The sequence below is a fragment of the Coenobita brevimanus genome, chromosome 93, assembly GCF_032717465.1.
Source record: "Coenobita brevimanus isolate Jiangsu-jjx chromosome 93, ASM3271746v2, whole genome shotgun sequence".
In the NCBI taxonomy this organism is placed as follows: Eukaryota; Metazoa; Arthropoda; class Malacostraca; order Decapoda; family Coenobitidae; genus Coenobita; species Coenobita brevimanus.
Window position 1 is genome coordinate 58276503 of NC_137046.1, and position 72089 is coordinate 58348591.

Here is a 72089-nt window from a genome sequence, read left to right on the forward strand (position 1 = left end):
ATAATTCTAGGTTTATGTCTAAGAAATTTCGTACTGTAGGCTACTAAAACTGTCTGCCTTTCAGGGTGACTGCACGGGAAATTCATAATCCCTTCCGTCAGTGAAATATGACAGAATAAGACCGTCTGGCGGAAGCTCGAATAAAAAGGCGTCCTGTGATTGAAAGGGTTAATTCACAAAGTCACCAGTCTCCCTTCCCGTCACCCCCAGTTCGCTTTTCCAGTATCCTTCTTCACTTTATCCTTCCATTTCTGCTTCTCAATTTTGTTTCATCGTTCTCATGTTTTCCCCGTGAACTTTATATGTCGATAACACTTTTCGTATATTTCTCGTATCTGAAGCTGTTGTAACTAATGTACACATCCACGCATCTACGCCCTTGCTCATTCAGTCACTAATTTCTACACACAGACAGCCAATATTCCACACACATTTCCCCTCTCCCGCTGCCCGTCCTTATCCCTGTCCTTACACTGTTCACATCTCTGTTCTTGCACTGTTCTCACCTCAGTCCACAAAGCTAATTCATGCAAGTATAACTGTTTCATACTCACACTGCTTCCACTGGAATTCAGCCCCACCTGTTAGGCATGTGTTTTGCTAGACCTGTCATGAGCTTTTTCCAGATTGTTAACTTTAAATTTGGAATCCACTCCCTAAAATGATTTTCTCAAGGTAAAAAATACGAAACAACACTTTCCTCTTAACACAACCTGCTCTCGATTGACGTCCGGAAAATCCCTCATTTAGTTAACGAGATAGGGTGAGCTAACAAATCAGTAACGAATATATATCGAATTGGGAAGACCTTATGCTAATGTTTCGTCTCACTACATCTTCAGGCCATAAACGGAATATACAGAGTAACCACAACGGGGTTTATACAAATTGCTGAGACGCCTGGAGGAGACAGGGTTGGGGGAGTGGAGCAAAGTTAAAGGGAGAAGTCAGGTGCTGTGGAGAGTCAGATGCTGTGGAGAGGTGAGATGATGAGGGCAGAGGCAACATGTAAGCAAATCCAGCCATGTGAACAAATACAAGTTTATATATCAGGTTTGGTGGTGATTTTAGCAGTGTTTATGGAGATTGAAAGTGCTGTAGAAGCAACGGTTAAACAACATCAACATGCATCGCTAAGGGAGAAGTGCAGCGAAACCTCTTATGCCATCTAGAAGGTGGTTCAATATCTTTACGCATAATGAACGGGCCACGTAACCAAAGCAAAATAAATCGCAGGGGAAAACGTGCTACGAAGCCTGCTATTATAATGCCATGTAGAAGAGGGATCCAATATCTTTTCGAACAGTGGAGGGGCCGGGCCAGGTAACCAGTGTAAGCAATATTGGCGGGCATGATGTAAAACTTTGGCGCTTACATGAAACATCAGTGTAGGGCTATTTATTTCACCCTCCTCAGCTGTTGTCACCGCTGCTGGAACGTTTAGAAGTAGACCACCGTCCCCTCACCCGGGCACGTACTTCTTGTGACATGGGGGATTTCGTGGCACCTCTTCCTTTGGGATTTATTTTGTATGGTACCCCTTTACGATCTCTTCTGTGCAATTTTTTTTATTATCGACGTTGTTTGCACCAATAATATGCAAAGGGACACTGAGGCCTCATGTACAGAATAAATCACTAACGAAGAAAGCCGCGTAGAACGATTTAAGGACGAAGATGCTACTGTAAACGTAATTTAAAATGAACAGCGAGACCCGCGATATAATTGCATTTTAAATTTTTGATATCAGAGGTGAGCAAAATCTCAGAAAGGGAAACTTGATTAATGGCAGATCAATGAAGTACAACCGCACACTGAATGACAACGCCAACGCTAGCAAAACACAGCAATCGCGTCTTTGCTGTGATATGGGTGTTGTAAAGGTGTTAAGTTCTTTGGACAGTGAATTATACAAAGGTGGTTGGAAAATAAAATGGATGGGACTGATGACTGGGTGTGACCTAAAGGAGAAGAGGCAGGGTTTGTGAAAGCATTGGACAGGAAAGAGAAAGGTGAATGTGGGATAACAGGACACTGGAATGTAAACGTGGGGGCGGGGGACATAGGAACGTGAGTGTGGGGGAAGAGACCTTGATAACATAGGTGTGAGGGTGAAGAGAATAGGGTCGTGGGTGTGGGAATAAAGGAAATAGGAACTTGATTGTGGAGGAACAGGACATGGGAAAGTAAGTGTGGAAGAAAAGGAAATAGGAAAGTGAGTGTGGGAGTAAAGGAAATAGGGACGTAAATGTAGGGGTAAAGGAAATAGGAACGTGAGAGAGGGAGTAAAGGAAATAGTAACGTAAATGTGGAAGTAAAGGAAATAAGAGCGAGTGGGAGTAAAGGAAATAGGAACGTAAGTGTGGGAGAAAATGAAATAGGAATGTGAGTGTGAGAGTTGAGATGCGTGTTGGAGGACAGAATACTAATTTTCGCCATTTACATACAAGAGTACAATGCAGGCGATGCAAGGGGGGAAGCAAGCCACGACTGAGGGTTCTTGAAGGAAAATCATACTGCCTCTTATCATACGAGGGTCTGTCTTAAGCTGCATATGACCGCCTGTCTGTAAAAAGATTAAAAATACAAACTACAGCTTTAGTGTGACTGAGAAGGAAAGCGTCAAAATGTTGGGGACTTACCACCAAATAAAAGGGAAGATGGCGACGGGGGAAGAATTAGTTGGTGAGGAAGCAATTTCAGTTGAAGAAACAATTGTCGGGGCTTAACCCAATATTCACGAAAAATACTTCGTTGAAAAAAGTGGATTAACGTAAAGCAGCAACACACACTCCCAGAGTATACCCAGCGCGTTTTTTTTTTTTTTTTTTTTTTTTTTTTTTTTTTGACTATCGACCATCGAGGCCCTGGTCATTGGCGCCTGGTCATTAAGGCCAATAGGCAATACCCACGTCTATGATATTAACCTTACTGCGCACCTAAGGAAAAAAGTTAATATTCCTCTCCCCCCCTCTGCGATCACATCAACCCACGAAACTCCTCATTTAATGCAGTGCCTCAGCAACAGCAAGATGGCAGACAGCAACTCTCAGAGAACCCATCCATCCACCCAGGGCAGTAGGTTTCAATAGCAGCAGCATGTTTTCACGCAGAGGCATAACTTTTATATTTAGACTGAAAGCAACATATACAGAGAGAATGAAAGGTCAAGTAGGCAACTGTATGTGTAAAATGAAGAGGAGCAGTGGGAAGGGGAGCCCTAGGACGAGTTGGAGGATTGGTATGATTATTGGTAGGCTACCAGTATCAACTCACACTTCTTTGACTGACCCTGAATAAAATCGTTTAACATCAGCTGAAACAGAACACTAGGGCTGTCCCAAACTTGAGATGGCTGATAAAAAAAAAAAATGGGAAGAAAACATCAAATATAAGAAAATAGAAAGAAAACGAAGAATAAAGCAGAAAAATTTGAAAGAAAGACTAAACCTATCTCCTTCCCTCGCGTTGAACCGAAACAATACCAGGAATCTCTCTCTCTCTCTCTCTCTCTCTCTCTCTCACCACACAAGAACCACAAAACCTCCTCATCGTCACCAGGAGAGCACACAACACCTGGACCCCAAAAAACACCCGGGGGAAAAACAACCAGCACCCCAACAGCACAGGGCGGCCATGATTGGGATTCGAGCACTTTGTTTTGGTCACGTTCCCCGCCATCGCAGCGTCCCCTCCCGTCGCATTATCTCTCGCATTTTGTCCGGACAGCGTTCCTTTTCCCCCAGAATACCCACTGATTGTCTGTATAATTTTGTCGTATTTTCTTAGATAGTCAATATAATGCTTCTTGTTTTTACTTCTTTTACTTCTGTCTCCACATCCAAGCCAGTTGAATTACCAAAGCTGTTTATTCTTTGTTTGCCTTCCTTATATATATATATATATATATATATATATATATATATATATATATATATATATATATATATATATATATATATATATATACATATATATATATACATATATATATATATATATATATATATATATACATATATATATATATATATATATATATATATATATATATACATATATATATATATACATATATATATATATATATATATATATATATATATATATATATATATATATATATATATATATATATATATATATATATTTATATGTAAACATATACATATATTTATATATATACATATACAGATATACATATATATAGATATATACATATATATACATATATATATATATATATATATATATATATATATATATATATATATATATATATATATATATATTCCTTATTTTTGACGATTGTGTTCTAATTCTCATTTGCTAAGTTCTTGAACGTATATTCTCCATCTTATTTATACGCATTCCTCAGGGAAATTTTTCCTTCCTAGCCAAAATAGACATCGTCTAACGATAAACAGAAACATTACCTTTTATTTGAAATATCTGACAAGATAGTAAGACGACTGAGTGAAATTATGAAGTATAGTAAACTTTTATCTTCTAAACTGCAATAACTTTTGCATAAATCAGAGGTGACTAGTATGGTTCTCTGTCGAGAACCAACCAACCAGTGAATGTGTCAACGTAAAATATGCATATGAATAGTACTATCATCATCATCATCATCATCATCATCATCATCATCATCATCATCATTATCACCACCATCATGGTCTGGCCATCCACTGCAGGACAAAGGACCCTCAGTCTTCCTCTGCTCATTCTAGCTGATCGTTAACCTCATCAATCAAGTACAGCCATATCTGAGAATTTCCTCCCTTCACCCCTGGATTACCTGTCTAATACTGTGGTTGTCCATCTGCTACCCCTGCCAAGACAGGTGTTTCTTGCCCGTGTCTATTTCTGCTTTGTTACTGTGATTATATCCTCTGGTTCCGCCTGTTCCCCTAGCCAAAAAGCACTCATTTTATCCATCTATGTGGTGGTCGTTATATCCACTTTCCGATTCTTTTTTTCCCAACAGCTCTACCATCATTAATATTATCATCATTTCGCGCGCGCGCGCGTCTGTGTGTGTGTGTGTGTGTGTGTGTGTGTGTGTGTGTGTGTGTGTGTGTGTGTGTGTGTGTGTGTGTGTGTGTGTGTGCGCGTGCGCGGAGGGGGCTACAGTTCACACACATTCAACAAATATCTTTCCTGAAACAATAGCACCCATTATAAACACACTAAATTTTGCATATATACATCATCAAATAATAATCCCATCTGACTACATTTACTTTACGAGGGCGGGCTGGCTCTGAGTAACACACAATATTGTTCTGTTCCCTGCAGTGGCTGACTTCCGGCTCACCTTCCCCTCGTCCTCTCTCGCTTCCTTCCCCTCGCCCTCCGCCTCCTTCCGCCCACCAGTCCGTCCAGCATCCGCCACCAGACCCTTACATCATTTCAGTCATTTCACATCATTTCAGTCTCTTCACTTCAGTCTCTTCAGTTCGTTTCAGTCTCTTCACTTCAGTGTCTTCAGTTCGTTTCAGTCTCTTCACTTCAGTCCCTTCAGTTCGTTTCAGTCTCTTCACTTCATTCCAGTCTCCATTTCATGGCCCACTTCACTACATTTGTCTCCTCTGTCTAATCGCTGATCTTTTATTAGTCATTTTCTCCAATAATCCTGCTTGAAGATACTCAATAATCCATATATAAACTTACTCTAACATTTATTCCATTACTGACATATATTCTGTCATAATATCTGGGTCAGATGAACGTGTTATGGGCTAAACAGAAATCCAGTATTGTTGTACACTGCGTATAACATTCGTGCTATACAAACTGCACTACCCTGGATGGTCCTAATTAAATATACGCTGTGTAAGTAGATCATCATATTAATTGCCCTAGGAGTGTTCGTGCAGCAATTAGCTAATGACATCCAAATAATTGTGAGCATGGTAGTCGTTTCATATGGTGGTAGTAGCATCCAAATTACGAATTCTGTTTTTTTTTGTTTTTTTAGCTAAAATTTTGGCACAGCGATGATAATGGGATGCTGAAAGATGATTTAATTCAGAACATGAGAGCCACTGTTCATATGGTCGCAGTAGTATTCAAATTACGATTTTATATTTTAGCTAAAATTTCGACACAGGGATTTTAATGGGATGCTGCAAAATAATTTAACAGGAGAGTCACTGAAAAAAAGGTATTGAATATTATCTCTAACTCCAGGTAAAAAAAAAAAAAAAAAAAAAAAAAAGCATCTCCTTAGCTGAATAAAATCGTCTGGATAGTAAGATAAAAACAGATAATACAACTGAATTCAAAGGTTAAGATGGTATGCTAGTGATTTAACAAGAGTGACGGGGTTTTGTTCAGTTTCACAGCACTTTGAAAGAATAATGGAGAAGAGTTTAAAATTTCTAAGCATCTAGAGAGCGAAAGTGTATAAAACAGGCAGTTTTATCTAGCCCCTCCAGTTTGAAAAGTAGCTTCGAAATTAAATGAAATACTCAGACAATAGCAAGATATAAACAACTCACTGGACTCAAGGGGTTTAACAGATGTCGGACGCAAGTGTGAAATACCTAGATTCACAGACACACGTACGATCAATTTCCTGTCGTAACTGTGATTTGCTTTTCCAGGATGAACAAGGAAAGGAGAGTGTAGTCCCCCATGCCTCTTGTTCCTCCTACAAAGTCAAATTCATATTATATGGGGAAAAGTATAGCGAGTGACATGTTTCCTGCAGGTGTAACAAGGAGAGGACTTTAATGTAGCTCCCCCAGGCTTTAATATTTCCTGCAAAAACAAGTGTGAATTCAACAGGGACTTAATCTTAAACATGTTCAAGAATTCCACCGTGTCTGAAATTGGGTAGGGGGATGGTCAGGGCCGCAGACTGAGATGGACTGAGTTTAGTTCAAGAGCAGGACAAGTAAATGTAGTTGAGGCTGAGACACTCGGGGTAGGACACACTACATAAATACTTCCTGAAATACGTCATAATGTCCAAGGAAACTTCTCGTCCTCAAGGTATAGCGACTTCAAGATAATGTGTCTATAGTTTTAAAAGGGGAAGGAGGGTGAATTTTCCGCTACGACGGGTAAATCAACGACACTAACGGGCAAACAGAATATTTGCACAGCACTGCCTTGGTTTATTAACATCCCACGTCTTACCATAGATACCTGTGTAAGCACGAGTATACTGTGAGCCTTGCCCTTCAACTACAGGTTCGGAGGGAAGCGCCTGGAATCTGTTGATCCAGATGCCCGTGGACTGTCTGGCATCTACAGTGGGGTGGTGCTGGGAACCGGCTACTGTCTAGCGGGATGTTAATGAAGTCCGGACTGTGCCTAGAGTTTGGTGAGGGGCCGTGCGGAATCACCAAAAGGCATGCATCCCACAGGCTTATCATCAAAGAGCTGTGTTGTGTTAGGAGGTGGCAGGTGGTGACGATGTAACAGTTCTGAGACGAATAATAATACATACGCTAGATATAACAAGTTATGTAATACGTATATGTAATAAACCTTAAAAACTGCACACATAATGAATTCCCAACCTTATCAAATGAGAAAACTTCTCGACGATTCTGCACAGTCCGACAGAACGATTACTGGTAACATTATCACCATCATCATCATCACCACCACTATCACCACAATATTTATGTTCCTTCCCAGCCAACTAGTCCATAAATCGCACCCATTCAGGCACCATCCGACACCCAAGGAAGGCCATTGTGATTTACGGTTAATTATGAACATACTGCATCGTTATTTTGTCATGAGGAAGAATTTTACCTTTGCCAAGTAGAGGCGACTACAGCTACTTTCAAGCTGGCGCAGAGTATACCACTTCTACTGCTACTACTATCACAACTACCACCACTACTACCACTACTATCACTACCACCACTACCACTACCACTACCACCACCACCACCACTGCCACGCCCCACCCAGCAACACAAACTCAGTCAGGCCCCCGGCACCTCCCTCTCAACTCGTTACTACCCACAGCCTTCACCACTACTATTAAGCACCACCTGCTGTTGAGAATTGCTGCACGCCCCCACTTCGCCTCTCTTACTGCCCTGCCCCTTAAAGTTCAGAAGCAGTTAACAGCTCCACCACTCCCTTTCCTCCCCTCCCACTGGGACGTTTGCATAAAGCATTTTTGTGTACATATGTTTTCTGTAGGAGAGAGGGAGAGAGAGAGAGAGAGAGAGAGAGAGAGAGAGAGAGAGAGAGAGAGAGAGAGAGAGAGTTCTATCCACGTTTGTGTGCAGTACAAAGGAGACTAAAGAGAATGAGAGTCGAGGGTTACTAAAACCCCAGCAAGGGAAATGTGTCTAGATGATGATGATGATAATGCTTTACATCACTCTAAAGGAAATGAAGTTTGTGTGTTTACCTGGACTCCCAAAGAGGAAAGAGTGTTGCCAGAAATCGTGTTTGTGTTGTCGCCCAATACCCCCCCCCCCCAAAAAAAAAAAAAAAAAACGCGAGATATATAGAAAGTGATCCTACCAATAACAATGCCCTTACCGAACATGGAAAGAGTCTCACTCGCGCTTGGATTACAGAATTTTTTTTTGACAATTGATTATCAAGACAGAATCAGATGTTATAATAGAACGTAGACTCCCCTAAATAATTATTTTAAAAAATATGAAGAACCCGTATTCGCTTTTAAATAATCTCTCCTTAAATTGCACATCTTAGAAATAAAATGTAAATCAGATCAGGTCTTGGCGGTACACTTTCCCTTATTTCATTATAAATTCTGACATTAAAAAAAAAAGAGAGAGAGAGAGAGAGAGAGAGAGAGAGAGAGTTTCCTTTCTAAAAACATGCATCGTTGGGCCTTTGGTATGTTGGCTCGTATATTCCATCGTTGGTTTGTTTTCGTCTGACGGAACTAGGTCACTGCCATGATTTGAATATTTTGCTGTGGTTACATGAAATTCAGTGAGACCTAGTTATGAAGTGGAAATGGGTCTCCTTGGTTACTAGTCCTATTAGACCTTCAATCTGGCTACATCTGGCCAGCAACCATTAGTTTTAAATCATTGTTGTGGTTACGTGAAATTCAAATGTGCCTTAGTTATGAAGTGGGCATGAGTCTCCTCGGTTACTAGTCCAGTCAAAGGCTACCTCCTATCTGATTACACGTGGCCATCAACCAAGCTGAATGAGGTAATGTTTCTTTGTCATGTTAGAGTAAACCTGCTATAACGTCAATATCTCTTCGAATCTCAGCGACTGTAAGACAAAACAACTAAAAGATCCTTGTTGTTATAAAATTTTACCTACTTACATTATGACTCTTTCTCAGCTGAATAAAATCACATGGAGGTAACTGGAATAGAATACCATAATTATTTCGACTATGAGAGGGTTAATGATGGTTGTATTAGCACTCAGGCTCCTATGACCCATTCTCTGCTGAATAAAATCGTCTGGAATCAACTGGAACAGAATATTAGAGTTGTCCCGACCGAGAGTGTCAAAGAACATGTACTACTGCGGACAGAGCAAGGTGACCCCAAATGAATGCAACCCATAACACCAGGAAGACTTAGAGGCATCACTCGTGGGAAGCAATGGTTCCAGCAGGATGGGGCCACCCCACACACTTCAAACCAAACGTTGATGTGGCTGCGGCAACGATTCGGGGATCGACTGATCAGTGAGAGGTGTGACCCTGAATGGGCCCCACACTCACCCGACCTGAATCCCCCAGATTTCTATCTGCGGGGTTATCAAAAGGGTCTTGTTTATGAAAACCACCCCCACACAATCAGAGACCTGAAAACAGATATCACGGCCAACATCTGAGCAATCCCAAGAGAGGAGTGTGTCCGCATAATTGACTAAAACGCATTCAGGAGTGCCTGCGACGTCGAGGTGGTCATTTAGAAAACATTTTTGGAAGGTCATAAAGGAGCAGACCATCTGATCTGCAGAACCCAAACTTTCAGGACTGCTACGTTATCAGCTCAGCTTAACATGAATGCAAAAATAAAGCAAATCTCTTATCAGTTGTACAAATGACACACATTTTTATGGGTTGCATTCATTATGGGTCACCCTGTAATACTGATCTACTTCCTAACGAATAATAACGAGACGGTGAGCGATGACTTTCGAAACTCTATTATTACCTTCGAAACCCAATAAATTTGTCAGAATATTGTGTAAGGCTTTCATAATTCGTCGATCAAAAAGTTGAGCAATATTCGTGACACTAACTGTACATATTTATTTCTTTACTGCAGGTTTATTCACCCTGGTTAAAGTGCCGCATTAAAGACAACGCAAGCACTTAAACTCGATCCCCGGCGCTTAAGGACGATTCATAAACTTTCTTAAGCTTGAGCTGCCTATAAGATTCCTTGCACTATACTTCATCTTCACTCAAACAGCCACCAAACACCCCACAAGCAGACTAGAGTGAATAACTGTGAAAAATACGACACAGTGAGATTATTCATGACATTACACAAAGTGGTATGAAGATCTGTTTCACGTAAGAATTGGTTAAGGGTCTTTATAAATACTGGTGCTGGATGGGATGCAACACTGAGCGCGGCCCCAGCCCCGGATCCCGTTCTCATCCTCAGGCGGTGCGGGGCCACATAAAACAGGCATCAACAGCACTCAGGCAGGCTCACCCCCACCACCACCACCGGCCTCACTTAATGGATCAAGGAGGCATCGGGTCGGAAGAAAGGAAGGAGATTCGGAGTGGGAAGTAAAGAAATTAAGATGTTTGCCGTAAAAGAAAGGGGTTGGAAAGCGCTTGAAAGTGTTTCTGAAGAACACCTGGGATTATTCACTGATCTAGAACATGAAGTAAACGAAAATGTGCTGTACATGTACACTTTTATGAACACACACATTGTTCGCAGGAGGATATGATGAGTGTATATGAATACGGATATCCACGTCAGTGGATACAGCCCTTAACTGTTTATTAGTTTTCACAAGGTCCTCTGCACAGTTTTGTTCTGATTTTAGATGAAGGGCGTCAAGATCACATATTTCACCAAAACTTGTCATGCATACTGACTAATAACCTGGTATGCCTCTTCCAGCTCCTTTCCTAAGGAATAACTAATTTCATCTAAACTTTGGTCATACACTAGAATCAGAGAAATTCTGCTTCGAAAAAGCTTATAAATGAAGGTCACAGGCATCGAGATCAGAATTTATCAAATAATCATATATGAAGAGCAAAGCTGTGAAATTGTAATAGTTGAACTCTCAGCTCGTTACTGGTCGGAACCCAGTTAAATTATATTTTCTTTATCCTGTGAATTACTCTGAAATCCCCTGAAACTGAATATGAAACATGCAGAACATATAAAAACACGTTCCGGCCTCACCAAATCCAATTTAAAGTCAGTACGTTAAATGTCCTTGGCTCCTGGCTGGCTGGAGGAAGTGCTGCCTTGACGTGCACTGATTTTCTTATGTTATCATCATTTCCTGTGTTCTACCAACTTCATGTAATAATTATATGAAAGACTGAATGATGCAACCATTACGACACACTGCCATTATAAAATGAAATTGAACTGTAAATGAAATGTGAAAAATAAACAGTTACCTCTACCGTGACTGGGTATGCATGTGAGTACAATGTTCACATGTAATTATAAACCATAAATATTTTTCTTCTACGTGTTTTATGTGTTTAATAGGGGGTTGTTGTGTCAAATTTTGAGTGTTTGGTAAAGGCTTGGAGAGGTACTCCATGTGAAATGAGCATTTTTTTTTTTTTTTTTACGTGTTGGAGAAAGCAGTATTGTTATAGAGATGAATATTAAGTTGGCTGATGTGCTCTGTCTACTTGAGCCACATTGAATGATATTTGTTTTTATAATTAAGAGTACCTGTCATGCAGTAAATGACTCTAGTATGACACTGGAATTCCCGTCATTTTCCCGTGCCATTGTCTACTGATGGAAAGGAAAAAGATCATTCTATTATATGAAACATGCCTCAAAACAAGGATAAAAGTGAAATATAGTATTCCCACCACCACCTCAGTTCTCTGCGAAGATGCAAGCAACAAGGAAGTGTTAATGAAGAAAAACTGGGAACGTGTAGGCTAGGAAATGGATGTATACTAACCAAATGGAAGCAAAACAGAGGTAACTAGAAAGACTGGTTAAAAGATAAGAAAAGAAAAGAGAAGAAAAAAATGGAAATGAGGAGAGCAGAACGGTGGTATGTGTGACTCGGCTGGGTAGTACATAAGGAATGAAATATGACTGGCTGCAAGTTAACAATGCTGTGAAAAGGTTGAAAACAGTAAAGCCTGTAGATGTTGCTGAGGTGATTCAGTATTTGCAAAACTGACTATATTTTCCTTTGCAGATAGTGTGAATAAACTTCTTACAAGAAAAATGCTTGTAGACTTGAGTAAGTAGTGTTGAAAGGATGAAATGTAAATGGCTGTTTGGTGAGTATTGTTGGAGAGGTATTTGGAAAGACATTGATATGCATGGATCTGAAAAAAAAAATGTTAGGTGAGCCAGAAGGATTTTTGAAAGCTGTAATGTGCTTATATATGAGTATATATCTATGGAAAGTCTCAATGGAAACTTGAAAATGGTGTAAAGAGATTTTGTGATGCATGAGTGTTTGAGTGTGTGGTTCAGTATCAGTGTCGGTGTGAGAGAAAGAGTGCGTGGTGTCCCATTGGTTGTTCAGTACATATATATGCATGGAGTTTTGGGAGAGGTCAAAACAAGAATTATGGAAACGGGAGTGCGACTGGTGATGAATGGTGAGTGACGGAATATTTCAACCCCGATGTATTCAGATGAGGCTGTGGGACCTGCTAATAGTGAGTGAGATTCTGTGGAGTGGTTTAGGATTTTGAGAAGGTCTCTTTGTGGCATTGTCGGAAAATTTGGGTAGGTTAAAATGATGGCTGCTGAGAGGAAGGTACTCATGATCATAGTGGTTTACGGGTTGGTTTTGAGTTCCGAGATTGTTTTTGCGGTAGTGGTGTTCGAAAGTGTAAATAAAAATGACGGCTGCGAGAAAAAAGGTTACTCACACGTAATATACTGGTGAATGGGAAGATATGAACTAAAGGATAACTGAAGTAACTTGGGGCAATTACCGGATGAAAAGTATATGTTTAAAGGAAAGGGTAACATAGGGAAGTAACGTAGGGAAGTAAAGTAGATGGTGTTACGCAGGTCTTGAAACAGAGAACTGTAGTAGTACGACTGTTACTGTTCACTTAAACGTGTGGGTGTGAAACTTTGATATGTATTCAAAATGCCAGTTTTGAAAACATTAAATAAATGTGTGTGTGTGTGTGTGTGTGTGTGTGTGTGTGTGTGTGTGTGTGTGTGTGTGTGTGTGTGTGTGTGTGTGTGTGTGTGTGTGTGTGTGTGTGTGTGTGTGTGTGTGTGTGTGTGTGTGTGTGTGCTGAATAAGATATGTAGAGACTTGATGAGAGATGTGGAGTAATGAAACCTTTGATGCAAGGATGACATAGCTTATCCTCCTTAAAAGATCTGGTCATAAGCCTCTACCTTGCTCTACAGGGGGCATGACGACGGAGTAAAATAAATAAATAAATAAATAAATAAAGGCGAAACACACAATAAATAATATAGAGGTGTTATGTGAAGAGAAAATAGCCAAGGATGAAGTGTTACGAAATCCAAAGCCACTTAGAACGCGGCCCTTAGTGAATTCTGGCAGACTGGGTCCGTATAATTAATCTGTGCAGTCCTCAAAGAAATACAGTATACTCAATTGTCGCATCATGAGTGCTAAAAACACACACACAAAAAAAAAAGCACACACACACACACACAAAGTAAAACATTAAAAACTATAAATTCTAAAAAAATGTTGATTGGTTAATTCTATCAAGGGTGGGGGCAGCTGGCGTATTTTATTCGAGCGGACGTCTGATGATTTTATTAAGCTGAGAGTGAGAGTAATAAAAGCCTAGGAGTGTCAATGTTGGTGCCATTAACCGTCTCATGCTCAGGAGTACTCCAGCATTCTATTCCTGTTAACCGCAGACGATTTTATTCAGATGATAGTGAGTCATAGGCGTCCAAGTGTTAATCGGTAATGTGAAACTACGGTATTCATGGCATCATAAAAAAAAGCCATGAATTTTTACAGTATTAGATGAATTTTTAAAATGTCCGGAACGTAGAAAATGAGGTGCACTCTCTCCCCCCTCCGGCAGTAGCTTCTAAAATACGATATTCTGCCAAACTCAATAACAGTTTCATCCCGGGGCTTAATGGCCAAGCGTTATTTTCCGTCAAGTGTGGCCTCACCCCTGCTGGGAAAATCAGTGAGGTACCTCTTATGCCACACGTAGAGGCAGTCGACGGTATAGGTAAAATTACAGAGGTTTACCTGGAACTGTTGCTGTAAATTGAAGGAACGTCTTTTCATTTAGCTTACTGTAAATTGAGGGAACGTTTGTAAATATAAGTGTTGTTTTGAACTGGGGGAAGATTTTTGCATATGACTGTTATTGTAAATTGAGGGAACTTTACACATAACTGTTGCTGTAAACTGAAGGAACGTTTTTCCGTATAACATTTTTTGTAAATTGAGGGAAGTGGCATATCAATTCTAGTTAGGTACGAATATATACCAAGCAAAATTAATGTACTTTACTGAAGATTAGAGAACAGAAATAAAGTAAAATATTAACTGACACTGACTCAGGCAATCCTTTAAATAACGAGGGTACTCTGATTTTTTTTTTTTTTTTTTTTCAATATTTTACCTGGGGCCATACACTGGGAGACCTGTCAAATACTTTACAGGCAATAATCGAACTATGATAGGCTATTTATCTGTGGTAGGAAGTCTTCTAAAATATTACAGCATTTTTTTTTACATACATACAGCTGGTGCCCTACATTGGGAGAGAACTGACAAATCCTCTTTACAGGTAGAAATAGACGGTTACTAGACGGCTAAAATTGGTTGATGCCTCTGAACTACACAAGGTCATGAAGGGAGATAATCACAATGGATTTGGATTTAAGGAAGTGATCCTCTGTGATCCTCACAAGTTTATAGGCAGCACTGGAAGTATCATAGGCATTTTGATGTGAGTTAATGGGGACTTGTCAACAAAAATGAACGTTAAAAAATAAAAAAGGTAACGAGAACGTCCAATGTCAGTCGTTATAAGCAAGAGATATATTTTAGACTATCATTGCAGTTTACTTGCTCGTACAAATCGTGCTGTCAACTGGGGGAACTGGTTAATCGGTTCTATAAATACCAATAGAACAGCAGTCAGCACTTTTTACGTGATTTACTGGTGACGTGTTGGCTATAATGTACGTTAAAAATGCAAGTATGTAAAGAATGCTAGTTAAAAAATCAAAAGTACAGTTGCAAGAGATACGTCACTGAACTAAATGGGATCGTGAGAAAACAGAAGCAGGTAAGACTGGGAATTATGAAAGGCAAGGAGGAGCAGGGAAGGCAAAGTAACACAGCACTACAGGAGCCTGGCCCGGTCCATTAGTGCACCTGAGAGCCACCAGGCATTAACAGTGAAATTGGCAGGTGAAGCCGACCACCTAAATCATATTATGGCAGCTCCTGTGTCCCTGTTATTGCATCATCCGTGTGTGTCTGTTATTGACCGTAGACCCGATGGCAGGGAGTAAATTGCCGTAAGCCGATACGTAAACACAGAATTTGGCCACAGTGAATTTTATATACGCGGAAACATGCTTCAGTGTCCCTGCAATTGTTTCACCTAGTCCATTGTTGGTCTAAGATTGAGTGACAGGGAAAGAATTGTTGTAAACTGATACATAAATACAGTTTTAGGTTAACATGGATTTTCGCTGCATTAGACATTAATTTCAGGTTATTTGAAATAATAGTCTGCTTCATCATAAAAATTCTAACATTTGTATAAGCTTAATATTTGTGTGTAAGTGGGTTTAGGGGTCAGTGTATTAAAGGAAAGTTTTAAGAGAGCTTCACGGTTCCCTTAATGCCAATGCCAAATCGCTCTGGCTACATACTCACTGTACCAGGATGTAAGTGTAAAAATTAACGCAACCCACATACATTCTTCGGCAATTTCATTTCCATTACTCCTATTCTTGACTTAATAAATCATTAAATCGATTGCTTACTTTCGAGAGGTCCATTTTATGAGAGAAACTATTTTATTAACCTTGGAAAAAACTGCTAATGAGTAAATACCGTAAACTGGGGAAACAGAACTTATTTTGGGACATAAGAAACGATGATTTTTCTTACAGTATATTGATTATATGAAGGGAATGGGACTTTTTAGGAGATACATTATTAAAATTGCATGTAGTCGTAAAAACATTATAATTTTCACGCTGAATAATAGACATCTGAGTCCAGTACGTAAGAATAGACTGATAATTTAAGGCATGCAAAGAGGTATTATGTAATCAATGGAATAATTATCAGTATAAGGGACAAGGGCACTAGTAATCAAATCAAGGTGACATTACTTACCTGCCTCTTTTAACACCAATTACCGTAATGCAGCTGCGCCATTTGCAAGCTGTTGGATGTACTCATAAAGCACGAGTTAATCAATGCGTAATTTCTACCTAAATAAACATCTATAGCTATCTATTTGTATCTTTCTATCTACCTGCCTGTCTGCCTATCTGTGTCTATGTATGTAACTTATCTATGTATCACCTTTTCTATCTATCTGTCTATCTGTTGGTCTATTTACCTATCTATCCAACCAACTAACTAGACAGATAGATAGATATAGAATAAATTAATGTGCAAAAAAAAAAAAGATAAATTATATGAGGAGATATTTTAAATTCACGGTATCTTACATCATCAACACTTTATCACACTTCAGCGAACACATTCTTTTTCTCCTGAATTTTTCAGCCTCTGTTTTGATTTTTTTTTTTCTCGCAGATCCTGAATATCTCTGACCTTACCTGAATGAACAAAAATTTACCTGACTGTGACGGGCTTCAGGTATATTATGGGTATCACTTCTTCCATCTTTGAAATTAAGACCTACAGCAAGAATAATTTTGTGCCCCCATTCTCACTATAGTCCGTTCTCTTTAACCTGGCCTAACCCTCTCTCCTTCTTGAATACCGAGCTGAAGTAAGAGATTGGCGCAAAAATATGATGCAAGTCATGAAGAAGTGCTATGTAAAGGATACAGAGCCAAAGTATTGTCGTATTCTGCTCCTGATCTACGCAAAATAATCAGCAAAAGGACGAAAATCTCCACCAAGTTAAAAAGGACGCAAAAGAAGGAATAACGCCAGGACAGACGAATCATAGCCTCCCCTGGCCATGACGTCCCCTTCAGAGCAGTCTTCAGCCCCGTCCTCCTCCTCCCTCGACTTCATATCAGTCTCCACCTCCCGTCCTCCTCCTCCCGCGACCCCAAATCGGTCTCTAGCTCCTTTCCTCCTCCTCCTGCAACCTCATGGTCTCCACCTCCCGTCCTCCTCCTTCCACCAGAGCCCCGTGTGCGCCTCCTTAGTTGTTAAGTTCCGCCTGAGAGCCCACCCTCCGTTAGCGTCACCAGCAGCCGACCCTCCCTCTTACGCCTACAAGGACAGCTTTACCGTAACTAATGAAGAAAATCGCCTCCTGTCTCGGCCGTCTACCTGCTCTGCCCTGCTGTTGTCATCACCTGTGGAGAGAGAGAGAGAGAGAGAGAGAGAGAGAGAGAGAGAGAGAGAGAGAGAGAGAGAGAGAGAGAGAGAGAGAGAGAGAGAGTGAGAGAGAGAGAGAGAGAGAGAGAGAGAGAGAGAGAGAGAATAGAAAAGAAGGACTTAGGTATTCGGCCTGCTCCCTAACACGAAATTACTCTTAACTTTTAACTATACTATGTTCACTTTAAATAGGTGTAACATTGCCCTCCGTCCACCTTAAACGCTGAGCTTTAACAGGAGACTAACGCTAGAATATGGTGCTAGTCACGAAGAAGTGCTGTAGGGGCCGCTGTAACTAGAAACCTCCCCTGGCGTATATGGTAATAACGCCAGGACTGTGAAGCAGAATACCGCACACACACACACACACACACACACACACACACACACACACACACACACACACGTCACAAAAACACACAAACACTACTAGCTACGTTATATTTCAGAGCAAACCGTGGCTATGAAAGAAAGACTGCTAAAAAAAATGTGAATAGCTCTCATGGCACAGGCGAAGCGGTACCGGTGCAGGAAATCAATTAAGCCTTAATCTGAGCTGCTAACAATATCCGACTGCCGCTCAGGAAAGTGGATGGGGGACAGCCAAGTGCCTCAATTAAAACTTATATTGTCGAGTTGGCGGGAAAAGCGGCGGCCATGTTGGTTCCACTACGGGTTGCATATACTCCGAATATAGCAAGGATGGCTCAGTATGCTGGTCTGGGCATGGGTGTCGCTGGGTAGACGCCTATAACACCAACCAAGCCGTCCCAGGATCACACAACACATCACCAGACGGAGTGAAAGAGGAGCATTTTAATTATATATAGGCCGCCCTGAATTCCGTAACACCTTTTCCTTAGCGATTTACTCAGCACTTCGCGCCCCAATATCCTCTTATACGTGATCAGTTCGGCTGATGGACAAGTGTAGGCAGATTACAGGGACGATTTGACTAGTAACCAAGGAGATTCATTTCTGCCTCATAACTAATGGCCCAGTTCCGTCAGATAAAAACAAATGTGCTATGATGAATTCAAGGACCTCATACCGAGAGAGAAAGAGAGAGAGAAAGAGAGAGAGAGAGAGAGAGAGAGAGAGAGAGAGAGAGAGAGAGAGAATCTTTTTTGCAAGTATAGAACTTCTACTTTTCCTCGCATCAATAAACGTAAATTGAGCTTCAATAATAAGTTTGACGACTAAGGTAAAGACTAAATACCAAGTGGTTCTGAAGAATTCGTAACACCATTTCCTTAGCTACTTATCCTGGACACAAACCTAAATATCCTCTTCTGCGTTACTGATACAAACGTGCCATAAAAAAAAAATAATAAATAATAAATAGGAAGATAATAAGGGGTACTATGCAGTCTAAATCGCTAAGGGAGGGGTATTAGGAACTCCTCGGAATACAACTCAATATCCGAGGTCGTAAGAGGTCGTTCCCCGGGTCATTGCTAGTGATGACGAGACGGTTTATTACGACGAGTCTCTCTTACCCCCGTCTTCATCACCTTCATCACTTTCATCACCTTCATCACCTTTATACAAGCTCCTCCCTGCACCTCACCACATGACAAACGAAGGGGTAGTTTCAGCATCATTATCATCATCATTTTCATTATTATCTTCACCATTAGTACTATCACAATCCTCCTCCTCCTCACCATCATCATCATCATCACCACCATCAACATCATCACCAACACTATCACCACCACCTCCATTATCACCATCACTATTACAGTCATCATCATCATCATCATCACCAATCGAATATCTCCCTAGACTTACCCCGACATAATGCAAAAAGAATTAGTTCGGCATCTATTACCATTCTCGTGAAAGAAACGAACAAATGCACAGACAGACACACACATACACAACTAGACTTTATAAGACAAACAAATAAATAAACATACTGGAAAGAGAGAGAGAGAGAGAGAGAGAGAGAGAGAGAGAGAGAGATGCAGCAACAAAAAGAAAAGAAAAAGCCTGAATAACATGAGAATGAGTTTTCCGAGACAGGCAATTGTTGTTGGCTCTGCAGCTGATGATGATGATGATGACAAAAATAACTGTATTAGGTGCAGGGACAGGTGTGAATGCAAGGCCAGGTAGGAGGCACGGCACGTAGGAAGTGGTACAATGATTAACCCATTCACACAGCTCACGTAATTTTCTCTTTTGCTATTCCTACCTACCCACTGCACTGTTCATTTTAGGATAGACTAGAGGAATAAAATACTACCCTTTATCAACGCGTTTACTTTAAAAGACTTATTCTCGTTGGTTAACGAAGCTCCTTAGCACCGTTACCTTTGTGATTTATTTTGCTTGCGTCACATTGTTGCTCTCTTGTATAACATTTATATCTTTTTATTTCCGAGACAAGTTACATAAATAGCACAAAAAATTTAATTAACGAGCTATATGTAAAAATAAGTCGCTAAGGAGAAAGTGTTAGGGAGCTTCCTCTACCGACGAATGTGGGCCTAAGAGATGTTCCCTAACCTGTATGTAACCGAGAGATAACAAAATAAACTTAAAAAACCATCGACTAAGTGGTGGGATTAAGCAGATTTCAGGGGAAGGTCTTTGATTCCTTCTTCCTTACATTAAAAAAATGGACTGTGGAAGAAGGTATAATGACATGTGGCTGGATGTTACAAGTATACCCGTGCAGACTGAAAATATGAATGCTGTTATGCACATAGTATGTGGGGAGTTAACCTACGGAGAACGATGCGTAAAAAGACTGACACAGAGACAGTAATACTTAGTACTCCGTTGAGAGGTTGCATTGACACAGAGCAATAAGGTGACATTTGACACTCTGCAATAAGGTAACGTTTGATATTGCAGTAAGGTTACACGTGACAACCAACAATAAGGGACATTCGACACTGAGCAACATGGTAGCATTTGACATTCAGCAATAGGGAAGGAAAATTGCCGGAGAAACCAGGTAAAGGTGGAAGAGAAACAGTAGAGTGAGGAGATAAAGGTAAATGACGGGGTAAAGTAAAGAAGGGAGGGTGGAGGATGCAGGTGAGAGAGAAGATTAAGGTAACGGAAGGAAGGGAAGGTGAGGGAGGCATTAGGTAAAGGTATAAGAAGATAAGACTAATAAGGAAGGGAAGCTGGGAGATGCAGGTGGGGGGTGAGGGGATGCAATTGAGGTAGTGAGAGGATGCAGATGGGAGGTGAGGGAGTGCAGGTGGCAGAGTGTGAGATGCAGGTGGGAGAGTGGAGAAGGCAGGTGGGGGAGTGGAAGATGCAGGTGGAAGATTGGGAGATGCAAGTGGGGGGATACAGGTGGGGGTGGAGGGGATGCAGGTGGGAGAATGGGGAAGGTAGGGCAGGTGGGAGGGCGCGGCTGCAACACAAACACTCCCAAGGTAATCCCGGCCACAAGGCAATCTGCAGTAAACCACAAATTACAATACCACGCTCCCGCCTCCCTCTCGCCACCCAGGGAGACGTCTCTTCTCATCGGACTTATGCAAGGAACCACTTCTCTCTCCCTGTGGCCCTGTACTCAGCCTGGTCTGCCTTTAGCCTGATTACAATCAATGGGATTCACAAAACTCACAGCAGGAGTATTGGGATGGTTTTTACTCGACCTGTATATGAAACTACTATGGTCTCTGGGCTGTCTATTGCTCTGCCTTTCTGTTCTATCACTCTCTTCCCAAAGCCCAACAAGTTCCTGTCAGAGGTCGAAAAATTTGTAGTGGTGATAAGAGGTGAGGTGCAAGCATCGTTCTGAGGTACATGTATAGCCATCGTTCTCAGGTATAAATATTTTTATAATTAAACTCCTGAAAAACCACTGCTTACTCATATTCATAATATGTATGATCTAAAATATTTAAAACAAAACTTAGGTAGCTGATACTGCTTTAACTCATAATCAGTAATGCTTTCATACACGGTTAAAAATACTTTGCATGAAATAATACAACGCCACTGCCCAATTCGTCATGGAGGATAAAGTATGTGAATAAATATTAAATACCTTAACATACTCAGGTGTGTTACACGTGGAGCTGAACGCACAGAAAGCGTAAATGTATCAGTAATCATTCATCAGTGTTTTCATAATATTTTCCTCTCTCCCTTAAAAGAAAAATTGCAAGTGCCGCAGCTCAAATACTTTTATTTCTTGTTTTATCTCTACAGGTATATATCCACAACAAAATAAGTGCAACTGCATGTGTGTATCAGTCCTACGCAGTGTCCGTTTATAAGTTTGGCAAGCTTTTGATATCAGCTATAATCCTGTTCCTTTGAAAACTAATTATGTCATTACACCCATACTCGCCAAACGAGAGCATTATCATTGGTAAAAAAAATTGAATAAAATCGACGGTGGAATCGACTTAGAAAAAAAAAGAAAAAAGAAGACCACCTTGAACCTCTTTGAAATTGCCTGATGGCTTGGGTGGAATGGCCACATGAGAGCAGGGAAATGACTAGTACGGATTATGGTGTATTGGTGAGTTTGAAGGGAGGTGAACTTGTGGAAGGCTAAGAAGGAGGTGACTTTATATGCTTAACTGAGGAGAAATCGAAGTACTGATAATAAGGGAGGAAAAAACGAAAAAAAAAAATGATATATGAAGTGTGTATGGAACAAGCACAAGAAAATGGTTGTTCACCCTTTTAGTAACGTAGCAGTACCAGGCGAGTGATATAGTGACGCGCAAACCATCTCAATTCTGGAAAAATATGTAAATACCATAAAAGAGAACATAATGGTGTAAAACAGGTAATAAATCGCTGAGGAAGTGTTATTAGGAAATCTCCAGAGCTTCTTACGATGCGAGTCTGTGGGCGATCTATTTTTAGAAGAATCGTGTGGTAATTTTTCTTATCTGAATTAATCCTTTCAACCCGAGGACGTCCTTTTCATCATGATCTTTGCAATCTCTAGATGATTTTATTCAGCGTGGGAGTTGCTGGAGGCTGTATCTAACTTCATTTCGACAAAGAGTACGTAAAATTAAAAAAAAAAAAAAAATAGGTCCTCGAACTGGAGGGATTAAGGATTTTTTTTCATTGGAAGTGTTAGATATAGACTTCATCCATCCCAATAATAAGACCGGCCTAAGTTGAATAAAATCACCTGGAGGCAGCAGGAATAAAAAAATTAGATACGCCATTGCTCAGAACCTCAGACAGTAGCATTAAGCCCAGTTCTGTGACAGGGAAAACCAATGTGGCGAGGTGGCAACGAGAGGCCAGATTCACGATAGGCTTACGACCAACTCTCTCTCGTTACTCCGATTTTGATTCGTAGGAAAAACAAGAGACGTTGCAAATTTCCGAACGCTTATTTCCTGGTACGTAAAAAAAAATAAAAAAATAAAAACTCCTGGCAATTACTTTCCTTCTGTCATGGGACGTATCTCGACGCTCCTTTACTTGTCCTTCAAACAAAAGTAAAGGAAACTGTCCCTCGCAATTCTCCTCTCATCTTTAGATACAGTTTATAGGAAGAACATGCGATACATGGGGAAAATTCTGCCCTCTCCGTGTCGTTACTGAAAAAAAGATAAAAAACGTTGCAAGAGGGAATTTGATCCAAGGTTTGTTTGTGAATACTGGTCCTGGGTATCTCTGGGTGGGCGTGCATAAGAAACTTCTATGTAGGAAAATTCTGTGCTCTCCTTTTCGTCTTAAAGAAAAAAGAGAGAGAGAGAGAGAGAGAGAGAGAGAGAGAGTAACGAGAGGGATTTTGATTGTATGTTTGTAAATCCTGAACCTGCGTGGCTTTGGGCTGGGGAGTGCAGCCACACCTCGCTTGCTGTGGGGCTGCTGTGTAACTGCTGCATATTAGCGCCATAACCTTCATCTAGAGGCTCGAGTGTCGCCTGGCCCGCCAATGCTCCCTCGGCGTTATGTGTATCCACGATGTTACGCTCATATTAGTTGGAGGCCGCGTCTGTTACGGCAATTACGACGGCAGCCGCTGGTGTTGCTGCCGCCATACCACCGACGATGCTCAGGAGGGACCCTGTTTCTACTCAGGACGGGCCCGGTTTCTGCTCAGAAAGGACCCTGTTTTTGTTCATAAGCGGCCCCGTTTTTCCTTGGGAGGAGCCCTGTTACTGTTCAGTAGGGACCCTGTTTCTTCTCAATACGAGTCCTGTTTTTTGCTCAGTACGGGCCCTATCTCAGCTCAGGAGGATCCTGATGCTGCTGAGGAGGGGCCCTGTTTCTGCTGTGGAGGGGCTCTTTCCCTGCTTACCTCCCCCTCCATCTACAGTACTGTCAGCTCTGGATTGCTCTTGTCCTTGTTAGTATGCTCGCATGTTTAGTTTGCGTTCTATAACCCAACTATTCTCTATTTTTTAAACCCAGCACTCTTCTCACGTCCATTCTTTTTGTGTGACCATGCTATCCACGCACACTCTTTTCTAAACTACATGCATGTACTTCCTTGCTCCACAACTTTCACGAAGCTCCACAATTCTTATTCTCTCCTACCTACCCAATGTTAATTATGAAACAGACTGCCGTGGGGATTGTGACTTAACCCACTGAGCCCAGGGATGTTTTTTCCGTCCTATTCTTGCCATCTCCCGACGATTTTATTAATCTTGGGATGGATTTTACTAACTGAAGGGGTTAGATACAACTTTAATAAACCGCTCCAGTACTATAGATCTTTCCTAAGTTGAATAACATAGCTCGGCAACAGGACCAGTAAACAAAAAAAGGTGGTCACGCGGATGCAAGACGTTTCGGTGTTCTGATGGGCTTTGGGAATTAGAGGATACGATTTGCTTGGGAGTTGGTGCAAAAGTAGTCTCATTTGCCAGACCTTAATGTGACTGAAAGAAATGCTGAGAACTGCTGCCTCTATTAACAATGAACGGCACTTTTTATGAACATAATCGCAAACACAAATATCCTGATTAGCGTGAATCCTGTCCTCCTAAAAGCACCTTGTTTAGGTAAACTTCACTTACTACGGCTTTGTCTCTGGCCTGCAGAACAAAGGAAATCAGTGTACGATTTACATTTACGGTGCAATTAGTAACGCCTCGACACAGTTGTAACCATTAATGCATCAGCTTTGAGCACATTGCTAGTGGTGACACCCGTGATTGCTGCAACACATAGACTCGAGCCGTTCTGACGCTTGTGGCGGTATTCACACTTAACATCCCAAGCACAAACGCCTCTGCGAATGACGACTCACCTTTAGTCCATGTTTGCGTAATTTCTTAGAAGTAGATCACGATATGAATATAGTTTGGATTCCGTGTGCTTCCCATTCTTTCGAAACCAAACCTTGACTACAAGATGAAATAAAGAAGAAGTATATTGGTCGTCGTTGTTATCCCGGCCCTGCTTCTCTTCAGTAGTTAGGATAAATAGATCTAGAGCACAGGACTTTATTCTCCTTTGGGATTTATATAAAAGAAAGGCAAGTTTCAAAATAATCCCTTCTCCTAGGTACCAAAAAATTTGTGGTTAGTGCGAGAAAATTTTGGCGGCTCTACGTTCTTCGAATTTCGTCGTTCTTACACCATTGCTTTCTCCATTTTCACCTTTGCTGGCCATTCGTCATCTGCACTGCTGCCACCACACCACAAGTCGCACCACAACAGCATACTTAACGCCACCACACCACACTATACCACACATTACCTTATCATGACAGTTCCTAAGTCGTTCGCATCACACTACACACAGCAACACTCATCACACCAACATATCTACACATGACTTGTACATTACCTTCCTTGTATCTCTATCATCACACACCACACCATACCAGGCAACACCACACACTGAAACACTCCTCACACCAACATATCAGAATATTACTTGTGCATTACCTTCCTGGCGTCAGTCACCACACACCACACCATACCACACCATATCACACACCCATCACACCAACATATTACTAAATTACCTTCCCTACACCACTATCACCACAGTCCACATACACCACACCACGTCAAGCCATACACAGCAACACTCATCACATCAACATAATACAATAATTTACCCTTCCTACATCAATGTCACTGCACCACATCACACCACACCATACACCTCAACACTCACCACACCAACATATACAACATATTTTACCTTTCCTGCATCAACACACACCACATCACACCACCGCATCAACACTTCACCCTTTTACCCTGCATAACCACACAACACATCACAACGCAAAACTCAAACCACATCATCATATCCCATTCTTCACCTTCCCTGCACCACACCACACCACACCGCAAAATCCAAACCACATCAACATATCCCACTCACGTATTTCACCTTCCCTGCACCACACCACACCACACCACACCACACCACACCAGGCGTCATCTCCTCAACAGGGCACTTGGCGGTGGCTTTGACGTGGCAGAAATAAAGGGCCTCGTACCTGTCGCACCTCCTCCAATATTTCTCACCTGTCGTCCAACCTTCCAATTATACTGAGAGGAGAGGAGAGCGCCGAGGGGTATTTCGGTGGGGATATTGCTCGCTCTTTCCTGTTTACAGCGTGTGAGATTTAACCGTAGATTTTGTGAGGAGAATATATAAAAGGCCATATTTACTTCTACTCACCTGTTGCTTAAAGAATCGCGTAATTAATTTCGGTTTCATTAATTTCGTCTACCTTGTGATATTCACCTGAGGACATGTTCTAGCTTGGGTGCTGATTTGATTTACTCTAAAATAATTCGCCAAAGGTATGATACAATCGAAGTTATGCATAATTTTCCGTACTCTCTCTCTCTCTCTCTCTCTCTCTCTCTCTCACACGCGCACACACACACACACACACACACACACACACACACACACACACACACACACACACACACACACACACACACACACACCACAGAAGCGAGCTACACTAATGCTTCAAAGGGGAGACGCAGCGTGATCTACAGCTTCCCAGTAATCTGATGGAAATTGTGTTTATGGTTGATTGGTAATATACTTTGAGGAGTCGCACAGGAGTGGACGAAAGGGTTGTCAATCGATCCACTCAAATAAAAGGCCCAGGAATGTAAACGATAATTCCTCCGCAAAATAAATACATAAATACATGTGGTCGAGCTGCCACCAAATGTCATAAAGACTGTAGTTACTTGTAGAGAAGTATATTTTAGACTTGTGGTCGAGCGGCTTTTATATCTTGTAGTAGTTTCCCCACCAGATGTCATGTAGTGACGGGAGAGGTAAAGAATAGTATGGGACTATTTTTATTTGTCTTGGAAATATTAAACAGGTCTCTCCCATGGGAAGAGTATAAGTCCCGGGTAGCTACCTCCCTGTCTCGCTATCTCTCTCTCTTTCTGTTCTAAGGCTAATCTCCGTCTCGACCTCTCTCTAGGGTCGCTTGTCTCCTTCTACTCTCTCTTTCCTAAAATCTGGTGTAGCAGGGGTGTGTCACGTGTGTTCCTCGTGGATCTTTGTTCACGAGAGGACTGCTGACAGCTAACTGCATCATCTCCTTACTGGCCGCTGTCGTCAGCTTTCCTCAGTGTTAAGAGTGTGTAAGCATGTTTAGCACTGCTCGATTCTCGCAGACACAACACCTTCTCATCATTTGACTTCCTGCTTCTATCTGTCTCTCTATCTATCTATCTATTATGGTTTGCAATTATAATATGGAGACCTACCACATACACACATACGTAAATAATAAATCAAACGAAGAAGTGAATAAATGAATAAATAAATAAAGATGCTGGTGTTCAAGAGATGGACGAGAGAATTATTAAATATTGGAGAGTGTCCGCGAATAAGAAAAGTGGAGTAAGGTTCACGTTTGAGGGATGGACTGTAATAAATCTTTCACTAGTGCTCAGAAATGATCATGTAAATACAGCTAATTTTCTTAAGCATTGTAGACCGTACCGGACTGGATCGAAAGCGGTTCCGTGGAAGTTCTTGTGAGACTATTCGACCAGAACGAGACTATAGATCATCCACCTTAACTCGGCCCAGACTCTCGTCCTGCTTATTTCATGCAGATTAGTGGGAGAAAAAGACAATGCTGCGACTCTGCATCCTTTCCATAGCACATCATCGTGACTAACGCCATATTCTACTGTAAAACTATCGCCACAACTCTACATTCGAGATACAGGACAATATTCGGCCAAGCTATATTTAAAGGAGTATAGGTTAGTGCGGTTTTTCTACTGGGCAGGAATGAGTTTGATTGGTCTCTGTGTTTCCTTATGCACTACGCTGAACTTCAACGACAAGGATAACTACGAACGTCTTTTGCTTACTGACAGTGCAAAAATGTCGGACTTAATTAAAAGATAAATAGTGCAGAACATTCTTTTTTTTTTCGCCATTTATGCCCAGCTCTGACGTGGCAAAGTGATGTAATGTAAATGGTAACTGAAATGCGTAATCATTTGGGCGTATACTAAAAGGTCAGTCATTTGCTCCTGAATTAATGAAATGACTGTGTTTGGGGCCAAGTGCATGGTTAATAAATCTCTAGGGAGTATCATAAGGTAAGGACGGCATATACAGGTGTTTCTCAGGTATAATTTTTCGAAGCACGAATACTTTAACATTTGCGGAAGAGGACAGACAGACAGACAGATAGAGATAGGTAGATAGATAGATAGATAGACTGATACAGACAGACAGACAGGGAATTAAGAGAGAGGCCACACTGGGACTGCACAGGCGGTACCCATATTCATAACCACCTGGGAAGCCTCTTGGCACCACCTGGCAACAATATCAGGGTCTCCTGGCTCAATTAGGGTTCTGCTGGCTCAATTAGGGTTGTGTTTGCTCAATTAGGGTTCTGCTGGTTCAGTTAGGGTTCTGCTGGTTCAGTTAGGGTTCTGCTGGTTCAGTTAGGGTTCTGCTGGTTCATTTAGGGTTCTGCTGGTTCAATTAGGGTTCTGCTGGCTCAATTAGGGTTCTGCTGGCTCAATTAGGGTTCTGCTGGCTCAATTAGGGTTCTGCTGGCTCAATTAGGGTTCTGCTGGTTCAACTAGGGCTTTGCTGGTTCAATTAGGAGGCACGGAGCCATCAGGATAGCTCAAGGCTTTCACTCAGGTTAGTTAGGGCTCTTGTTGTGGAGCTAGCGAAACCAGAAAGCACTAGAGCGCTTTTTCTTTTTCTTTTTCTTTTTTTTTCATACTGATAAGCTGGCAGGCGAATACTAGGGTAAGGAAATCAGTAAATCGCTTAATTCAGAATAAAGGGAAGTATACAAAATTACAGGAGCTGTGAGGCTTGTGTTGTGGCGATGGGAAATTAAAAGTCGCTAAAGTTAGAAAGTAGCTAAAATCGCTTCAAATAATTCTCATGTACTGAAAAACAATGTAGGTGTTTAGGTGTGTCGGCGTCTCTTAGGCTCATATTCCCGTCAGTAAAAGAGGCTACCTTAACACCTCTCCCTTAGCGATTTTTTTTTTATATGGCTGGTTAATATCATCTTAATTGACAGAAGAGGATAGTAAAGTGTAATAAGCAAAATAAATCGCTAGGGTGACAAAGAAGAGGATAGTAAGGTGTACTAAGAAAAATGATTCGCTAAGGAGAAGGTGTTAGGGAGCTCATCCAAAGAGAGTACGAGTCAAAGTGCTTCCTGCCTCTAATTAGTGCTTCCTGCCTCTAATTGGGGATGGATTTACCTGGCCTTCGTCTTGGCCAGGTAACCACCCCCCTTCTGGACCGCCGTAAGCTTCTTGATGGGGAAATGCTCCTTAGATGTTCCTCAAATCCGACTCGATCGAATGGATAAAGCCGAGACGAGATATTATTATTATTATTATTATCATTATTATTATTATTATTACTACTATTATTATTTTTATTATTATTATTATTATCATTATTATTATTATTTATTACTCCTCGTCCTCATCATCATCATCACTATCATCAATCACTGTCATCGTCATTATTTTTATTATTATTATTATTATTATTATTATTATTATTATTATTATTGTTATTATCATCATCATCATTACCGTTGTTGTTGTTGTTGTTGCTGCTGCTGCTGTGTTTGTAACTGCATGGCTCAGCACAGTACATATTCTGAGCACGAAACGTTAAGAATTAAATGAAATCTTGTTTTTATAATTCCTTTTCACATTACGAGAAGACGATTTATCTCTTATTCCACAGGACATCCAGGTACAGGATTTATGAACCATCAATAAAATAAACTGCTCTCTCTCTCTCTCTCTCTCTCTCTCTCTCTCTCTCTCTCTCTCTCTCTCTCTCTCTCTCTCTCTCTCTCTCTCTCTCTCACACACACACACACACACACACACAAAGTATATCTGTTTCAGCACTGTAATAACTGAACTGCGCCATATACTCTAATTAAACTAATCCCAACTAAGTGACTACACGCATTTAAGTTAACCATTACACTGATAACTATTCACAAACCGATCACAGATATTTTTTTTACACATAGTTTCATGTAACGAACTGATGATTCATTAGGTTAGCATAAATTCAGTGTATGAGACTTTAATAGATTTTCATTGACACTTACTCTCATCAACTTGCCACTGAGATGAAAATAACCAATAAAAAAGTGGCTTGCAGAAATTTGCTTATAATTAACCAAACTCTATATGGGATAAAAAAAAATCAAGAGCAAGACATACTAGTTTTACACGAAATATGAAAAGCAGCAATCACGGTTCTGCCTCTGCTGTGTAACCTGGGGAACTGTTTTTTTTTTTTTTTTTTTCCACCAAAGTGCTGGGAGGTGGGGTCGCTTCCTTTGCATATGTGAGTCTAGACCTGTTTGTGAAGACGTGTACCGTAGTCGTCCTAAAATTCCACTATATCTGCTTTAACTTTCCGAACCAGCGCCATTTTCTTCGTGTTATTCTCGCGTTTGCCATATTTACTCAGCTTAACGAAGGCCTTAGGGATCGGCCAGGTGAAGGCTATATATACCTGTAACCCCTCCAGTGAGAAAAGTCTCCTCTTAGAATAATAAAAATCGTCCGTATTACATGCTAAACTTCTTGCTTGTAATTTAGGCAGCTTCCAGAATATGCTTATCGTATGTAGGCCAGAGTTATTAAGTTCCTAAATGTGGAAGGATATTATAAACGTCCTTTGTTATGCAGGCTCTGGTGACCCTAATTTCATGCCACAACACGACATTATCTCTGGCCTCATTCTGTGCACCTCGACACGTATCATCATCATCATCACCGTCATCGTCATTACCATCATCATCATCATCATCACCGTCATCGTCATTACCATCATCATCATCATCACTATCATCGTCATCGTCATCACCCTCATCATCATCATCATCATCATCATCATCATCATCATCATCATCGTCATCATTACCATCATCATCATCATCATCATCATCACCGTCATCGTCATTACCATCATCATCATCACTATCATCGTCATCGTCATCACCCTCATCATCATCATCATCATCATCATCATCATCATCACCATTTTTCCCACCCAAGAGTAAGGTGAAGTAGGGTACAGAAAAAAAATGTAAAAAAATGATAGGCAAGACAATAGAGATTTTTAAAAAGTCTGTAACTATTTTTTCGACAAGTCAGTTTACCATGACTTTCTTGAGACCTTTCAAAAACACAAAATATTAATATGAACTCTAAAATTCACAATAGTTTGGAGTTTTTTTACCACTTCTCTCTGATGACGTAAATTTTTTTCACTTCCCTGGTATTCTTAAACGAATTTCTCAGCTCAAAGGCGATTTTCGAGTTATGGGGTTAGATCTTTCTCTCATTAACACCTTCATCACTAGAGCATTCTCATTAACCAAGAATTAAACAGAGAGAGAGAGAGAGAGAGAGAGAGAGAAAGAGAGAGACACCAGCGTCCAATTTTTCCCAAGTACCGAACACCTGAATTTGTCCTGCTTCTTCCAACGCTTATTCTCAAAATCAACTTACTGCATCATTGCCAAATTTTCCACCCTTCCTCCAAGTTTAGTCTCTAAAAGATTAAAATTGGGTTGACCTTCTCTGTGACCTTGACCTTGACCTAATTATCCCCCCAAAAAAAAAAAATTCTTCATCCTTGGCTGACCATAAAACTTACCGCCAACTTTGATAAAAATTGAACGAGAACTGTTTTTGTTATAGGGATGAATTTTTTACCTCTCCTTTGATTGTTTGTGTTCAAATTTAAAACACTTCATCCTCACCCTATCCACAACAAACACTTCATCCTTACCTTACCCTCAACAAACATTTTCATCTTTACTCTATTCCCAACAAACACTTTATCTTTACCTTATACACACACACACACACACACACACACACACACACACACACACACACACACACACACACACACACACACACACACACACACCGGGCAACGCAGTTCACCCGTTCGCGCTATTGTGAGGCCGGTGTAATAACATACTCGGGGTGAAGTAGTTAATATCGCATTACTGGTACTAAAAAAAATGCAAAGTACCAGACCACCCTTGTTAACACGAAGGAAACAAGGAGGCGGAGAGGGGGGGGATGTGGGAGGATGGTGTGGGGATTGAGAGGGAAGGATGGTGTGGCGGGTGAGAGGGAAGGATAGTGTGGAGCGTGAGAGGGGTAGGGAGGGAGGGAGGGAAGGATAATGTGGAGGGTGAGTAAGGTGGGGAGGGAAGAAGGAAGAGAAGGAGAGAGAGAAGGATGGTGTGGAGGGTGTGTGGGGTGGGGAGGGAGGGAAGAAGGAAGGATGGTACGGAGGGTGAGAGGGGTGAGGAGGAAGGGAGGGTGGGCACAGCTGGCGGAGATTACGAGAGGCTGCAAGGGAGAGTGGCGGCAGAGGGTGGGTCCTGAATAGCCCTGCGAGGATGGAGGTTGGGGAAGAGGGGAGAGGGGAGTGAGTGGGAGAGAGGTGAGGGGATAGTGGGTTGGAGGGAGAGGAAAAAGGGGAGAGTGGGAGTCGAGGGAGAGGAGAGAGGGGAGGTCAGGGGAGAAGAAAGAGGAAAGAATGAAGGTGGGGAGGATCCGGGAAGGTCAGGGGAAGAGAGAAGATGGAGGACGGGAGGGGAGAGAGGGGAGAGGGCAGAGATGAAGCCATGGAGAGGGGGATAAGCCGGAGCTGAGCGGGAGAGGAGAGGGATTATTGAGCACCACACATGAGCTCCAGCCAATATCCACACTAGCGAGTCCTTCACAACAGATCGTCGTTAAATGCACACCGGCTATTAGGAACTGCCGAACACCGTGAAATATATGCTGTACCGAATATGCCACAGGTGAGATATGAAGTGTGGTGGAGGCGCGAATGAAGGATGTAAATGAAGTGAGGATGCGAAGGTGTTTAAAAAAGATTCTTCGAGTGAAATGGGTGAAGTAGATTTTTTTTTTTTTTTATGCATGCGATTCTGGACATAGGCAAAGAGGCCCGTTCCCTAGGTCAAGTAGCCTACCTTCGACACACCAACAGATTACTAATCCCTGAAGCCCTTCCACGTTTCCTGGCATCTGGGCATTAACAGGCCTACCCACGTGACTGTCTCTGTTCTAATACTTTATTTTGTTGTATACTATTTTGTTTTAATAGTAACACCTGGCGTTTGCTGAAAGAGAATTCTAGATCTGTCCCCACCATGACAGGATTAAATAACTCCTAAACTCTCCATGGGACTTAGTTATTTCCCTTCCCTCTCACCTTTTTACATATACTCAAATGTTTCGTCTTTGTTTATACCCGAAGCGGATTCAGGTCAGGTCGAAACTGTTATATATTCTTTTTTAATACATTTCCGCTGTTGGGCTGTTATTTTTCCATCTCAGAATTCAATTAAATGTGCTGTCAAGAAACACTTTAGCCTCCTTTGTTGCCTTTTGTCATTCGTCTTATGGAGATGTGCAGGAAATAATTTTGGCCAATTACTCTGAGCAGTTACATGAAAGGCAGCACTACGTCGAGTGAGCAAATGGTAATCAGTAACAGACAAGCTTCATCAGAGGTGTGGACTGGAATTAATCCCTACATGTACGACCCAGTTTTACCACAATAATGCAAAATACAGCCTGTCAGAATCAGATTGAGGCTAAATTCTTTATATATATATTTTCTTTAATCGAGAAAGCCCTACATAAAAAAGTAAACAGAACAATAACCTCGATCATTTTAATGGGCAGTAGTTCTGTATTGTCCCTCAAAAAAAAAAAAAAAAGACTAACAATAAGTTCTGTTTCCGGCAACTTACCTTCCCTGGTTCACTAGAGTCTTGGGCCGGATTCACAATCTTAAGATCAGTTTCCTCTCGTAAGTCTGATTTTGATTCCCAGGAAGAATAAGAGACTTGGGAAGTAGCTGCACTCTCCTTTCCTTGTTCAATCTGGAAAATAGAACAGTTTGTTAATAATAAGTCTCCTCTCGTGACTAAGATTTTTTTTTTAGATAAGAACAAAAGACATGGGAAAATTTTACACTCACTTTGTTAGTCAATCCGCGCCCTAGTTGATAAGAGTGTGGGCTGGGTAGGATGGGGGAGGGTGTGAGCGGGTGGAGTGTGACTGGGGGAGGGGTTAGAAAGGTGTGGGTGGAGAGGATGGGGAGTGTGTTGTGTGTGTGGGGGAAGTATAGAGAGGGTGTGCTGTGAAGTGAAGGTGTGTGTGTGTGTGTACGTGTGTGTGTGTGTGTGTGTGTGTGGTGAGGGGGAGGAAGAAGGGCAGCTGCTGGTGACACTGAGCGACTTGGAGCTCTCAGGCGGAACTTACTGCCGGGGGGGTCAGACGTATTACCCTACCCCCCTCACACACACACACACACACACACACACACACACACACACACACACACACACACACACACACACACACACACACACACACACACACACACACACACACACACACACACACACACACACACACACACACACACAGACACACACACACACACACACACACACACACACACACACACACACACACACACACACACACACACACACACACACACACACACACACACACACACACACACACACACACACACACACACACACACACACACACACACACACACACACACACACACACACACACACACACACACACACACACACACACACACACACACACACACACACACACACACACACACACACACACACACACACACACACACACACACACACACACACACACACACACACACACACACACACACACACACACACACACACACACACACACACACACACACACACACACACACACACACACACACACACACACACACACACACACACACACACACACACACACACACACACACACACACACACACACACACACACACACACACACACACACACACACACACACACACACACACACACACACACACACACACACACACACACACACACACACACACACACACACACACACACACACACACACACACACACACACACACACACACACACACACACACACACACACACACACACACACACACACACACACACACACACACACACACACACACACACACACACACACACACACACACACACACACACACACACACACACACACACACACACACACACACACACACACACACACACACACACACACACACACACACACACACACACACACACACACACACACACACACACACACACACACACACACACACACACACACACACACACACACACACACACACACACACACACACACACACACACACACACACACACACACACACACACACACACACACACACACACACACACACACACACACACACACACACACACACACACACACACACACACACACACACACACACACACACACACACACACACACACACACACACACACACACACACACACACACACACACACACACACACACACACACACACACACACACACACACACACACACACACACACACACACACACACACACACACACACACACACACACACACACACACACACACACACACACACACACACACACACACACACACACACACACACACACACACACACACACACACACACACACACACACACACACACACACACACACACACACACACACACACACACACACACACACACACACACACACACACACACACACACACACACACACAACCATGCTTAGAAATATGTGTAAGAAAAAAAAATGAAACCAGCCTAGTGACAGAAACATTGGAACTTCCCTTAAAAGACAGGTTAATTATCCGTCTTAAAAATTGCAAACATATCGAGGAGCATTTAGAAGTTCAGGTGACATGTTGTTTGTGAATTCCTATACTCCTTTTACTCTAATCTGGCCTAAAATTGCCATCTCTCCATCTTGAACGCTTAGCTGTAACAAGAGATGAACGGTGGAATAGGATGCTAGTCATGAAGAAGTGCTATGGAATGGATGAAGAGCCGCAGGATTGTCTTCTTACTCCGCCACTGAACTACGTGAAGTCAGCTGCTGAAGGACGCAAATTTGGGCCAATTTAGGTAAAAGGACCAAAGTCAGCAAACATCATTGATATCGTTAACCGGAATGGTGATAGATTAACGAAACTTGCGGAGGAAAGGAAATACCAAATACCAAGGCTATTATAAATGCAGGGTTATAATCAGAGTCGGACAGAACGGCCATTTAGGGAGTAATTTCACTCGGCGCTGCCCTCTCTCCCTCGAACAACGGCAAATCGATAGTATGTTAATTGGTCTGCCACTTTGTGTATTTATCTATCTGTGTATGTAGAGGCTGATGTGGCATCCAGTGAGATATAGTAACAAAAAAGAAAGAAAGAAAATGAACAAGAAAATATAAGAAAAAAAAGGCCTCTATCCATTCCTTTCCCTCCACATTATCTCCCTCAATACGCCACCCTCCCTTGTACACTCCCACACCTTGACGTTCTGTAAATATTCTCTTGTACGCTATATCTCTTAATGTTCTGTATGTCACATCTCATATCGCGTTAGAAATAATATACATACATAATACCGTGTCTATATCGTATACTCAGCGTAAAACTTTAAACATTTTTCCTCTAAGCTGGACTCCCGTTGACAACTTCCCTCTTCTCTTAATCACTCTCCAGTTAGGGAACTCATCAGGACAGAACCCTGACGAGCGGCCACCTAAGGCGAGAGGAGCTTAGCACGGCAGGAGACGCTGACTCACCACGATGAAGACGTGGCTCTTGTTCCTGTCTTCAAGGGGAAACTTGGGAGAGAGAGAGAGAGAGAGAGAGAGAGAGAGAGAGAGAGAGAGAGTTAAGGAATACTCGTAGACTTAATCACCAGACTACTGTAAGTATTCCTCATTAAAACACAAAAGACGCTTAAAGATTCCTACGTATGCTCCTTAAAGGTCAGGAAGTAAAGACAGTATCCTAATTGGTACATCGTCGTAGTGAAAAAGGGAACAATTTATCCTGGATCCTTGTTGTCAAATATTCCTGAGATGGATATAAATAGGATAAGAATCAGAGTTCAGTCAATGTCGGAGCTGGATAGGTGAGTGATGGATGGTATAGTTTTTTCACATTAACTTGGCCCGGATTTTTGTCAATTTGCGGCTGGTGTGGGTGATGAAGTAAACAAAATATAAATCCACAAAAAGTTCCACTGTTTCTGCCATCCTACCATTGAGATATCGGGTCCATAATCTCCCACCGCTGACATGCACAATACGCAAAGTCTTCCAGTGTCTCATTTTTTTGTCATGGAGTAGCTGTCTGTCTATGTCTCTTGGAACGTGTCTTTAGGCCACAGATACTGCCGTGCTTCAATTTCTGAGAGTTGGAATCTAACTTTATCCTCCCCCCCTCCTCCCTCTCTCTCTCTCTCTCTCTCTCTCTCAATTTTCATAGGATGTTCTGTCACTTGATGGCTAAAATTGTGTGTGTGTGTGTGTGTGTGTGTGTGTGTGTGTGTGTGTGTGTGTGTGTGTGTGTGTGTGTGTGTGTGTGTGTGAGAGAGAGAGAGAGAGAGAGAGAGAGAGCAATGAATGACAGTCGGGAGAAAAAGTAATGAGGGAGAGTGCAATCTGACAGGCATCTCACTAAATGTCCTCGTATTCAGTGTCGTGTACAGAAAAAATACAATACAATAAAATAAAAATACCTTCCCAGTTCCGCGTGAAGAAAATTGACAACTGGCGATGTACAGTGAAAACACCATCTCTTTCAATGCATGTTTCAAAAGTTTTCGATTTTCCCCCTATGTACACGTCACACTTTGGGAAAATACTTGTGTCTCCTTCTCTGTACATGGCATCTGGCACTCTGTACAGGCAGGTGCAAAAGTTCGGCCACTATTTCACTCTGTCTCACATTTAGGGCATGGAGACAGAAAGGCTTTTGTTTAACCCTTCCACACACACACACACACACACACACACACACACACACACACACACACCACTAAAAAAAAATATAACCCCCACCCACGTTTGGCGAGAGGCTGTGCAATAAATAAGTAATCGGTCTGTAGGGGTTAAGGAGGCATGAGTGGCACTACGCCCCCTCTGGACTGACTGGCACTCGTGGGTGGGCGGGAGAGCATCCAGTCAGTCTCCAGGTGGCCGCGGTAGGGGGTGGATGTGCGCCGCTTTGCTCTCCACTCCCCTCATCTGACACTAACCTGACGTTCCCTAACAAGGTGTCGGTAATAAACACACACTTCTTAAAGGGACAGATGAGGCTATGTGACGCAGATAAAACCCTCACGACAGATAACATGCTGATAACGATAGAGCCATGCTTGTTATAACAGTACCGGAAACTTACCTGAGATGTGAGCAGTTACTCCCTCACCTTCTTACCGTGTTCCTTTACTATGTGTGGGACAAACATCGCAACAACCTTCCTGCCTCTGGTGATCTTCCTTGTGCTCAGACTGGGTAAGAGAACAGAGCACCTTGCCTTTATCTATCTATTTATCTATCTACAACCAATGGACTTAATCTTTTGCGGGTGGCCACAGTTAATTCGCCTCCATGTCGCTCTTTATTTTTGTTTTAATTATTTTGGCTGCATCGTTTGATCGCTAAAAACATTGTCTTCTGGGGCAGTTTGTTGTCAAGGAAATTAGTTTGTGCATTTGTGTATTGCATTATCGTTATGCACACACACACACACACACACACACACACACACACACACACACACACACACACACACACACACACACACACACACACACACACACACACACACACACACACACACTCGAGCCACCCCTTGACTCCGATTACTTTATTCTGATGGTTCATTCTCGCTTTCTCCAGACGATTATATTTATATTACGAAAAAAAAAATCCCATACTGAAGGTGTTTATGATGGCTACGTGTAACTCACCCAGTTCAAAGCCTAAGTTTAATAAAATTGTTTAATAATAATGATAATAATAATAATAATTGTAGTGGTAGTAGTAGTAGTAGTGGCAGCAGTAGTAGTAGGAGGAGGAGGAGTATAGTAGTAGGAGCAATAAATAATAATAATAATAATAATAATAAGGACGCCAGCAGGTTGAAGAGGGTAAAGCTAGTAGTTAATTTATCTCCTTTACTTTAACTTGACCTTAATTTTTGCCCTTTTGCGACTCATTTCTCGTAGCTCAGTGGCAGAATAAGAAAATGCTACGGCCCTGCATCCTCTCCATAGCTCTTCTTCGTGACTAGCATCATAATCTCGCGTTCATCTATTCCTACAACTTAATATTTAGAGAGAGAGAGATGTAGTATTTTTTTAGCCAAGTTAAAGTGAAAAGAGAACACTTAAGAGTGCAGCCACACTTGCCTTCGAACATTGTCGGAAACATTGCTCGTGACATGTTAGATTCATGCCTCGACCATGTTAGCAACATGTCACAGACATGTTATGGGCTATGTCACGAGCATGGTTTTCGAAAAAGTCACTGGGGTGTTCGAAACAAAGGTGAAGTAGTCGTGTGGTCCAGACTTGTGAGAGACAGTACCCAGCAACATGGCGATGAGGGAGGACGCCTTGTCGCAGCAGCAACGATTGTATGTGCACAGCAGGGACAAAAAATACGTGCTCGTCTGCGATTTTGGGTGCGTCCATCACGTTAGGCCAACCCCTATGGTGATGGACATAATTTGTAAATGATCTCGTTAGAGATGACGTTGGACTGCTACCGGTGCAAGTGGGGGATGCTTCAGAATTTCGTAATTCCTTCAGGATGTCAAAGACAGATTTTGAAATGGTATCACGATCGCAGGTAATGGTCTACTGCTGTGTTAGATTCATGTCCGCAGCTCAAAGCCTCGTCCTCACCGGTGCTGCGAACATGGTTCCAGCAGAGTTGCCAACATGTTCGAGACACTTGTGTGTCAAACATGTCCGTAACATTGTTCAGGGCTCAGTTTGAAACATGTTGCAAACACAGGTATCGAGCAAGTGTGGCCGTACCCTAAGATTTCTCACGTTCTTGATGATTTAAAAGGAGGCTATTTAAGACGATGATTAAGAAAAAAAAAATTTCTCTTGTGCTGAATAAAATCGTCTGGCGGTAACGTGAACTGAACGAGTAGATTTTTCACGTTTTAGAAGTGTCTTAAACAACCACGTGACATAACTGAGTCAGTGTCAGCTTCCCTAGTATGAAGACGTGCTTGCAATGTTTACCGATGCTATTACCCCCTTCTGAACGCACACGTACGCATACACGCGCGCACACACACACACACACGCACACGTTCTCTCTCTCTCTCTCTCTCTCTCTCTCTCTCTCTCTCTCACACACACACACACACACACACACACACACACACACACACAAATTCACTGAAGTTCACCACATGGGCCAGCATGCTCATCGGTAGAGGAATCTCCCAGACACCTTTTCCTAAGCGATTAATTTTCCTTTTTACACCTTACTGTCTTCTGTGTTACATAAATCCCTCCGATATCGCCACACCCTGCATAAAAAACGCACAAAAGGATATTAACCAACCATATCCAAAACAATTCTCCAAGGAAGAGGTTTTAGGGGGCTTCCATATCCAACAAGAATACGAGCCACGGACATTCATAATCACTCCACTTCACTTACTTAAGGTCCGTATATTAGGTAGAATTTCCTAACACCTCTTCTTTGGCGATTTATTTCTCCGTATTACACCCTATCGTTATATGTCTTGTTGTTTGTACCATTTCAATATCGGTGTGGTTTGCGTCAGTGTTATAAAAGATACTGAGGTGTACCATGCAGAATTAATAGCTAAGGAAGGAGTGTTACGTGTGTCCTTAATATATTCGGAAAACTACCCTAGACTTTGTGTGTGTGTGTGTGTGTGTGTGTGTGTGTGTGTGTGTGTGTGTGAGAGATAGATAGATAGACACAGAGAGAGAGAGAGAGAGAGAGAGAGGGAGAGAGAGTGAGAGAGAGAGAGAGAGAGAGAGAGAGAGAGTATAGCCCCTTCCATCCGATGACGTGTTTCCCGGTATACTCTTGCTCCCACCCACTGATTATATTTCTACAGGGTGTCCCAAAAATTACTCTCTGCCAGGCGCTTTCTTGTGTACCGTAGGGACGGCTCAGTTATCAATGTCTTCCCTGCATCAATTATTCAGTTTCAATTTCCACTTCCCACAACCCTCTTCACGCTGTACCTGCCTCGATAATTCACCTCTACTGCCACACCTAAGCCCATACCAGCAGGATGAGCCGTCCCCACAGAAGACAAGATACCCCGAGATTTATTTATAGGTCACCGTTTATGATGCAGACATAGACGTAATTCTCGTAAGCTTACTAACACCTCTTCCTTACCGATTTATTTCTGAGTCTGGTCCGTTAATATATTCTTGTGTGTTATTCGTGCAATCTGTGTCGATATTACAGGGATATGAGACGCAAAAAAGAAGATATTAATGGGTAGTTAGGAAAATAAATCGCTAAGGAAGAGGTGCTAGGGAGTCTCCTCATCCTACGACACTAAGGGCCATAAACACAGCCGCTGTTTACAATAATTAGAGGCATGACGTGGACTAATTGCACACAGAACACTAAATACACGCAATTAACCTCAAATCAGGTAATCATCTCCATCTGTGCCGGTGCTTATTGTCCCGTTCCACCCCTCCTCCGCCCCCTTCCTGTTACTAAAGCTTATCTAGAGGAGTCCCTTGCCACCTAATGTTACCTGGAAAACACTAGTAGCAAGAGGAGATAAGGAGGGAGTAGATTAGTGAATGAAGGAGAATCCTAACTTTCTCAGGAACAGCTAAGGTTGTTGTTGAGGCTTTTGTAAGGAGTGGAAGGGAAGGGAAGGGTAGGGTGGGCAGGGAAGGGAGGAGCAGGGTGTTACTTGGTAAATATTTCCTGCTGGCAATACTAACATATATTTACTTATTTATTTATTCTCTGCGCACCACCTCTCGATAAATCACTTGAAATTACTGCCTTGCTTTAGGTGGTGGGAGGGACGCCTTCACGTGGTGGCACCGATATCACTGGGTGGCCCTATTGCCCAATTATAAAAAGTCCCTCAGTTCCTTCCCTATCCCCCCAGAGGAGGACGGTGGACTGCAGGAGGACAGCTTTAGCGTGCAGTCCATTGGGCTCACATTTCAGATGAACCAGAGGCTACAACAACAACAACAACTTTTACTACTACTACTACTACTGCTACTATTATTATTACCACCACCACCACTATTACTACTGCTACTACTTTGCTTTTATTAGGGATGGAAAGATGTAGTCGGCTTTTGTGTACTTATCTATATGAACGAAAAGTAGCATGAATTTCTAACCCGACTTGGATAAAAATTGGCCCATGCACTGTGCGAGGATCATGGAAAAGAATAACATGAACTTGGAACAGATTGATAAAAAACATAGGTCTCAGGTCAAGGTCAAATTCAGGATGCAAAAAATATCTCATGAATATTTGAGCTTTTGTAGCAGAAGCGATTCATTTTGGTGCAAGAATAAGAAATCTGGCTTCCGAGAAGGTTTGAATGGCAGGCGTGAAGAATGCCGTGAAAAAAATTTGAATAACTGGAAGGCAGCAAATTTTGATGATGTAAATGGAGAGAGAGAGAGAGAGAGAGAGAGAGCAATGAACTGTTTGTAGGATTAAACAAGGAACGCCTGGAGGAGTGGAGCTGCCCTAGTGGAGAAAAAGAAAGCTGTGAGTGTACCTTTGATTATACATTAAAGTGACCGAAGTGAGGACAGAAATTCTTGACAAGTCTGCTGAGTGTTGTGGGTAAGTTATGAAAGAAAAAAAATACTGACAGAATAAGTAAGAGGAGGAGGGACATAAGCCTACTGAGTTTTGCGAGTGCGGTGAGGAAATAATAACAGAAGAAGTAGTAGGAACGGAGGGAGCGTATTTCAAGTGTTACACATGCCCGGTGTGGTGGGAAAATTGCTGAATGTTAGTATTTAACATTTAAGCTCTGTAAAGCACTGTAAGTCAGAGCTTAGTGAATGTTTGTGAGTAGCAAGGTCTTAAAGTACATGTCGATAAGAGAAAGCGATGGCGGCTGAACAAGAAAGCGAGTATGCGTTGTTGTTGGTGAATTAAAAGATATATCAAGTGATGAAAAAGTTTAAGTTCCGTGTGAAATGATATGAAGAGAGGAACGTGTGAAAGAGGTGTTAGCAGTGTGGCTCAAGGAGGGAAGGTGCATGGTGCTATGAAGGCCTTAGCGTGGAATAGTGACGTGGCCACAGAGACTAAAGAAGGACTGCAGGAAAGTATATAAGGTTTGAGGCTTTGAAATGGCATGAAAATAATAATAATAATAATAATAATAATGATAATAATAATAATAGTAATAATAACACGACCGAGAGTAGAAATAGAACTGTTAAGGGATGCATGTGTGTTGTATAATGTTGAAAGAGTACAAAATGCAGAGACTCTTAAAAAATATGGATTCAAGAGGTTTACTAATCAAAGGACAGTAAAGTGTGTTTTGACTCTTTTATATGGTTTTATCTAGAAAATGAAAGTGAATAGGATAATGAGAAGGGTGTATATGAGTGAATCTGTGAAGGCGAGGAAGTCCAACAATAAGGTGGATTGATGATGTAAGTGAATGTATGAATAAGCATGGGTGTGGAAGTTGAATAAATAAATAAATAAATGAATAACGCATAAACTGAAGGAAGTAGTGTATGAGCTGAACTGCACATGATGATAATTGTTCCTCCCCATCTTTTTTACCTTCATTTATTTATTTATTTTTAACACTCGGGGAATGGTCTCTCTCCCATGCGCCTTATGAAGCATAGTTTTACACGGAGTCAATAATTTCTTGGATGTGAATAATGAAGGGATGGACGTGTGGCTTATTTTACCAGGCACTCTGTTGATAGGTCTTCATTTATCTTATTTATTTATTTTTTTTTTTTTTTGTACTTTCTTGTTCCTGTTTCTGAATTCCTCCCAACCCAGTTATTAATAGGATGATGATGATGATGATGATGATGATGCCACTTACGATGATGATGGTGCTAATGTTGATGATGATGATGGTGGTAGTGTTATTGACAACGTAGATGCCATTGATGACGATGATGATATTGACTGACGAAGATGATGATGATGATGAAGAATGACGAAGATGATGAGGAAGGCGAATGACGCTGACGATGATGATGACGACGACGGCTATGGTGATGATGATGATGATGATGATGGTGAAAATGATGATGATAAGACCAAGTAGAACCATAGAACCTGGACTGGCACGCACCAGATGGCACCACCGCATAACGTCCCAGCTTTGCATTTTTCTGCCAGGATAAATAGGGTGAACTGAATATTTTCCCTTCTTGCAATATTTCGTGGAAGTGAGTGAGTGAGGAAATGCGAGGCTGAGTGCATGTGTGCGTGAGAGAATGTGCGATGGAGTGAGAATAGAGTGTAGAGAGTGATTCATTGTGTGTGGACAAGGGAGAGCCGGAATGGGTGAGAGGTCAATAGAGTGTGTGTGTGTGTGTGTGTGTGTGTGTGTGTGTGTGTGTGTGTGTGTGTGTGTGTGTGTGTGTGTGTGTGTGTGTGTGTGTGTGTGTGTGTGTGTGTGTGTGTGTGTGTGTGTGTGTGTGTGTGTGTGTGTGTGTGTGTGTGTGTGTGTGTGTGTGTGTGTGTGTGTGTGTGTGTGTGTGTGTGTGTGTGTGTGTGTGTGTGTGTGTGTGTGTGTGTGTGTGTGTGTGTGTGTGTGTGTGTGTGTGTGTGTGTGTGTGTGTGTGTGTGTGTGTGTGTGTGTGTGTGTGTGTGTGTGTGTGTGTGTGTGTGTGTGTGTGTGTGTGTGTGTGTGTGTGTGTGTGTGTGTGTGTGTGTGTGTGTGTGTGTGTGTGTGTGTGTGTGTGTGTGTGTGTGTGTGTGTGTGTGTGTGTGTGTGTGTGTGTGTGTGTGTGTGTGTGTGTGTGTGTGTGTGTGTGTGTGTGTGTGTGTGTGTGTGTGTGTGTGTGTGTGTGTGTGTGTGTGTGTGTGTGTGTGTGAGAGAGAGAGAGAGAGAGAGAGAGAGAGAGAGAGAGAGAGACTGGAAAAAAAAGATAGATCAATAAACGCGACGGGAAAGTGGTAGGAAAAGAAAAGGTAAGAGGAATGGAAGTGGGGAGAAAAGAGGTAAGGGAGTATGTCGATGGAGAGGTTACAGTGATGGCTGGAGGGAGGTTAACATAGGGAGACTGAAGGAAGGGAGGTAGGGAGGGAGAAAGTAAGGAGGAACGGGGCACAAGAGCTTAATGGAAACAAAGAAGGAGGGCGACATATTAAAATCCACAAACACGCATGAAAAGATCAGAAGAAGTGCTCAATACTTTCTTGGGTTTATTCAGAATCATTTAAGGTTTAGGTAGGTTAGATTGGGGAAGGACGCATCCCTTAAACCAATTCCGTTATGCTCTTTGACACTTTCCTATGAATCTGGCTCGGTCTGCTGAAACTGTAGTTTAATATGTGACACTTTAATACTGTAGAACCTCAGTGTCACATGATGAAACTGTGACCCGTTATTTTCACTGTGATTCTGTTTGACACTGTGGACCTTTGTGACACTCGGTTGTTATTTGACGTAACTTTATTTAGTGACTGTTACTGTAATGTCACTGGTGCTTTGTAGTACTGGACTGCAGTGTGGCGTTAAATGAAATTAGCATATTTAGCCTTTGTACTCTGGTGACATGTAGGATAATGTGGAAAACCCGTGATGGTCCTGGTTCATATTGGCCTAGCAGTGTGGGACGCTGCATGAAACTAAATTATTTTATATATTATGTACGATTATAATGGTAATGAGTAGCCTAATTTTGGTAACGCATGACGGGTTAGTGAGAATGTTGTTATGACGTGGTGCTATGTGACATTAAGACACTGCTGTTATAACATATGATTGAAATAAAGTTATCGACTGCTCCTGACGAAAGAACAGAAAGCGTGTTGAAAATTGATAGTGTACTGGATAAAACCTTTCATCATGGGGCGTCTTTCACTGGCTTCTTCCCACTGCCTCCAGACGATTTTATGCAGCCTAAGGGTGATTTATTACACTGAGGGAGCATACGAGGGGAGCATCCGAGGTCTCAAGTTCGAAAGTCTCTCCCAAACTGTGTAGAACTGCCCGATGTTAGCAGATAAAAAGTACAAAAGACGTACTTAATTTCAAGGGGTTAATAACATCACTTTTATATACCGAGGCTTTGTGTGTGTGTGTGTGTGTGTGTGTGTGTGTGTGTGTGTGTGTGTGTGTGTGTGTGTGTGTGTGTGTGTGTGTGTGTGTGCGCGCGCTCGCCAATTTCTTAGTACGAGTATTTCATTTTTTTTTTTACTGGATACAAAAAATGCCAGCCATACAAGCCACGACATGGATTAGGGTATAAAATGTGAAAGGCTGTGTTACCACCCAATTATAAATCTGGTGTAACATGAACCAGTCCAGTCGGCAGGGGAATCAAAGGGCTGAGTTTGGCCGCTTGTCTACTCTTGTCCCTGTCTTCCAAAAAATAGTCATTAATCGTGTGTGTGTGTGTGTGTGTGTGTGTGTGTGTGTGTGTGTGTGTGTGTGTGTGTGTTACTGGTACGTATGCTGCGCCACTACCTTATTAACAAAAATGGTGAAATGCCTAACTCCTTCAGTCCTTAGGCGTACTTAGATATTTTCATTTTAGCTGCCTCTAGGGGATATATCTAGCCTAGGAGAGACATTGTACTAGGGGGATTAGATAAAGCCTTCAGTGACCCAGCGGCCTAACCAGACGGGTGACTGGGATGTCTCTGGGGACCCCTGAAATGTCCCTGGTCACCCCAAATTTCCAGGGGCATATCTCCGAACCCCCCACCCCTTCAAACCTTCTTCTTGGGCCACTCCAGGTTTGGCCACCCCTACATCGTCCCATTTCCAAAAGCCTAACAATCGCCCCTACATTAACTCCTTCAGTACTACAATGTTCTCAGCTGTATAAAATCGTCTGGAGGTAGCAAGAATATAGAACTACCCGCACGTCCTCAGGCGAAACTACTTGGCGTAAGGTTAGACCAGGAACGCTCCCTCTCAACACTGACCTTATACCTATGCGGGTCTGGATAGAGTGAGTGGGTTTTGATGTAGCCGCTCAGCAACGGGAAAAAATAATTTAATCCCCAGTGACATATGAGTGTAATTACTGCAGGCCATGATGTACTGCACCACTATATTACACACACACACACACACACACACACACACACACACACACACACACACTAATTCCACTTATACATTATTAAACACTTCGAACCACATTGTTATAACTGAGAGCACAAAGGTCTGGACAAGTTCCATTTTTTCGATAATTTCCGAAACATGTAATGATAATCTAACTCTACTAATGATGAGGATAATGAAGATGATGCTGTTGATGACGACAGAAAATTACCTAACCTTTCTGTACATTTTCTCACTATATTATGCAGTGTGGGATAACAATAACAAGTATTCCATTTAGTGACCATCAGATATTAAGTATTGTTACAGCTCAGGATTCAAGATGGAGAAATGACACTTCTAGGCCAAGTTAAATTGAACAGAGCATACTTAAGGTCAGTAGATGTGCTACTGACTGTAGCGCCCTTAACCCGGCAAAGATCCCTAACCCCTTGTATCTCAGTTGATGGCCAGGTGTAGTTGGATTGGAGGGTGGATTTGACTAGTAACCAAGGAGATTCATTCCTAACTCATAAATGAGGCTCACAGAATTTCACATAATTTCAGGGAGTTTTCCATTTCCGTTATGTGAAAAAACCGACTGGTGTAAAAATGGGATGAATTCTCTCTCTCTCTCTCTCTCTCTCTCTCTCTCCCTCTCTCTCTCTCTCTCTCTCTCTCTCTCTCTCGCATCCCACTCACATCTTCGTCTGGCTGCCCTCCCTCCGTTTTTCCCGTCTCTGCTGCTTCGGACGTCTTGCCACGAAGATCAACATTCTTAAGGCGCGCCGCCCGACCTCTTCACTTCTCTTACTTCCTCTTTTTCCCCGCCTGACTCGAGCACGGACGTTCCCCTCCTCTTTCCCTTCCTCTTGTGTTGCTGGCGCATTTATAAAGTCTCTTAAGGTTAATTTGTGTATGTAATTGCTTGGATATGTGTTGGTCCTCATATATAGTAATAATAATGATGACGATGATGATGATGATGATGATGATGATGATGATGATGATGATGATGATAGTGACAATAGTAATAAAAATAATAGCAATGACAACTGCAACAACACCAACAGCAATAATAACAACAACAATAACAATAATTATTATAATTATAACTGTATAATTATAATAACAATAATAATAACATATTAGTTACGATCCTATAAATTGGTTTGGATCCTGTAAACTGGTCATGAATCCGTAAATTACTCTGAATCATATAAATTGGTTAGAATCCCATGACTGGTTAGAATCACATAAATAGGCCAGGATCCTATAAATTGCCTAGGATCCTATAAATCGGTTCGGATCCTTTAAAAATAGGTTCGAATCCTTCGTAAACCGGTTCGGATCCTCTATAAGTCGGTTCGGATCCTCTATAAGTCGGTTCGGATCCTTTATAAATAGGTCCGGATCCTTTAGAAACAGGTTCGGATCCTTTATAAATTCAATCCCCGGCGCGCTGAGTCCAGGCCAGAGGCAGGAAACGAAGAGAGGAAAAGAGACTCGACAGCATTTTCCTGCATTTCTTCCTCCGGGGCAACTCTCTTTTCCATAAGACACTTTCTCGCCTTATTTATATTTTTTTCTGGAGCGTCTTGCAAGGAAAGAAATCTAATATTATAATTAATTCCATAATATTTCGGGTCACTTTGCAGATTTCTTCGGGTGTTATATATGGGTGTTATGGATGTTAGTTCCATTGTCTTGCGTTCATCTTCGAATTTTGTGTTACTTCCTCTTCTGTCTTGCTTTTCCTTTTTGTCCTGTTTTCTTTGAAGGAACAATTTTGAGGACTTTTAGGCTTTGGTTCTTTCTCCTTGGCCTACAAAATGGAAGTCCCTGTATTTGTTAGCTTCACTTATTTATCTGTGTATTTATTTATATAGTCACTTATTTTTTCACCACTGATTTAATATGAACATCGGTAACTCTTAGTCACTTCACTTCGGTAACTATATATTTAATTTTGCTGTTGGTATCTCTTACGATTTCATTCAGTTTAAAAAAGGCCTCTGGTGGTGTAGGGGTTGATGAAATATATCCACTTCCTTCAGTTCGTAAATCGTCCTTTGAGCTGAACATAATGGTTTGAAAATTATAGTACTAGAAGTAGTAGGCTGAAGTTGCTTTCCTATTTCTCTTTTGGGGGGTAGAGAGTGAGTGTGGGACGATTGTATTACCAGGCAGCGAATCACCTAGCTTATATCAGTGCCACCACATGAAGGCGTCTCCTCTCCAGCAGGAATAAAATACATGTGCCTTGGTAGCAAAGGAGTTAAGGAGTCAGCTCAGAGAAGATAGCATCACGCGCAGCACATCCTTCTCGCACGTCTGGCAGCGCGAAGGAAACGTTCTTAATTCGTGCGGATGTTTTGAGACAGGCGGGAAGATGAAGGGTCAAGTTAGGTAGGCGTGGCGAGGAGCTGGAGCAGACACTGTGTTTATAAAGTTTCCTGAGCTTTGGGTGCATAGTCAAAGAAAAAAAAAACCAGTTCGCTAGCCTCCTCCTCCTCCTCCTCCTCCCCCCTCTTTTTCACTGTTAAATTCATGGATGGTAAATGTCCGTTCTACTCCCAAGCCCTCTTTATCACTGCTAAAATTATGGGTGCTTGAATGTGATGCAGTGAAGAAAGGCACATATTATCACCCACTGATGAATGATTATATGCACCTTAGTCCATAACGTCTCACTGAAGCGTCCACAACTCCAGCGATGGAACTGAGACGCGAGAGGCGTAAGAACTTTAATAACTGATTGTACATAAGATAGCTTGGGTTTTTACTTCTATATTCACCCCCAAGGCTATCAAATACTTCACAGCAAAACTTGAATGAATAACATAGTGAAAAAATACGACCAAACAAAATCTTTTCTGATGATTATGCAGCACCACGGAGGCCTATTTTATCACATGAATAAATTAAGTTCCTTCAAGAATACGGTCGTAGGGTGAGAGGTGGTGGAAGGTGTGATGTGGTGGTAAAGGACGAGAGACAAGTACTTTCCCAAGGTCTGACGAATTTATGGCGGAAAATTTGCACCACCTGAGACATGCATTAGTACAGATAGGATTCCCGTTGTTTATCGCCTGTTGTAAATTTTCTTCGGACGGGACTGGGAAGAAAATTGCTTCTTTGACTTCATAATGCAACGTTGAAGTCGAGTGTCACGTAGCCCAGTGTTTCGCGTATTTCGTATTTTGTCTGCGTTTATGGACCACATTTTCATTGTCATGGAAATTTCGTAGCACATCATAAAATCATCCTTAAGATATTTAAGTCTTCGAAACAGAGGACAAATTTCACAGATCGTTTCGTTCTTCTTACATTGTTACCTCATTGTTCATTCTATTTTAAATGTGAAGTGTTTGACGGCTGTGAGAGAGATGAACATATTTACAGATAATAATATATAACATTACCTTGAGACAGTTTATGTATACGGCACAAGGATGTGGTTAGTTTGGCAGGTGTATGAGTAAAGACTAACGTATCCACAAACATTCTCACACGTAACTCAAGCCTAGGAGACTTTATAAATACAACCCCAGATCACAACACCACCTCCTACCCTTCGTTCCCCAACCCAAGTGTTTCCCATCATGACTATTGACACGACTATGACTATTGGCACGACCCTCCAAACACGGCTATTGGCACGACTCTCCCGACTGCCTCTTCTCGCTTCCTCCTCTAACCATACTGCACGAATGTCTGACGCTTTCCTTTTATTTGCCTGCCATAACCATTAATTTTATTTCTTTTAACAGGCTCCGACAACAGGGATATGGAAGCTAAAGTCTCTGAGTACTGGTATACCTTTTTCCCTTCCTTTGTAAGTCTTTCCCTGAGAGAGAGAGAGAGAGAGAGAGAGAGAGAGAATGGTTACGTGGCGTGCAGTAAAGTCATGTTCGACGACGTTAATAATAAGTTGCTCCATTACCGCCCCCTCCCCCCAAAAAAAGATATAGGAGTGTTTTTTGAAAGTTTTATGAGGATTTACAGTTCCATGAGAATGATCAACAAAAATACTCTAATACTTTTATTTTTTATTTTTTTTCCTGAAACTGATATTTCCCGTACCGGTAAGTTTTTCTCATTTGCCAGTTACTGTTAGGATACATATATTGAGATAAACGTTCCTCAAGATAAACGTTCCTCAAGATAAACGTTCCTCAAGATAAACGTTCCTCAAGATAAACGTTCCTCAAGATAAATGTTCCTCAAGATAAACGTTCCTCAAGATAATTTTCCTCAAGATAAATGTTCCTCAAGATAAACGTTCCTCAAGAGGCACGTGGAAATTTGTACGCATCACTATAATTATTTATGTAAAGAAGCGAGTGTAAATTAAAAGAAATAATAATAATCTCTCGTCGGCTAGAATAGGAGTAGCTGTGGTGTTTAGTTATTTCTGGAAAAATATAGTAACTTTTATACCGTTTTAGATACAATGATATACACATCCTGCTTGCCCCACATACCTATATATACTATACATACTTTTGTGTATAAAATGCCTATATGCATGTTTTTTGTGTATGCTTATATGTAGGCAGCAAACGAAGGTTCAAGTTATAGAGGCCATAGTGTGCGTGGAGATTCAAACCTATGCCGTCCAAGCAGAGAAATGGCTATGGGCAGGTCACAGTTTCCTACAACGACCATCATAGGGGCATTATGGGCGCTAACCCTGACGTGAAGTACCAGGTAGAGGGGGTAGGTACAGAACGAGACAGGAGACAACACATAAAAATACCATACTGGGCTGGGACAACCTAACAGCCATTACGTCGGGGTGGAGAATGTTGGGGGAATCCTTTGTCCAGCAGCTGATTGATGTGTTGATGATAGTGACGTAGATTTTATAGCGCTAAGTTGAGTTTTAGATTCTTGTGCAGGTGATTTCGTTACTTCAAGAGATGGCTGGGGGACTTCTGATTTTATATAGTGACTTGGTTGGTTTTCTCTTCAGTATTTTGGGATACAGTGCGCTCTCCAAGGTATCTTACACCTCCGGGGGAAAATTTATTATTATTATTATTGTTATTTTATTATTATTATTATTATTATTATTATTATTATTATTATTATTATTATTATTGTTACTACTACTACTACTACTACTACTACTATTGCATCTACTACGAGTACTACTACTACTACTGCTACTACTACTACTATTGCATCTACTTCGAGTACTACTATTACTGCTGCTTCTACCATAAGTACTGCTACTACTACTACTACTACAACTACTGTACTACTATTACTACTGTTAGTAGTAATATCCCATGTGGTACTCATTAATTCTTAACGTCTCTTCTTTGGCGATTTAATTTGAACATTGCACCTCAACATCTTGCATGATATTGATGCAAACAACTTCAATATGAAAACAATACAAATAGCATTGATAGCAATTTCATGGTGTTATAAGCTAAATAAATCGCTAAGGTAAATGTGTTACAAAGCCTCCAGTGGCACCAACACACAGGCATCCTTCTCTCTACGAGCACATAGTGAGCTAGCCTTCTGTCGACATTCACTGTAATTTCTCAGTATTATTTACAGTTTCGTACCTCCTTGTATTTCAGACACGAATAACTTCCGCATATTTTCCTATCGTAATAAATGTTCTTAAGCTTTTCCATCATTGTTCCCCACCCCCCATACATCAGAATTACCCCACCGCGCCATATACACCATCATCACAGCTTCGAGTCATTCGGATCAGCCCTCACAAACACTAATTCTTTTGCATTCTGTCACCCAGTCCAGTTGATCCCAATGCCTTCCACACCTCCGACATCAAGGGGTACATAGGGAATAATTAGAGCCACCTTTACCAGTTCATAAAGTGATTGTGGCATGAGAGCTGAGAGACAGAACCCTTGAAGAACTGTCTTGTCATATAGTCGTAGTGTGCAACATGAAAGGGATGGGCATGACAGAAGGCCGAAAAAGGCACTCAGTGTGAGAGAATAAAAGTAAAAAACTAAAAAGAAAAAACGAAAGAAAAAAGACAAAAGAGAAAGCCAAAAAGTTTGGAGTCTACCAGGAAAAGATAAAGTCAATGGCCTGGACATGGAGGGACTAGAAAATTTGAGGAAAGAATGCAAGCAGTGTTCAGGTGCGAATGTTAAAAAGTGTAAAGGGTTGTTGTATGGATGTCAGCTGGTGTGAGAGAGAAGCAGCGGAGTGAGATGTAGAGGCAGAGTACAAAGAGAAGTGGGAGAGCAAAGGGTGAAGGAAATAAGTTGTGTAAAAAAAAAGAGGGGGGGGGATGGGGTTGCAATATAAGTGATTAGTAAAGAAGAAGTAAAAGAAAAATAAGTGCAGAACTTGAAAATAATATGAAAATTCCTGAGAAAACATGAAAACAGAAACGCAAGTCAAGGAATCAAAGTGGTTTTATAAGTTGCATGCTGACGTGTCTGAGACTGCATTATTCGTTTTATAAATCCATATTCCATGAACTTTCTTAAACCCCCCTTCGGCCTGGTTACTAATTTTTCATCTTATGCTTGCAGTTTCAAGACGATTTCATTCAGTTTAATACGGTACCCAAACAAGAACAGGGGTAAAGATTCGACGTTATTAACCCTTTCATTTTTTAAGTCTCCTGATCTCGGTAAAGTCCTCTGGAATGAAAAAAGAAAAAAGGCTTCATTGAATGCAAGGAGTTAATTACTGGTTCTCGCTTGTGTTATATATCTTACAGTGAGGGTTAAATTGTACAGGGTATTACAGTTTCAGACTTTCATTTCCCCCTCACTCTTCCTAAATCACGACGAGTCTCATTTCCGGTCTTGTCTTCCTCCTCGTTATCTTCTCTGATCCCTGTGTGGTGCCTTCTCTTTCATCCGTCTTCCACCCTCCATAATTAGCGGCAAATTCTTCTATCAAATGCTCTCTCTCTCTCTCTCTCTCTCTCTCTCTCTCTCTCTCTCTCTCTCTCTCAAAAGTATATCTCGGTGCAAATTTTGATGTCAGACTATTACTGTATATATTACTATGCATATGACTTTAAATGTTCTGAACAAAGAGACACGTTGTATCCTGATACTGGAGAAGTTATATCAACAGTGTAGGTTACCCCCCTCCACCTTAGAACTAGGTTGGAGCACAAGATACCTTAAAAAGAAATATTGCATGTTAAAGTGAAGCTTGCTGATACGCTTGAAAGTAGAAGTGACAGGAAACTCGCACCTAAACTGTTTCTCGTGATACCTATAATCTGTCTATCTATCTATCTATCTATCTATCTATTTATCTCTCTCTCTCTCTCTCTCTCTCTCTCTCTCTCTCTCTCTCTCTCTCTCTCGTTACTTTATACATATACTGTAGAAGTATTAAGTTCCTGTCAAACTGAGCTGTCCTCATTCCGGCAAAGGGCACTTTCCTAGGCTGTACTTTAATAGCCAGTATTATAACTTGTTAACTGTTAGGCAAAAATTCGCAGCATTGTTAAACTATTTTCCCTGTTTTTATAAATACTTGATTTAGCTACTTCCATACGTTACCCAAGCTGCTTCAGTATCTGGTGGGAAATTAGGCCATTTATAAATCATGGCTGTATTTTAGTTAACTCAGTAATCCCGTATAAGCAGAATAACTTTCTCTTGCTCAGCAAATGAACTGGGCGTAATGGTTCCCAATCAGGTCGTGTGAATTCTAAATGGACGTTGTGCAAATGCACGCGGGTAGACAATAAATGTGCCGCTGAAAACCTTCCATAGACACCGATTTGCCTGAAATGTTGATTGCAAATAAAAAAAATCATTGTGATAATGACGATGATGCTGATGCTGATGATGGTATAGTCACAGAAAGAACGGAGATTAACTGGGTGGTGAGGAAGCATCAACAAGTGAATATGAGGAGGAGGAAGTGGAGGAGTAAGAGCCATGGACGGTCAAGAAGAGGGTAGACTGATAAGTAGGTAAGACATCATGCACGTAAGCAAAATATGGATGCTACCGGGGGAAGTAAGTGATGGAGGAAGGAAATGAATGGATCACGTATGTCTGGAAATGCACTTGAGAGGCTTTTCACTCCATTAGAAATATCAGTTGACGGTGAGCAGTTGAAAATTTCGGAAGTTAAAGTGATGAGTGACCGAACATATCGCCCATTTCACTCTGAGTTCTGATAACAATCCCTGTTTTATTACTCCGATTTTTTTTTCCAACTTCTGTATCCCACCTAACACATGAAGTACAGAAAATGGGTTTAGGACAATAAATATTAAACCCTTGTTACATAATCAGTTTTGCACCATATAATAGATGTGTCTATGTATATATTGTACTTATAAATTAATGTTATATACATACGTTTATATAATATATAAGCATATATGTACAAATATGTTATATATACAGTAAGTATACACTGTACATATATACGAGTATATATCTGTGTACATATCTCTGTTAATATCCATGGCATCAGCTTATCACTTTCCACTTTCACTTTTTCCAATCGCATGATTAGCTCAATATTCAGAAAAAGTATATACGAACATACAAGGGCTGCCTAATCCCCAGGTTCTAATATTAGCCAGCCAATTACAATAATGGACTTAAAGTAATCGAGGTACATTTACTTCTGGAAGACCCTGTACCTGGCCTGATGGGTCGGTGCTATCAAAGCGGAGCCAGTGTTTGCATTTGATCATATTTTTCACCAGTTTTTTCTCTTTGTTGAAAGCTTGATGTGTTATTTTCTGTTACGCTATTGGGAGTGTCCGGAAAAAAGAGCAGCATCAAATTTTTAGGTGCAAGTTGGCACGACTGTTTTTCATGAATTTATAGCGTGAACCGTATGGCGCGTGGAAGCTGGTGAGTACCAGTGTTTTATATATATATATATATATATATATATATATATATATATATATATATATATATATATATATATATATATATATATATATATATATATATATATATATATATATATATATCAAATGGCGGCAAAGTAACCATGCCGCTATTTATAGCATTTTCTATTACAAAACTTTTTTGGATGAATTAACGGAGCGTGTGGGAAATGCTGAATATATGGTGATGTAAGGGGATGTGGATGCAAGTGCTGAGGATGATGCAATAGAAAAGATATTTCGGCAGCGTTGGAGTGCCTGGGATTTTAACCTTAGACCTCGAGGGACAATCAGTTTTAATCTGGCCCACTACTGGAAACCTCCCGAGTTCTGTAGGTTAGGAAGGTATCACTATATAAGATGTCGGAGGAGAGAGGTGATGGATCGAGAAGAATGGACGCGGCTTAGAAAGTTGAGTCTGGAATCATAAAAGAAGCTTGTGGCATGAGACGGGTGGGTGATAAGAAAGGGAAACAAATAAGAAAGACGGAGGAGCAATGAGAAAATTTACAAGGTGTTTTAGCTCGTACACTTTAACTCGGCGGAAACATTCGTTCATTTACAGCTTATCTTCCGTAGTTCAATGTCAGAACAAGGCAATACTACGACTGTACATTCTTTCCATAGGACTTCTTCGTGACTAGTGCCGTACTCTAGTTTTAATGACTTCTTACTGCTCGGTGATAGAAAAAGATAATACAACGACACTACATCCTTTCCTAAGCACTTCTTCGTGACTATCGCTATATTTTAGTACCGGTATTGATCTCTTGTTATATCTCAGTGGCAGAATGATAATACCACAGTTTCTTCATCTTTTAAACAGTACTTCTACGTGACTACCGCTATATTCTAGTGTTAATCTCTTGCTACAGCTCAGCATTCAACTTGGAGAGATGGTAGTTTTATGCTAAATTAAAACAGACGGTAAATAATTAATTAAAAATGGGTTATTAAGTAGGTTTTAACAGGGAAACAGTTAAGGAAGTAAGGCACACGAAAAAGCAAGAAATGGAAGATATAATAAAGAAAGAAAAATATGCGGAAAATAATCAACCCTTCTCAAACAGTGCCATGATAATAGAGAATATGTAGGAAGTTGTGAAAGGGACAGACGGATATACGGAAGAACACTGATGCAGGGGGAGGAGAAAGACTGATCATTTTGTAAGCGTTTTATGTCGAAGTGAAGGTGCTGGAGAGGGATAGGAGGGATAGCTTCACCTGTGGCACCGATATAATTCTCCTAGCATTACAAACGTATCTTCAACTACCTATCTATCTTCAAAGACAGGATGGTGGACTGCTGGAGAGGAGTGGATTTAGTCTGCATCTATCGGGTTCACGTGTAGATGAGTGTGGGGCTAAAATAACAAGGAGATTTTATATATGAAAGTTATAGGCGTGTTGTAATGAGGTAAATGGCTAAACGACAGTTATTACAGATGTTCCTAGAAGTAATGCTCATTTTACTATATGTATATAAATATGAATATCTTTGTATACATATTAGATACATAAACGTAGACAGATATAGATAGATAGATGAACAGATAGATAGACAGACAGATAAATGTAAGTCTTGGATCAGCATACATTTCTAACACTCTGATTTCACATAAAAATACAATATTTTCAGATTTTGGACAGATTAAGGATCAGCGAGCCGTCGTTTTTGTTTAGTCTGCGATAATTGAGTTTTGTAATTAGACCAGTAATGTTAATGTAATAACAGAATTAATAATGGCAGTGTCCTGATTTGGGTGCAGAAATACAAAACCTAAACTTTTTCCTTTTTCAAATATCTGACAGATGTGGGAGTGGGTCTGACCATCACACGTATGGTGGTTCCCTCACCTGTGGTGGTGGGTGAGGCGGTGTGGCTCGAGTGTGACTTCAAGGAGGAGGCGGGGGAGAACGTGTACGCCCTCAAGTGGTACCTGGGCCTTGATGAGTTCTACAGATGGACGCCGGCCGAGTCGGAAACCGTAAAAACCTTCCCCGTCACCGGCAATGCGTTGGTGGTCGACACGGCTGCTTCGAACCGCGGCCGTGTCAAGATTCTGAACGTGGAACTCGGCGCGACGGGGATGTTCCGCTGCGAGGTGTCGGCAGAGGCTCCTTCCTTCCACACGGAGTCCCTGGAGTACGCCATGACTGTCCTGGGTGAGCAGTGAGATAGAGAATGAGTGATTATTTTGCTTTCAATCGTATTTTTCTATTTATTTCTTCCTCCTGCGTTTTGGATCTTCGTTTGCTTTGTTTTCATACCCTCTTGCCTATAACAATGATTTCTCTGAGACCGAAAGGAGTGTCACCAAAGTCGCATCGCATTATGCGTTTTGGTGCCTTTCAGATCTGCCTGACGAGAAGCCAGTAATCACAGGCGTCCAGAGTAGCTACCAGTTTCTAGATGAAGTCAATGTCAACTGCTCTTCGCCTCGCTCCCAGCCGCCCGCCTCGCTCACTTTCTATGTCAACGAGGAACCAGTTAGTGAAACGATCTATATTCTCACAACCAAAGTGCCTAGTGATAGACCACTTACTTTTCCTATGTCCAAAAATATGCAATAATTAAATCTAGACATTTGCTACCTCTTGCTATTCATTAGTACCGTAGATAATTCACTGTCTCTATCTACCCATCAGCAGATAATTCAGTACCACTGTCTACTCCCTTGCAGATAATTCACTACCTCTATCTACTCCTTTGCAGATAATTAACCCCCTCTAAACAAATCAGGCTACCATCTTGTTTTCTGTCACGGTACGTCATTTCTTCATAATTATCACTTTTCATCATTCCAGAAGATCACTTTGCCTTTCGTCTCATTGCCCCCCTTCCCTTCCCCAATCCCCCCCACCAGGCAGAACCACTATGGGTGATTAAGTACCCCCCCTTGGAAGACCGAGAAACAGGTTTGGAGACGGCCGTGTTAGGTCTGAAGTTCCAGCTCCGGCCGAACCTACTCCAGCGCGGCCCGGCGGTGGTAAAGTGCGTGGCCACCATCAAGGACAGGTACTGGGAGAGCAGTGAAGCGTTCCTGCACAGCGACGCACCCTACCAGGCCTCGATCATGGAGGGGCGGGCCTCTGCTGCAGGAGGTAAGATTCGCACACATACACATTCTTTTTTCCTCCCCTCCCCCTTCCTCTCTCTCTCTCTCTCTCTCTCTCTCTCTCTCTCTCTCTCTCTCTCTCTCTCTCTCTCTCTCTCTCTCTCACACACACACACACACACACACACACACACACACACACACACACACACACACACACAAGGTAGTAAGAGATAAAACAGGGAAAAGAATAAGGAATCGTCTTAGAACCAGACTATAAGAGAAGAAACCAAGAGGATAAAGACACTTCCCAGGCGTATTAACGAGGCATACGGATTTGGCGAGAGCAACCGTAACTGGAATAAAACCCATGGAGATGACACCTATAAAAGTGGAAGTTAAAAAGAAAAAAAAAAGGAAAAAGGGTTTACAAAAATGTCCATCCATGACTGAGACGTTGTGATGTTTTGCCCACACCACCGAAACCACTGCCATCACTTCTTTACAAACCTGAAGGCTCCAGTAGCAAGGTAAAGAGGAGAGATGGCAGGGAGGTTGGAAGGATGTGTAGAGGCAGCAGCGTGGTTGGGAGTCAGAAGAGAGGAGGGGGGGGACATGGGGCTGTTTTCCACTGTTACCTCCTATTTACACCAACACTCGTTTTACCTGCAGGTGTGGTTGTGACAGCAGCGTGGAGGGCGGCGCGTGGCATGGCGGTGGTGTGGATGCTGCCTCTTCTTCGTTAGCCAGCAGTCTTGCCCCCTCACATGAGGAATATCAAGTTGCTGGATATATGTGTTTGTGATGAGATTTATAAAGAGAGCAGACGAAAAACGAAATCCTGGTAAAAACAGACAATTCAGGAAATCGTGGAAAGAGATGCTTTATCCTAAATGTAATGAAACGTCGTGGTGTGTGTGTGCTGTGCAGTGGTTTTGTACCTGACAGTCAATACGTGTGTTGTCCAAGAATAAAATAAACTGCTGATATCAATGAAGCACTGAGTCTAACAAGTCCTCAGTATGTGGACAAACCATCTTTCCAACAAAATCATCACTGGCCAACCAATTTTTTTTATTTTCTTTGTCCAAAAGTGTCACATAATTATAGTGCAGCCAGAAAAAAAAAATATTTGTATGTTAGTCATTATGCTGTACTGCAGTTCAAAATTGGATGCATTTCTTACGGATTTAATTATTGGTCATTTGAAAAGATGCAGATTTTCTTTCGGTTAGTGTTTCCTGGCAAAAATTTCAATATTATGTGCAAGTGAGGTTTTATTGTACGTACAGTTTTATGCCAATGATATTTATGGTGCATGATGAATTTAAAAAGAAAAAAATGCATATACTGACAGTGTTGTAAGTTTTGTAAATAGCAGATTACAATTAAGAATCACTCAAACTTCCGCCTGAGACTAGAAACTCAATGTGTGGTATGCTGTTGTATTTTTTTCCCCTCAAGAAGAACTCAGACTCTTTCACTCCTTCTGCAGATGTGCTTTGGATAAATCTGTAGTTTCCTTAAGACGTTGGTAGCTTTCACGATTGTCTTCATCTCCGTCTGTCGTCTGCACACATGTAATCTTGTCTGTCCACTCCTGATATGCATTCGGTTTTTCAGTGTCGTGTAAGATGGTCCTTTGGTGGCCCATCTGAAGAAAGTAAAAACGCATTCTTCGCGACCTCCTTGTGTCAGGTGGTTTTCTCTTTATCCTTCCACTTCCAGAAATACTTGTGCACTCTTTTCATGATTGATGTAAAACTATATTGGCTATCTCAAATTTCACACTAATAAGATACACTACAATATACTCAGTAGAAATAACTATCAGTGCCTCCTAAAGCATGACAGGAAAAATAATGACAGGAAAAATAATGCTGCATCGTATTTTATCTTACCTGATCAAAGCAAAATGTGTTTCACCAGTGATGTGAATGAATTTTTAACGTCACCTGCTTTTGGTATATGCATGGACACTACTGTATCAAGAAGTGCTTAGAATCTCTAGCCATATCCAGAATAAAAATAAAGATTGCAGTTGTATGTTAATGGTGAAGATGAGCATGGTTGAAGTAGTAGCAGTGCTGACTAGGATGTATTGGTTGTGAAGGTATTATTGGTGGTGAAAATAGTATTGGTTTTGAGAGTATATTAGTTGGCTGAGTATACTGGTTGTGAGTATATTATTTGTTTGAGCATATTAGTTGTTGTGAGAGGATATTGAGTGAGTTCTGCCTTCCGTGATAACCTTCGCCAGCAGGCAATTTAAGTTCTCACCATGGAAATTGACTTAGAATGAGTTTTTAAGATCTGTGTTCACTCCCGATATTTTCCTAAGACGCTGCTGTTTTGACTTCTAAGACTATGACCCTTATTCTCATCGTTCGAGGAAGCGCCCTAACACCTCTTCCTAGGTGATTTATTTTGCTTACTACACCTTACCGTGCTCTATTGTACTACTTAAATCATTAAAACACCACCATACTCTGCATAAATAACGTACAGAAAGATACAAGTCATCCGTCTAAAAAAAAAAAAAAAATCGGTAAGGAAGAGGTGTTAGGGAGCTTTCTCACCCGACTAAAATACGAGCCTGTGTGACTAAGGGTGCAGCCAGACATGTGATCGACAGGAGGAAAGGAGGCTCCGGGTTCCATCCAACGATTAGACACGAAAATGGCAGCACCTCTAACCCTGTGCATTGTTTCGTCTTGTCAGTCACATGTTTTTGAGCACGTGTGGTCGTGCTCAAAGGGACAGACGAGGCAGACAAGTTAGTTTCAGCAGTGTGTTCAGTGTTTTAAATCTGAGCAGAAAGTAAAGAGTTGATGGTGGCCAGATGCTTGTGATTTTTGATACATGGTCTCGTCTGCCTTCTGTGTCCAGGCGTCACGAAATGAACGGATCTTGAATTTGACTCTATTATTTTGTTTTTATATTTTCTTAGAGGGAACAAATCTTAAGGGTTTAAGCCTTTGGTTCCTTCTTTCTTGCATGAAAAAAGATGAGATCAATTTTATGAACCTTGCGACGATAATTATTAACTAAAAAAAAAAAAAAAAAAAAGCAAAATTAAAGTGAGAAATAATTAGCCCCCCCCCAAAAAAAAAAGTTAGCCAGTAAACCATCGTAGGTGTGACTCATTCAAAATAACAGTGTGAGTGGAGGATTACGAAATATATATAATGTACCGCCGTATATATTGTAAAACTACGCTAGCTGGGGGTCGACTCATTCCGATAAAAGCGAGTTTCTGATAAAAGAGTGCATCGCTATACTACATCATTCTTTTTTCTGGATACACTGGATTGCACTTCAAATTATAACTGTGTGAAATTTGGTACGGCCATGCACAAAATATGCTTTAAAATATACACACAAAAACAATGGTGCAGATAATGGCACAGGAATGGAAAAGTTTGAATCATGTTAAATCATTTTGTGAGCGGTATGCATCATGAGAAATCAAATTCGTTCGGTGTTAGTGGGAATATAGAGAGGAAAATGTTGTCGTACCGAAGGACTGTGTGAAAATTCTGTCTCTTAACTCTTTCATTACAAGAGATCATAGAAAAAAAAAGAAGTAGAATATTAAGTACAAGAAACGTCATAAAGGAACTATGTAGATATTTAAACTCAAAATAGTAAGGTTAATCATTTCCTTTTTGACTGTCTTTTAAATGTCTATCCATCTTTTCATTTTTCTATCTCTCTATCTATCTATCTATCCTATTAATGAATCAACCACTATCGACGTCTTAGCTACCCTGGTTTACTGAAGGTTATTTTACAGTTTACAGTTTGGCTGATACGGACCAAAACTCTCAAGATTAGTAAATGGAACTCTCTCTCTCTCTCTCTCTCTCTCTCTCTCTCTCTCTCTCTCTCTCAATCAATCAATTTTTGCTCATCAGGAGCTGTCGGGGGCCAAGGTTTAGGTTACTCAGTCCCGACATATAAAGCAAGGGTAACCAGTCGCTTACCCCTAAGTAGCATTAAGTGAGCAATAAACCTCAACCAACCCTTAGATGTAAACCCCTTAGACCCACATCCAACTGGAGCGCCTTAATTCACTAGACAACCGGGCGTAAGTGTAACAAAAACAAGAAAAACAGAGACACTCTATAAAGGCTATTTCCCTCCTCTGTGATCACCCGTTTCACACTCAGGGCAACGAATCTATAGAAAAAACTGTTATTTAGACTGATTACTAGGCTGTGGTAGAAAAAAAAAAAGCGAACCAAGACTGTCAAAAACGAAAAAAAAAAAGCGTGCCAAAAAAAAAAAAAGTTGATGAAGCCCATTAAAAAAAATCGAATCAAGCCTGTGAAGGAAAACGAAAATGAACCAAACTTGCAATAAATAAATAAATAAATAAAAAGAAAAAATAATATAAGCTAGTCAAGCCCATTTTCCCTCGCTCATGATACTGGTGCTCACTGCGGCCGTTGCTGAAGTTATTACGCAACAAACTTCACCGTCTCCTGTTACTTCATGGTCTTTATTCCGGGAAGTTCTCCTTTGAAATAAGTTTTGCATAATTAAAGTGCATGCAGGCACCTAGGAGCAAAATTCATAAAATTTTATATTATGCACCTCCTTCCATCGTTAAAAAAGACCAAGAAAAATGAAAGAAAAGAAGAGAACTTGTAAAAGAATATTGCCAAAATTTTCTGCTGTATGGAAACTCTATGGGTACATGATTTTGTTTATTATCAGAGGAAAAATTAGAAAAAAAAAAAAAAAAGGGAAGGAAGGGAGGCGGAGGGTCTGAGGATAATGAAAACGAGGCGATGTACAAGGAAAATTGGGCAAAAAGAAAAAAAAGAAAAAGAAAATCCTAGTCTCATGTAGTAAATCATAAATACATAAGTGTTTGGGATAATTTATAGACAAACAGACAGTCGTTCAAACAGTAACCTCCACCGCTGGAAAATTGGCAGTGAAGAGTTTAGGAAAGTGTCGTATTAATGAGTGAAATCCTTTATTTAGAGTTAGTTTGTGTATATCTGACGGAACTGGGCCACAACCACAACTAGACTGCAATGTCGTGGTTTCATGAGCCTTAGATATGAGGCAGGAAAGAGTCTCCTTGGTTACTTGTCGGAGCCTGTCTACAGTCTGACTACTACTGCCATCCAGCTGAGCTAAAACAGATGAAAACCAACCGAGTAGCACGGGCATCTGATGGAGCTCATGAGTTGTCCGTCACACTGTCATATTGCATAACTTCTTCGTATCAAAATTCCTTTATTCCCAGAACTGCTTCTTATTGGAACTCGCTTCCATAGAATAGATTACCCCCAGGCTTCATCCTACAGTAGTTCGTCCAACTTTTTTTTTTATTATTATTATTAGAGGACACCTGTAATCTGGTGTAGGAAATCTTTTTTTTTAAATTTGCTTTTCCCTCGTCTGTTCACCTTCTGTAAAAAAAAAAAAAAAAAAAAAAAGGCAATTTCTGACGAAGTTAAAGTTGACAAAAATAAAAATCAAGTAGACTGGAATAAAATTTAGTGTCATAAGAGTAATGTTAACATCAAGTGGTTTACAGAAGAAAACTGAATTCAAAAGATGCGCCTCCCACCAATCCCTACATGGCTACACCCTATTCTATATGCAAATAAGTATTCTAAGTAGGTTTATAGCGTACAGACTCTTGCCCTGTGGCTGCTTTACTGTTATTGCTTAAATTTAGCGTTTTTTTTCCATCGTTAACTGGAGCACGCTTTTATACCACATAACATCCTGATACTCTGGAGGCCCTGTGCGATAGCTTTTATTTCATCTATCTGTCTATCTCCCTATCTATCTGCCTATCTGTCTATATTCCATTTATCTAATTGTGTATTTTTGGTTTGACGTGATATTTCCTTACTACTTTCGCACGGTGACATTCTAAAACCAGACAGTCGGTGCAGAAGGCGCTGGCCAAATGGTCAGCGAAATGATCTGCTGTTCAGAAGGACGCGAGTTCCATCCCAGTTTGTGCAGAGAACAGTTTATCTAAGAAGTGGAGGAAATTTACGAAAATAGAATGTCTAGGTAAGTGGGATATAAACACCTGGACGGAAATTCTTGACTATGAGGAGCTGCATCTGCACCTAAAAGCTTTTCTTGGGACGGTAAGCTCTACATGCAGGTATTCTACTTAACCACATCAGTCCAATTACGGTTGTCAATTCTTGCTGCTCTCTTACGGTTTTGCTGGCTTCATGCACTACACTGTCACAATACAGGTAAGCTTTCAGTCTAACCTCAACAAAAGACCTCCGGGAGCGACCGGTTAAAGTGGCCGGTTTCCTGCAGTCCACTGGGTTCACGACCAACACGACAACAACAACAGCGACAACGACAAGAGCAACTTAGCCTAGGAGACACACCTGGTAGTAAATGGATTAACAGAGGCTAAATCTAGTCCCTTCAAATCGAAAAGGTTATTCTACGATGAACAAATTCCTCTGAAAATAGAAAGAAAAAATAAAATAACACACACACACACACCGGATCGAAGCACACTTTTAAATAAGGCCGTGTCATATAAAAGTTTGGTGTTCGACAGATGATGGACGTTCAGAATTTCGAAGTATCATTTAGGGCGTAATTTCTCCAAGACCGTAACATTCACTCTTTTGCTTCCGATTGTAGGCTTGGTTGGAATATCTCTCTTTCGCTTTTCTTTACTTTTTCGTTTTTTAACATCATTTTTTTCCCACTAACTCTCTCCCTATTCTTCTATCCCTTCCTGGCTTAGATTTCTCATTATCTTGTTACCTTAGTCTAACATATTTATTTTTATTCATTGCTATTATCGTTATTATTATTATTATTATTATTATTATTGTTGTTGTTGCTGTTAGTTATTATTTTTATTTTTCCCACTAAATTATCACAAACCAAGTATTAAGTCACTCTAACCTATTTATTCTTAAACATCTCACTACGTTCTCCTCACCACACAGTTTATAATATTTGCCTGCGTCCTATCAGCTTCTGCCTTCATCTTTTTCAAGGCCTTCCCCATTTTTGGCCACTGATATATTTCCGGGCACCCCTTTGTCCTTCTTTTGTGTACCACCGAAAACTTAATATCAACCAGTATTCTCCCCTCATTCTGAATAAGTTTGACAAATAATCGTTTCACTCGTTTTATGTGTGTTTCGTTTTGTCAGCTTTCTATCTTCACCTTTCTCTCTCTCTCTCTCTCTCTCTCTCTCTCTCTCTCTCTCTCTCTCTCTCTCTCTCACACACACACACACACACACACACACTTTTCTTACGCTTATTTCTATGCATTTGTACCTCTTGGTGCTGGACAGGGACGCCTTCATGAGGTGGCACTAATATAACTGAGCTGCTCCATTGCCTGGTTATACAAACAACCCTCAACTCCCTCCCTATGGTGAGCTGCAGGAGGGTAACTTCAGCCTTCAGTCCACTGGGTTCACGTGCAGAGGAGCCTGGGAGCGCAGCTACTACTACTACTACTGCTACTACGACTACTACTACTACTACTACTACAGCTACACCTCCATCCAAAGCTTTTTCTCCTTTCGTACAGGTTTCCATTAGGATCGTTCCCAGTCTGGCAGAATTAAGAACGTACAAATTATACATTATCAGCTTAACCCAATAAATCCGATACAGTATTTCACAGTATATTTGCTGCTGTTGCACTGGTGCTTTTATAAACTCGTACAGTGTTATGAGCTACTGAAGGAAAGAATGAGGGACGAAACTTTTGCATGCAATTGTACTTTTACTCGTCTTCCTTCCAAGTATCGCAGTCAGAACACTATCTCTCTCTCTCTCTCTCTCTCTCTCTCTCTCTCTCTCTCTCTCTCTCTCTCTCTCTCTCTGTATATATATATATATATATATATATATATATATATATATATATATATATATATTTATATTGGTACAGTGGTAAAGTGTGCGTTTTCGTACACTGAAGAACGAGGATTCGCGCTCCGCCAGGGTAATAAACTTTGGGAGCGTTCTTCTCTTCTTGGCGGACATAAAGGGTGCTGTGGATGAACCAGTGTCGCATACTAAAAAGTATGCTTGTACCCAGTCGGTTTGCGCGCGAGGCGATTACACTTGTTTCACAGACTACACACACATCCAAAGCCACTACAACACAACAATTACACTTACAAGCACTTCTCACCCTACATACAATCTCTACCAGACAGCCTAAGCCACTTGGTAGAGATACATTGGCTGTATCGTCCCCACTTTAGTCGGGATAGGCCGGTCCTGCAGTGGACACTCAAACGGCTGATGAGATGAGATGATATATATCGTACTTTCACTCTCCAATCTTCCAAGCATCTCATCCAGAATTCTACCTATATCTATCTACCTATCTATCTATATCGTACTTTCACTCGCCATCCTTCCAAGCATCGCAACCAGAATTGAATCTATGTTTGTCTATCTATTTATCTGTCTATCTGTGTCTTGCCAGACTCCTTAATCCTGTAAGTGTATGGTCACAAACAAATCGCCTCCACGTCGCCCTGTCCTCCTGAATTGCAAGTTCCATTAAAAACACTCTGCATGACGCTGACCGTGCGAGTTTACAATTTATGGACGGTGATCTGCAATGGATTTTTATGCTAATGCGAGGGCAATTATAATTTACCATCCACTGCGACAAATTCTGCTGGTGTATTATTGCTACGGATGAGCTCACTGGCAGAATATTAACGCTGATGTACTCCCTCCAGCATGATATATTTTTATGCCGCGGCGCCCCTCACAATGCCCGTTCATTTCCCGTGTTTTTATTCAACCTTTTTTAGGTCAAAGGTTAATTACAAAGGAGGCAGAAATTATAGATACTTCTTGGTATTACTGACGCTCTGATGTCTGATCTCTCTCTCTCTCTCTCTCTCTCTCTCTCTCTCTCTCTCTCTCTCTCTCTTTTTAAGACCTGGGATGCATGGGATGTCTTTTTTTATTCTTTTCCCTTCATTCTTGCCATTTCCTGACGATTTCATTCAGCTTAGGACAGACTTTTCGAACTGGAGTGATTAGGAACATCATTACTAAACCTCCTTCAGTGAGAGAGGCGTTTCCTAAGTGGATTAAAATCGTCTGCTGGCAGCAAGAAAATCAAAACAAGGAAGTCACTACCTAAAACTGAATTTAGCCGCACTGAGTGCTGTGCTTTTCAGATTTATGTGCGTCAAAAAGAGCAAGCAAAAAGTAAAAAAATGGACACAACTGCATTTTCTGGCTTCATTTAATGAGGGCTTAACAAGATCCTAACACCAAAAGTCATTCGTGATGACATGGTATGGTAATAACAGGAGAGGATGCCTCTGTGAATTATTAATTTTTGCATGGGACAAAATTAGATGATTCAGCCACCGGGAAATTCATGTCATTATTGCATAAAACGCTGACAAAGTTCGTAATATGTTTTATCAAACGACATCAGACCATCTGTCAGAGAAGTAATGATTTAGGGTTGGGTATCTTACGTGAAAGAACAAGTTGTCAACATGTTGTCATGAATATTTTGTCTTCACTGAGTACCGCAACTGTTGATCGTGAGTCACAAACGTACGATAATGGCTGTTGGTATCTGTAATGCCATTATCTAAAAAAAAAAAAAAAAAACATTAAACAAATGATAAAAGTGAATGTGTATTATTGTCATGCATGGCAGTCTGATAATTTTCCCACTCCCTGTTGTGTGCCACCCATCACAGGGAGCCAACCGACAGCAGAGTTATTTATTTATTTTGACTTACATTTTGCCCTAACTAGAATATTGAGGTATGATTTTTACCGATGTAGTCAGAATAATGCAATGTCACATCATTTGGGGTAACATAGGCTAAGTGAAATCGTCATTTATATGGAGTCGTACTGTGAAAAGTGAAATCCCTCTTCTGACTGACAAATGTTTATTATGTGTTCGTATCTCGAGATTTAAATATAACAGCTGACATTTTCTGCAGTGCTCTGATATGCAATAGTGTCATATCAAATTCTCCTCAGTGAATAGTCAAATACAATCGCACACACCGAGAAAACATATTGTGAAGTTGACACATCATATCTGTGAGAAGTATTTGCCCACGAAGAGTTTATTTCCTAAAATATATTGCGTTTTTACGAGCATTACTTTTTTTTTTGTTGAACTATATCAGGATACGATTTTCACTGCTCTGATGAATGACACGAGCTGGTATATTTAGTTTCCCTTGGTATAATACACCGTCTTTTCCTGCCATTCAGCCACGTGGAACAAGCTTCAGAAGGACATGAAGATGGACCATATAAAGACAAAGAAAATATTGTATTAGGATGGGGCGAAGTGAAGGTTGGATTTAGGCATTAGATAAACAACATATTAAGGTCTCAGTCTGAAGGGGCCTCCCAAAATCCCATATTTTTCCATTTGTTAGTTTTATTCTAATTTATATTTAAGTAATTATTTCACCTAATTAACCCACTCTGTATGGATTTATTATGCATCTTAGCGGCGTTCCTGTCAAGTTCGATTGTTGTACAGTCTTACTCTGCTAACAATTGCCAAACAAGGTCTCTACAGCTTCCCATGTCTTAGAACCTCACCATGTTTAAATCTGACCCTAAGCAAGGTAAATTAGTTGACGGGCAACAGGTATGGAAGTTTAATTAGACGGACCGTGGGCAGCAGGTGTGGTGTGTTGGTAGTGTAAGACGGTAAAATGTTTAACAGATAAGTTGCACGACGTAGGTTAGGTTAAGAGTATTTAGATGATCACACAGAATAGCATGAGCTGTGGGAAGTACCTAAGATTATGCTGAGTTGATGTAAAGTTAATTCGATCAGGAAAGTACTTAAGATTATGCTGAGTTGAGATAAAGTTAATTCAATTAGGAAAGTACCTAAAATTATGCTGAGCTAAGGTAAATGTAATTCTATCAGGAAAATACTTTAGATTATGCTGAGCTGAGGTAAAGTTAACTCGATCAGAGACATCCCAAGTGTGTGCTGCGTAGAGAACAGTTGTGAGTTTACAGAGTGCAAGGAAAGAGGTTCAACTTTAGTGTTCGCTTGTAAAGGAGCTCTTGCGTGTTGGCGTGAGTGTTCAGACGGAAATGCGGAAAAGAGATGATTGCCGGAACAGATGGGAGGAGAGTGGTTTTAAGGAGGCTCCCTAACACCGCTTCCTTAGCGATTTAGTTTTGGATAAGGGGTTAATATCGTTTTGTACATTATTTGTGTTGAGTATTGCGATATTGGAGGGATTTATGTAACGCAGAAGGACTGTAAGGTGTAATAACCAGAATAAAAAAAATTACAGGTCATTCACCTTTCTCCCAGACCACGACACTCAACCGTCAAATGTACAGTCAATGTCCTTAATATAATTCAAGGTACAAACAGCCTGGGTGGTGGTGGGTAAGGACGCCTTCATACGGTGGCATCGATATGACTGGGTGGTGGAGCTGCCCAGTAATACAAAAGTCCCGCAACTCTCGCCCTATCCTTTGAAATGGTCACTTGGGCCTACACTCCACCCGGTTCACATTCAGATGAGCGTGGGGTTGCAGCTACTACTATTACTTCGGCCACTACTACTACTACCACCACCAGTAAAACAACAACAACTACTACTACCACCACCACCACCACCACAACAACGACAATTACCACCACCACCACGACAACAACGACAACTACCACCACCACCACAACAACAACGACAACTACCACCACAGCCACAACATAACTACTACTGCTGCTACTACTACTACTACCACTACTGCTACTAACAAAGTGGGTGGAGTGTGAGGAACAGCGCAAGAGGTGTCTCCTTCTCTCTGCATCACTGAACTCACTCCCTTTCTCTCTCGCTGTCTCTATCGCCTGTCATTCTCCTTTCTCCCGCTGGTTTCGCCTCGCTCCCTCCCCAATCCATTGTGAAGTCCGCGCTCTCGCCTCTTGTTCAAACTTACCCGTAAAAAGATATTGTGGGACTTTTACGTCTTTGGCTTTCAGGCGGCCGAGAACCCAAGTCGGCCCATAATGAGAGAAGCAGGAGTTGTCGAGCTTGGGATGTGCTGAATGTGCAGTTGAAAAAGCTTGAGTTTGATACGAGGATTGGTGATTCTCTCATTGCTCTCTCTCTCTCTCTCTCTCTCTCTCTCTCTCTCTCTCTCTCTCTCTCTCTCTCTCTCTCTCTCTCTCTCTCTCTCTCTCTCTCTCTCTCTCAAAGTGGTGTGCGGATTTAGTTTTTGATGAAACTTGAATCAGACATCTTCACTCAAAATGTATTTCACACAATGCATTTATGAAACTGGACACACACACACACACACACACACACACACACACACACACACACACACACACACACACACACACACAGCTACTGACATACACTCCTCCCCCTGTCAGCGAATACTCTCTTTTCCATTCGCTCTAAAAGGCTCTTCAGCACGGGATACAATAGCATCGTCCTCTCAGTACACCTTCCCTCGCGTTACCTCCTTTATGACCACTTCTCCTCGCGGCTTCGACTTCCCTCTTACGCTGACATTTCATCTAGGGAAGTGGACCAGAGACATCTTACTGCCACAGGAACTTCCCAAAATTTCCCTCCAGACGCCGACTAAACAGAACCCTATCCTCGTCCCCCTCCCCTCTTTCTACCCCTTCCCCTTCGCCTCCCCTCTTCCTCCTCCTCCCCTGAATTACGCCCATCTAGTCCTTTCTTCCCTAGCCTCCTTGATGT

At 41.3% G+C, this 72089-nt stretch overlaps 1 protein-coding gene across 1 annotated transcript; it reads left to right on the forward strand.

Moving 5' to 3' along the window:
• The first annotated feature begins 38337 nt into the window (after positions 1-38337).
• Positions 38338-60362, forward strand: LOC145412513 (uncharacterized). The gene is made up of 5 exons (XM_080282400.1): positions 38338-38623; positions 58094-58447; positions 58638-58771; positions 59149-59386; positions 60013-60362. The coding sequence occupies exons 1-5, from the start codon at positions 38560-38562 to the stop codon at positions 60084-60086; spliced, it is 864 nt and encodes a 287-aa protein (XP_080138526.1). The 5' UTR covers positions 38338-38559; the 3' UTR covers positions 60087-60362.
• Positions 60363-72089: the final 11727 nt, after the last annotated feature.

Coding starts and splice junctions, on each gene's coding strand:
- LOC145412513 (XM_080282400.1), top strand. CDS start 38,560: ATGTGTGGGACAAACATCGCAACAACCTTCCTGCCTCTGGTGATCTTC. Junction 58,448..58,637: donor GTACGCCATGACTGTCCTGG/GTGAGCAGTGAG, acceptor GGTGCCTTTCAG/ATCTGCCTGACGAGAAGCCA. Junction 59,387..60,012: donor GCGGGCCTCTGCTGCAGGAG/GTAAGATTCGCA, acceptor TTTTACCTGCAG/GTGTGGTTGTGACAGCAGCG.